This window comes from Pseudocercospora fijiensis (genome assembly GCF_000340215.1).
Source record: "Pseudocercospora fijiensis CIRAD86 unplaced genomic scaffold MYCFIscaffold_4, whole genome shotgun sequence".
Taxonomy (NCBI): domain Eukaryota; kingdom Fungi; phylum Ascomycota; class Dothideomycetes; order Mycosphaerellales; family Mycosphaerellaceae; genus Pseudocercospora; species Pseudocercospora fijiensis.
Window position 1 is genome coordinate 620,184 of NW_006921535.1, and position 64,672 is coordinate 684,855.

At 49.7% G+C, this 64,672-nt stretch overlaps 26 protein-coding genes across 26 annotated transcripts; 13 read left to right on the plus strand and 13 right to left on the minus strand.

The window, feature by feature from the left end:
• Nucleotides 1-1,496: 1,496 nt before the first annotated feature.
• On the plus strand, nt 1,497-2,598 carry MYCFIDRAFT_182581 (uncharacterized protein). The gene is made up of 4 exons (XM_007927908.1): nt 1,497-1,968; nt 2,037-2,107; nt 2,181-2,186; nt 2,260-2,598. Exons 1-4 carry the CDS (start codon nt 1,928-1,930, stop codon nt 2,463-2,465), a joined length of 324 nt encoding a protein of 107 aa, XP_007926099.1. The 5' UTR covers nt 1,497-1,927; the 3' UTR covers nt 2,466-2,598.
• A 772-nt stretch (nt 2,599-3,370) lies between these two features.
• Nucleotides 3,371-5,137, minus strand: MYCFIDRAFT_80258 (uncharacterized protein; the record flags this gene model as incomplete). The annotated part of the gene is made up of 1 exon (XM_007927770.1): nt 3,371-5,137. The coding sequence occupies one exon, from the start codon at nt 5,135-5,137 to the stop codon at nt 3,371-3,373; it is 1,767 nt and encodes a 588-aa protein (XP_007925961.1).
• Nucleotides 5,138-10,024: 4,887 nt separating this feature from the next.
• MYCFIDRAFT_58137 (uncharacterized protein) lies at nt 10,025-11,300 on the plus strand. The gene is made up of 4 exons (XM_007927689.1): nt 10,025-10,111; nt 10,402-10,663; nt 10,740-10,990; nt 11,090-11,300. Exons 1-4 carry the CDS (start codon nt 10,057-10,059, stop codon nt 11,107-11,109), a joined length of 588 nt encoding a protein of 195 aa, XP_007925880.1. The 5' UTR covers nt 10,025-10,056; the 3' UTR covers nt 11,110-11,300.
• Nucleotides 11,301-12,677: 1,377 nt separating this feature from the next.
• On the minus strand, nt 12,678-13,313 carry MYCFIDRAFT_137301 (uncharacterized protein; the record flags this gene model as incomplete). The annotated part of the gene is made up of 2 exons (XM_007927909.1): nt 12,678-13,126; nt 13,181-13,313. The coding sequence occupies 2 exons, from the start codon at nt 13,311-13,313 to the stop codon at nt 12,678-12,680; spliced, it is 582 nt and encodes a 193-aa protein (XP_007926100.1).
• A 622-nt stretch (nt 13,314-13,935) lies between these two features.
• On the minus strand, nt 13,936-16,922 carry MYCFIDRAFT_51313 (uncharacterized protein). The gene is made up of 6 exons (XM_007927653.1): nt 16,831-16,922; nt 16,008-16,234; nt 15,599-15,931; nt 15,440-15,544; nt 14,503-15,388; nt 13,936-14,443 (listed from the first exon to the last, which is right to left on the minus strand). Exons 3-6 carry the CDS (start codon nt 15,847-15,849, stop codon nt 14,441-14,443), a joined length of 1,245 nt encoding a protein of 414 aa, XP_007925844.1. The 5' UTR covers nt 15,850-15,931; nt 16,008-16,234; nt 16,831-16,922; the 3' UTR covers nt 13,936-14,440.
• An 857-nt stretch (nt 16,923-17,779) lies between these two features.
• MYCFIDRAFT_51315 (uncharacterized protein) lies at nt 17,780-19,943 on the minus strand. The gene is made up of 6 exons (XM_007927654.1): nt 19,920-19,943; nt 19,318-19,402; nt 18,959-19,265; nt 18,651-18,892; nt 18,525-18,595; nt 17,780-18,470 (listed from the first exon to the last, which is right to left on the minus strand). The coding sequence occupies exons 2-6, from the start codon at nt 19,376-19,378 to the stop codon at nt 18,354-18,356; spliced, it is 798 nt and encodes a 265-aa protein (XP_007925845.1). The 5' UTR covers nt 19,379-19,402; nt 19,920-19,943; the 3' UTR covers nt 17,780-18,353.
• Nucleotides 19,944-20,590: 647 nt separating this feature from the next.
• Nucleotides 20,591-23,082, plus strand: MYCFIDRAFT_174196 (uncharacterized protein; the record flags this gene model as incomplete). Its single annotated transcript, XM_007927910.1, has 9 exons — nt 20,591-20,602; nt 20,630-20,687; nt 20,717-20,829; nt 20,865-20,925; nt 20,949-21,062; nt 21,096-21,398; nt 21,425-22,806; nt 22,830-23,013; nt 23,039-23,082. 9 exons carry the CDS (start codon nt 20,591-20,593, stop codon nt 23,080-23,082), a joined length of 2,271 nt encoding a protein of 756 aa, XP_007926101.1.
• A 34-nt stretch (nt 23,083-23,116) lies between these two features.
• On the plus strand, nt 23,117-23,381 carry MYCFIDRAFT_174197 (uncharacterized protein; the record flags this gene model as incomplete). Its single annotated transcript, XM_007927911.1, has 4 exons — nt 23,117-23,174; nt 23,202-23,292; nt 23,325-23,330; nt 23,363-23,381. 4 exons carry the CDS (start codon nt 23,117-23,119, stop codon nt 23,379-23,381), a joined length of 174 nt encoding a protein of 57 aa, XP_007926102.1.
• A 14-nt stretch (nt 23,382-23,395) lies between these two features.
• Nucleotides 23,396-27,465, minus strand: MYCFIDRAFT_215032 (glycosyltransferase family 1 protein). Its single transcript, XM_007927912.1, has one exon. The coding sequence runs from the start codon at nt 27,437-27,439 to the stop codon at nt 23,570-23,572; it is 3,870 nt and encodes a 1,289-aa protein (XP_007926103.1). The 5' UTR covers nt 27,440-27,465; the 3' UTR covers nt 23,396-23,569.
• Nucleotides 27,466-27,638: 173 nt separating this feature from the next.
• On the minus strand, nt 27,639-28,165 carry MYCFIDRAFT_174199 (uncharacterized protein; the record flags this gene model as incomplete). Its single annotated transcript, XM_007927913.1, has 5 exons — nt 27,639-27,763; nt 27,792-27,845; nt 27,886-27,892; nt 27,928-28,079; nt 28,111-28,165. 5 exons carry the CDS (start codon nt 28,163-28,165, stop codon nt 27,639-27,641), a joined length of 393 nt encoding a protein of 130 aa, XP_007926104.1.
• Nucleotides 28,166-28,201: 36 nt separating this feature from the next.
• Nucleotides 28,202-29,907, minus strand: MYCFIDRAFT_174200 (uncharacterized protein; the record flags this gene model as incomplete). The annotated part of the gene is made up of 3 exons (XM_007927914.1): nt 28,202-29,430; nt 29,480-29,823; nt 29,846-29,907. The coding sequence occupies 3 exons, from the start codon at nt 29,905-29,907 to the stop codon at nt 28,202-28,204; spliced, it is 1,635 nt and encodes a 544-aa protein (XP_007926105.1).
• A 351-nt stretch (nt 29,908-30,258) lies between these two features.
• MYCFIDRAFT_87614 (uncharacterized protein) lies at nt 30,259-30,924 on the minus strand. The gene is made up of 2 exons (XM_007927915.1): nt 30,681-30,924; nt 30,259-30,609 (listed from the first exon to the last, which is right to left on the minus strand). The coding sequence occupies exons 1-2, from the start codon at nt 30,839-30,841 to the stop codon at nt 30,429-30,431; spliced, it is 342 nt and encodes a 113-aa protein (XP_007926106.1). The 5' UTR covers nt 30,842-30,924; the 3' UTR covers nt 30,259-30,428.
• A 714-nt stretch (nt 30,925-31,638) lies between these two features.
• On the minus strand, nt 31,639-33,947 carry MYCFIDRAFT_114956 (uncharacterized protein; the record flags this gene model as incomplete). Its single annotated transcript, XM_007927916.1, has 5 exons — nt 31,639-32,883; nt 32,933-33,133; nt 33,189-33,231; nt 33,293-33,320; nt 33,614-33,947. Coding segments are annotated over 5 exons (1,851 nt in total), but the record flags the coding sequence as incomplete, so codon positions are not given.
• Nucleotides 33,948-35,277: 1,330 nt separating this feature from the next.
• MYCFIDRAFT_87615 (uncharacterized protein) lies at nt 35,278-36,391 on the plus strand (the record flags this gene model as incomplete). Its single annotated transcript, XM_007927917.1, has 2 exons — nt 35,278-36,081; nt 36,133-36,391. 2 exons carry the CDS (start codon nt 35,278-35,280, stop codon nt 36,220-36,222), a joined length of 894 nt encoding a protein of 297 aa, XP_007926108.1. The 3' UTR covers nt 36,223-36,391.
• A 227-nt stretch (nt 36,392-36,618) lies between these two features.
• Nucleotides 36,619-37,413, plus strand: MYCFIDRAFT_35804 (uncharacterized protein; the record flags this gene model as incomplete). Its single annotated transcript, XM_007927526.1, has 1 exon — nt 36,619-37,413. The coding sequence occupies one exon, from the start codon at nt 36,619-36,621 to the stop codon at nt 37,411-37,413; it is 795 nt and encodes a 264-aa protein (XP_007925717.1).
• Nucleotides 37,414-37,691: 278 nt separating this feature from the next.
• MYCFIDRAFT_215035 (uncharacterized protein) lies at nt 37,692-39,309 on the plus strand (the record flags this gene model as incomplete). The annotated part of the gene is made up of 2 exons (XM_007927918.1): nt 37,692-38,050; nt 38,121-39,309. Exons 1-2 carry the CDS (start codon nt 37,761-37,763, stop codon nt 39,307-39,309), a joined length of 1,479 nt encoding a protein of 492 aa, XP_007926109.1. The 5' UTR covers nt 37,692-37,760.
• On the minus strand, nt 39,288-40,974 carry MYCFIDRAFT_211112 (uncharacterized protein). Its single transcript, XM_007927919.1, has one exon. It carries the CDS (start codon nt 40,951-40,953, stop codon nt 39,700-39,702), a length of 1,254 nt encoding a protein of 417 aa, XP_007926110.1. The 5' UTR covers nt 40,954-40,974; the 3' UTR covers nt 39,288-39,699.
• Nucleotides 40,975-41,493: 519 nt separating this feature from the next.
• Nucleotides 41,494-42,302, plus strand: MYCFIDRAFT_80273 (uncharacterized protein; the record flags this gene model as incomplete). The annotated part of the gene is made up of 2 exons (XM_007927771.1): nt 41,494-41,777; nt 41,831-42,302. 2 exons carry the CDS (start codon nt 41,494-41,496, stop codon nt 42,300-42,302), a joined length of 756 nt encoding a protein of 251 aa, XP_007925962.1.
• A 1,170-nt stretch (nt 42,303-43,472) lies between these two features.
• MYCFIDRAFT_187979 (uncharacterized protein) lies at nt 43,473-45,148 on the plus strand (the record flags this gene model as incomplete). The annotated part of the gene is made up of 2 exons (XM_007927920.1): nt 43,473-43,494; nt 44,160-45,148. The coding sequence occupies 2 exons, from the start codon at nt 43,473-43,475 to the stop codon at nt 45,146-45,148; spliced, it is 1,011 nt and encodes a 336-aa protein (XP_007926111.1).
• Nucleotides 45,149-45,310: 162 nt separating this feature from the next.
• Nucleotides 45,311-45,934, minus strand: MYCFIDRAFT_80274 (uncharacterized protein; the record flags this gene model as incomplete). The annotated part of the gene is made up of 1 exon (XM_007927772.1): nt 45,311-45,934. One exon carries the CDS (start codon nt 45,932-45,934, stop codon nt 45,311-45,313), a length of 624 nt encoding a protein of 207 aa, XP_007925963.1.
• Nucleotides 45,935-46,324: 390 nt separating this feature from the next.
• On the minus strand, nt 46,325-47,338 carry MYCFIDRAFT_196152 (uncharacterized protein; the record flags this gene model as incomplete). The annotated part of the gene is made up of 1 exon (XM_007927921.1): nt 46,325-47,338. The coding sequence occupies one exon, from the start codon at nt 47,336-47,338 to the stop codon at nt 46,325-46,327; it is 1,014 nt and encodes a 337-aa protein (XP_007926112.1).
• A 1,697-nt stretch (nt 47,339-49,035) lies between these two features.
• On the plus strand, nt 49,036-49,680 carry MYCFIDRAFT_136903 (uncharacterized protein; the record flags this gene model as incomplete). Its single annotated transcript, XM_007927922.1, has 2 exons — nt 49,036-49,265; nt 49,341-49,680. Coding segments are annotated over 2 exons (570 nt in total), but the record flags the coding sequence as incomplete, so codon positions are not given.
• Nucleotides 49,681-52,428: 2,748 nt separating this feature from the next.
• Nucleotides 52,429-53,328, plus strand: MYCFIDRAFT_137406 (uncharacterized protein; the record flags this gene model as incomplete). The annotated part of the gene is made up of 1 exon (XM_007927923.1): nt 52,429-53,328. The coding sequence occupies one exon, from the start codon at nt 52,429-52,431 to the stop codon at nt 53,326-53,328; it is 900 nt and encodes a 299-aa protein (XP_007926114.1).
• A 1,097-nt stretch (nt 53,329-54,425) lies between these two features.
• Nucleotides 54,426-55,076, plus strand: MYCFIDRAFT_196155 (uncharacterized protein; the record flags this gene model as incomplete). Its single annotated transcript, XM_007927924.1, has 1 exon — nt 54,426-55,076. One exon carries the CDS (start codon nt 54,426-54,428, stop codon nt 55,074-55,076), a length of 651 nt encoding a protein of 216 aa, XP_007926115.1.
• Nucleotides 55,077-55,638: 562 nt separating this feature from the next.
• Nucleotides 55,639-56,349, plus strand: MYCFIDRAFT_80279 (uncharacterized protein; the record flags this gene model as incomplete). Its single annotated transcript, XM_007927773.1, has 1 exon — nt 55,639-56,349. The coding sequence occupies one exon, from the start codon at nt 55,639-55,641 to the stop codon at nt 56,347-56,349; it is 711 nt and encodes a 236-aa protein (XP_007925964.1).
• A 187-nt stretch (nt 56,350-56,536) lies between these two features.
• On the minus strand, nt 56,537-56,792 carry MYCFIDRAFT_174212 (uncharacterized protein; the record flags this gene model as incomplete). The annotated part of the gene is made up of 2 exons (XM_007927925.1): nt 56,537-56,752; nt 56,778-56,792. The coding sequence occupies 2 exons, from the start codon at nt 56,790-56,792 to the stop codon at nt 56,537-56,539; spliced, it is 231 nt and encodes a 76-aa protein (XP_007926116.1).
• Nucleotides 56,793-64,672: the final 7,880 nt, after the last annotated feature.

The window sequence follows — 64,672 nt, forward strand, 5'->3', positions numbered from 1 at the left end:
TCTAAACCGAATAGGGATATAGCAACCTTTATATTTAAGAATTAGAGCAGGGTTATTAACTATATATATGCTAGTACTAGAGTCTATAACCTAGTTAGTAGTACAGGTCGCTATAGTAAGCGCTATAGACGCTGCGTTACTAATAGTAATCGTATTAAAGGCGTAGTTGCTACCTAAACTAGCTAAATCCGGACGTAGATTGTTATAGAATAAGGGTAGTGTATCCTTAGCAAATAGGCCCTATATACTCGGCTAAGGTTGCTAAGCAGTTAGTCTACGCTACTGCTATTGCTATATCCCCTTCTTCTTAGCCTTCTGCTACTTACGGCGCAGTCGGTCTTCCTCCTTTAGATAAGGGTACTTGTTATAGTAGCAGTTAGAAGGATGCGACCCCTAATAATAGGCGCACTTCTTACGGTTAGACTAATAACTATTCTAGTTGCTTCTACCGCGGCCTCGACCGTTGCTATTATTATTATTTCCGCGGCTACTACGACCGCTATAGTTCGAGTTACCTCGACTATTGCTATTGCTACTACTACCTTACTATTAGTACTAGCGTTAAAGACCGAAGAAACTATTATACTAGGCCTAGTTTAATTAAGCTATATTCTTATTAAGTAACGCGCTAATAATATTATTAAGAGTGCTATTATTAATAGTATACTCTAAGGCTCGTATTTGCTCTCGGCGTATCTATACGAAAGCCTCGTAGAACGGTGCAATTTGCATAATAAACATATAGACAGCCTAATATTAGCTAATAGCTAATTTAGTGTCCTTTAAGGCACCGAGTTTCTTCTTATATTCGTTATAGAACTTCTTAACGTCCTTGCTATCGTAGCGAAGAGTAATATAGTCCTAGAAGAGTATAAATTCAGTAGACCTACCTTTACTAGTGTATTTCTTCTTAAGGAAGTCCTACACTTCCTAGGATATAGATAGACTAAGTAGTAATTATTAAATATTACTAATATAATTAGCGAAGATCTAGGTACGCGCCGTTTGATCTTTAGAGTCCTATTTATCTTAACGGTCCTTAAATTCTTTAGAAGTCTTACTAGAGGCCTTAGTAAGAGGTCGCGGGCAGGTACCTTATATATAGCGCTAGACCGATATACTCTTAAGGGCGCCTTTAGCGGCATATAACTATAATAGGTAGTTCTCCTTATTCTTTAGCTTAGGAATGTTGCTTATATAAGCGCTAGATGTTGTAGGGGGAGCTATTGCGGACAGCGACGGCGATAATATAGAAAGAGACTATAGACTTATCTTAAGAGGCCGCCGATAGGCGCGCCTATATTCTAGTATAGCGGATAGCTAATACTGTTTTGTATTCTAGTATAGCGGACAGCTAATACTAATGTTAGGTAACCGACTCGAGTCGGGCTAGTACCTACTAGAACACTTAAGGGCGGCGGTAATAATAGTAGCGATAATATTAGTATTAGCGCAATTTTTAGTAACGAGCGCTAGCTACGCAGCTGTCGGAGTAACTATTAGAATACGCGTTGTATGCGTTAGAAAACGCAGGGGGCTTATAACCACTTGATATAAACTGTGTTGTATTCAGAAGAGGGCTAATCTACAGAAAGCCCAAAGATGAAGTGTGCACAGTTGCAGCCTCAGGCATTATGCACGTGATAGCCAGCCACACACACTCTCCAAGTCCTCCACCCACAGTCTCAGGGCGGCACTCGCCCCAGCGTCAACGCCGTCAAAAAGACGCAAGCGCCCAAGCCGGAGCCACCGCCGCTTTGAAGCCCAAACACTGAAAGGAGCCTCACCAAACACCCGCTCGGTACGCGGCCTGAACGGTTCGTTGTTTCCTCAAGGTGGGCCGCAAGTGCCTGTGTTTTCGCAAGGTGGTTGTGTAAGCAACCCCTTCATACTGTCTTTCCATTCGCTCGGAGTTTGTTTGTTATGGATGTGGGCAGGATCATTTGGGTCCCACGCGCAACAACCAGTCTACGGAAGAAGAATTAGCAAAACAATCGTTAGCGAGCAACCCTCGAGTCGCTACGCTCATGACTTACGCAGGCACCACCCTCAGTCGCTGCACAACATTTATGCGCACAACCCGACGATTTGTCGATTTTAGACCACCCTGTGAGAATCGAACAAGGTGGATTAGTATAATAGTATGTGTGTATGAAGTAGCCACTGCTTGGATTATCCCTTACCACCATCTGCGAAGAAGGTTGATTAGTATATGTATATATGAAGTAGCTTGCCTCGCTGGCTCGGATTGTCTCTTACTCCCTTTCGGATCCTTATTAGGCCCTGCTGCCTTTGGCCCAGGTGCCGGTGACTTTGGCGCAGGTGCCGGTGACGTTGGTGGCCCAGGTGCCGATGACTTTGGCCCAGGTGCCGGTGACGTTGGCCCAGGTGTCTTTGCAGGTGCCTTTGGGGCACCTGCCATTGCCAACTCTTCACGTGGGATCAATCCCTCGAGACGAAAATAGTAAGGCTTGATGCCTGCAACCCGTGAAGACACTGGTATACTAGCGAAAGCCATAAGGAGGGAGAGAACCGTCGTAAGCCGCATCTTGTATTTTCCAAGCGAATGTGGTGGTAGTGAATGTGGTGGTAGTGAATGTGGTGGTGGTTGATAGAAACTCAGAAGGACAGACAAGCAGCGCATAGTAAAGTCTATGTATACTGCTTTCTAATAATAATGTAAGAAAGTGATTTCTACCCCTATCACAAAAGTGCATGGTGCCGCGAACTCTAATAACGTCTGCCTTCCATTCAACAAGGCGGCAGTTGTATACTGACCACGAGGGTGGTGAAACCATCACTGGTGAAACGCCACGGCAGCTAGGTCTGCAGCGGCGGCTTGTCCACTTCCATGGTTGTTTACAGGCCATATACGGACCGCTTAGTCACCGCTACGAGATCTAATTTCGAGCCAATTTGAAGCCTTGTAATCGCATGGTATAGGCCTGCAAATGAGGAGTCACATTGAAGCCAAACTAGACCTTATCTGGCGGCCATTTCCACCTCTTGTTGATCGACCTGTTCCACCTCTTCCTCGCGGTCACGTGTCGCGCTTGTTTTGACCTTACTGTCGCCAGTATGGGTGATTATTCCAGGCATTTGGCGCCTGAAGATGTTAACGCGTTGCTCAGTGAGCTGGAGTGTGAACAGTCGGTACGTGGTCGTCGTGGTCGTCGTGGTCGTCGTGGTCGCTCGTTCTCGTAGATAATCGCTGAGGTGTTATGTTTGAGACGGCGAGAAGATCGTTCTTTGGACTGCATTTGTTACCGCTATCCAACAACTCCTGCGCTGTCCCAACCATACCAATGCAACATGATCTGTTTATCAAAGCATACATCATTATCTTGCATACACCTCCTGCTCAGCGTGGTCAAAAGTCAACAATGAGAAGCGTTTCCAGCTCCTCAGGACTGAGCGTACTCTTTCTCTTGCGTGGCCTTCCCTTGATCTTCGTCCTCTTAGCCATTGGCGATATTCTGCCCAATGTATCATCACCAGGCATTTTGCCCAGTGTATCATCTTCTGGTTCGTCCAGGACACCGTCCAAGCCAAATGGCCGATCTTCCCTTCGAACCGATGTGGGATTCGCACGTGCAGCTTGAGCTTCTGCAGCCTCTTCTTGCGCGGCGCTTAATTTCTCAGCGATCGTCATCTGAGGAATCTCCAGAACTTCGCTCTCATCGTCTTCAAGCGCTGTGGTACCAAAGAACGGATCAGATCTTGTGTCAGCGACCGACTTGGGCGGAGAGTTCGGCGTTGGTCTGTGAGGTATTGACTCAGACGGTCGAAGGTCGAAGAATTCTGGCGGTTCGAGTGCATTCCGTTTCCTCTTTGATGTCTCCAAGAGTTCTCCTTTCCAGGACTTTGATTGTTGGGCCACAGGCGATATATCAGCTCGTCTTGATTCGTCTGATTCAGGACGAGAAGACGCGTCTGATGTCCTAGCCCCTGCGTGACAATTGGTCTTTGGCAATTCGATCTCGCTTGTTTCGGAAGAGACAAGACTCTCATCCTGCTGTTCCTTGGCCGCCATTGCACCGCGACCTCCTTTTGAGCTGCCGCCTGGCGTGACCAAGCCCATCCCTCTACGCAGATCATCTATGTTGATAGTCTCACCGGTGTTCAGTCGTGTTACCCACACATGCATCATATTCAACACTTCTCTCCAGCGGCTTTCCATATGTTCCCATCCTTCTCGAAGACGAATGATTTCCTCCTCTCTCATTTCGACCTCTTCCATTGGAACAAAGTTAGGGTTCGTCAAGATAGTCTTCAGCGTAGACAACGTTGATTCCATGTCAGCCGCAAGCATCTCGTACGCAACGGGAGCAGCTTGCATGAGGTCACCGCTCCCAGCACTCTTGTATTTCGCATTCAGCTCTTGTGTCTCGCTGCCCATGCTTCCCACCGCACTGTCTGGGTGTGACAGCTTCACGTTAGCAGGAAGCCCAAGAATCTCACGCATCGTGCTTAAAGCACCTCGAACCAGGCTGATCAAGTTATCGTTCTCATCGCTCAGATCTTGGCTGAGCTGGGTTAGAAATTCGGTCGTTTCTTGCTTCAAGCTATACGCTGGATCTTCGATATCGTGCATTGAAGGCTCCACGACGGGTCTCCTGACAGTCATGCTGGGCGCGGTCATTCCCACGCGCGTGCCTCTCTGTTGGCCCTGCAAATGTGTCTTCAATCTAGCCAATTCGAGATCTCGCTTCTTAATGTCGTTGGTGCACTGTGTCTTGATCTGCGCCAGTGTGGCCTTCAGCTTCGTCGTCTGATCTTGAAGTGTTTTCATGGCCTTCTCCACCTTCTTAACCTCCGCCAGTGCGACGCGTTCTGCCTGCTGGGCTTGTGTTGCTGCTCGCGCCGACTCCTCGCTCTTAGTCTGTAGTCGTTCAATCTCGTGCGTTTTCCTGACGTCCTCAGACTGTAGCTGCCGCATCGTGGTCGCAACATGTTCTCTCTGTTCCTTATCCCGGTCTTCTCTGAGTATCAGGTCGTGGACGAGGTTGATGATTTGCGCGCGGCTCTCTTTCGAGGGCTTGACGAAGTCGACCGGCTCGCCATTGCGTAAGAGTCCTCTTGCTAGTAGTAAGTTATTGAGGTACGTCGACGCAGTGCGCAGACTTTCGTGATCCATTGCAGTGCTTGCACGTGAAGATATTCGCAAAGGTTTGTGGTTTGTTTGGACAAGTAAACAGTACCCTGGTTTCGATCTAAAAATATAGTTTACCTCCAAAAGCCGAATGCCGATTCGACGATTCCATTCGCCCCTCACCACACTCCGACCACACTAGGCACCTTACGCAGTAGGTTTCCAGCCGTTTGCCACATGTAAGAAGCCGCGAATAGCGCTGTTTTAGCGGCGGGAAGTGAATAACCAAAATAACGGCTTATAAGAGCTTGCGCAGGTAATTTAGTAGCGTTTCTTAGTAGGCTGCTTAGTAATCAACCTCGGTACTAAGAGGTAGCTAGGGTCGTAGACCTTACTATAATTAGTATTGTAGATTAGATGTTAATTGCTATGCTATACTATAGAAGAATACGACTCTAACGGCTTCTTAACTAATAAGGATATTATCGCGGTCTATAGTAGAATACTAGTAACAACTATAGCTATTTTAGCCTCCGAGGCCGATAATCTACTAGATCTAGCTATTCGCCGAGAGGGCGAGAGCGAGCGCGAATACTAGTATAGACAGGCTCGCAATAATAGACTATATAAAGAGCTACGCGAGTATCTAAGAGACAAGTAGTAGTTACTAGAAACGTATCCTAACGCTAACTTCGAGGGTAACTTCCGCTTTAGTAAGTAATAAGTAATCGAATTAGCCGAGTTGCTAGATATTAAGTCGATCGAGTTGCCTAAGCGTATACGGTGCGATCTAGTAATAGTACTATATATCGTTTACGGAAGGCTTAGTAATCCGGGTTATTAACGTAACCTAAGCTAGATATTTAGTCGTAGTAATAGCTAGATTAGTCGTATATTTAATGCCGCGTATACTTAAATAGCAAGGCGTTAGAAAGAGCGATTAGTATAGGACTTTAACCGGTTAAGTAAAGCCTACCTATAGCGAATAGCTATTACGGTTGCTAGATTAATCGATATAGAGTATATCTTTAGATATATCGATAGTACCCTACGGAAGTGCTATAGGCCGACCTACAACTAGCGGCCGTTCTATAATAGATATAAGCACTTCTATAGACTCAAATACTAAGGCATTGTCCTTCCGGATAGCATTATATTGCTATATAGTCTAGTACCTAGCTCCTACGGCGATATAACGCTAATGCTAGAGAGTAGGTTTAATAAGGTTTAGAAGTCGTATTTCGAGCTACCTAGACAGCTATATCGACCCTTCGAAGAGCGGGTGTTCTTATATAGTAATTAAGTATATAATGTCGCCGATAGGGTTATAAGAAGCTAGAAGACCGTAAATAGCGAGTTTCGCAATACCGACGAGGCTACGGCTATAAAGGAGATAAGTACTATCCGCTAGTTAGTCGAATAGGGCTTCGTAGAGGTTATTAACAACTTCGAGTTAATAAAGTACTTCTATAGGCTCCGAGTCGAGTTAATACTAGTCGGAGCGATATATATCGTTACTATATTGCTTACTAATTGCCTTACTTGTTATCGTAGCGAGAATAAGATTAGTCGACTATATAAGGTAAAGCCTCCGAGTGCGCGCGAATATCTCGCTAATCTACTATCCCTACCTATAATACCTATAGCTCTAACTAGCGACAACGACCTTCTACGCTATAGTAGGCACTTCGGAGCGGGCTTTTAAGCAGGCGACGAGGTATTCGATAGCGGCGCTTCGTTTAGATATAGTCGGACGGTTATACCGGACTATAAGACGGACGAGATTAAGGTTGTTAATATAATAAGAGAAGATTAAATTAGGAGATAGAGGTAGAAGATATAGGAAAGTAATAGATACGGGTATACCCGCACTAGCGCGTAGTATATTATATAAGATGCTTTGCGACTTTAAATATAACAATAACATTACTAATTTTATATATTCTTACGTACGCTATATTCTTTAGTATACGGCGCGTCTTATTGTCTAAAAACGAGCGAAAACGAGTAATACGTTGTTATATAGCGAGTCGTAGAAGGTCGAAGCCCGCTTACTAAGCGATGAAATCTCGGCTTTCCGTATTACTTCGAGCTATATACTATAATACCTACCCTATTTTACGAGTCCCTTAGAGCCGTCGATACGGGTTCGCCGTTTAAGCTCCGACCCTATAATTTTATTAGATATAGAGAGTCTTAGCGCTCTCGTACCGAACGAAGCTACGATTTCGAATAGGCACTCGTAAAAGAAGATATCGACTAAGTAATTACAACATTCTCGACAATAAGAATACGACAATTGCAATACCCTAAGCTTAACCCTTATCCTAACCCTAACCCTAACCCTAACCCTAACCCTAAGAGATTAAATTATCTACGAGAATACATCCTTATCGATAGCATTAAGGTCTACGAAGCCGTCGCTATCGTTGTCGTAGTCTAGCGAGTCTGTTTAACTATCTACGATATCGTTAGAAGGAAGCTCTATTTATAATAAAGGTAATAGTCTTAATAGCAACGAAGCGGTTATCGTTACTTATAGAGCCTAGATACTAGACTAGATAGCATTAATTTAACGTACTATCTTTAGCTTAACGTCTCTTACTACGGCGCTTATTACGGCGGATAAGTCGCTTATATCTCTCGTACGGCTAGTAGGACTTAGTATACTCGGCGCCTCGCTAGCGGCGCTAATAATAGAGACACTTAAAGACTCTAATAGCGAGCTAATTCTGCGTCTTAAGCTACGGCTCTTAGCTAGTGTTCTTAGCGTATTAAATATAGGCGATAGTACCTCTTTTAGTATAGCTCCTTATGCCTATAATCTACGCTAGAGCCGTTTAGACTCGAAGTCTAAACGACGACGCTTAGTAAGTTAAGTAGTATTACTATCGACTATAGATAGCGTCGATAAGTCGATAACTTCTACTCGTTAAATAGGCGTTGTTAGAATAGCTAGATTTGATACTACTAGAGCCGCTACTAGAGCCGTTGCTACTAGAGCCGGAGCCTAACTACTATTGCTACGCTAAGAGAGTGTCGATAGCATAGTGTTACGTATATTCTCGGTAGGACTATTAAATGCCTTTAATTCCTTCGTATTTAATATCTTCTCGCGCTATACTTTATCTAGTCGAAACAGTATCTCCGTAGCCTTATCGAGAAGCTAGTCTTAAAGGGTCTCTGCTACGACAACTCCGGAAGCTCCGTTAAGAGGCCTTCTCGCAACTACTCGGCGCTTAACTATTATACGATAAGCCCTAACTAGATCGCTAATAAGAGGTTTATTAGTTAGCTAAGTAGTAGTAACAATAGACTTAAAGCTAGCATTCTAGTTACGTACTTTGCTAGTTACTCGCTTATAAGCTATAGTAGCGCTAACCTTAGTAAGAGTAAGCTTACTAGCCGCCGAGATATAGCTATTACTATTAAGTCGAGTATTGCTATATTCCTTAGTAATAGTAGCGGCAATAATGTCGTCTTAAGAAGGACCTATATTAACTAAAGTTTAACTATCGGTCTAACTGTCGGTCTAACTATTAATTCGAGTACTATTTAGCGTAGAAACAGGCTCCTCAATTAGCGTAGATATTAGCGTAGAAACAGGCTACTAGACAGGCTGCTAGACAGGCTGCTAGACAGGCTGCTAGATAGGCTGCTAGACAGGCTACTAGATAGGCTACTAGACAGGCTGCTAGACAGGCTCTTTAACTAGCGTAGAAACGATTAGTATATTCACTTCGTAGACCTAATTAGCTACTAAGCGATAGGTTATTAGACTGTCGAGTAATACAGTTGGACTATATAGCGTAGGTTAACTATAATAGTCGCGGACTATAGCTAGTAGCGTATAGAAGGAAGGACCTAAGCGAGGGTATAGATCGCTCTACGAGAAGCTATAATTTAGGTCGAGAAGTGCGGTAATAGGTAGTAGGGTAGGTCTTAGGGTAACAGGAACGGCTATAATACTAAGAAGCTTTAATTAGGAGGTATTTGCTAACAAGTCTAAGCTTCCGAGTACTTTGTGTATTCTCGGAAGCCCTAATATATACCTCTTTCGAGATACGGACTTAGTTATAATTATAATAGCTCCCTACCGAGGTCTCTATAGCTGTTCCTATAACGGCTCTTAGAGTGATTGTATACAGGCCCCTAGACCTATATAACCTCTAGTAGCCGCATAGCGACCTTTACCTACCTCTTACTAGACTCTCCGTCTTTATATATATATATAAGGGGCATATAGTAGCCGGCAGGAGATGGCTACTATGCTAAAAGACTGAATTTGATAGAAGGCGGAGACAGGGTTTAAGCCATTTAGCTAAGGATTTAGCACACTCCTTTACTTAACTATTAACGGCCTAGCGCAGGGTCTAATTAGCGTATTTTCGATTATATAAGCGTACACGGTTGACTGTACGAGCTCGTATAGTTACCCGTGCTTTTATTCACTTAATCCTTTACGCACGGATAACTGCACCGAGTTTATTCACATACTAGTGCACTAGTGCGAGCCACTTCCGCGTACACGGAGCGCAACTGCCAATTCAAACCTACTGCGCAAGGTGCCTACTACTCTGCAGGAACAGCACAGCACAGCACAGCACTCGTTCTGCTTCGCACCAACTGGACGCACAGGCTGGAACTCCTGCTGACATGAATTGCGCCGAGTCGCTCCTGCACCGAACATCTCCAACCACTGCTCACTACCACCGGCCCCACCGCGCGCCCGTCTGATGCTGTGCCCTACCGCTACGGACTTTTGGGCGGGGAGAATCGTAAGGATTGGCGGTGACACCAGCCCCCAATGCGCCAATGCAGGCCCTGAAGTTATTCTTGATGACAGCTAGAGCGAAATGTCAAGAAGCCCACTATTATCTTGCACTTGATCCCGTCTGGGTCCTACTCCCTCTCCCCTCTTCTCACTCCTCCATCCTCCCACATCACCACAGACTACCGCCAACATGCCTGGATTCGCAGACACTCAGCTTGAGCCCGTCAAGCTCATCACGCTTGAGGGTGAGTCCATTTCGTTGCTGCCGTCAGATCACCCACTTTTCCATCATGATGAAGAAAACAATAAGGGATTTAAGCGAGTCTTTCCCATAGAGGAAAGAAATGAGCGGAACCACGAAAATTCATTCTGAAATCCTGAGCGTTGTGACCATCACAGTAGGGAAAGAAGAAAAGAAGAGGAAAAACATCCACTCCCTCAAATCGTCACAACCCTCCAGCTCCACCTACAAAACAATTCCCCCACCCACGCCCACCATAGAAAACATCAGTGACCTAACACCCCCCTCCCCCAGAAATGCAAGGCTGCATGGCCGCCGTCTACGAATGGGCCGACAGCTACGACAGCAAAGACTGGGTACGCCTGAGCAAATGCATCGCCCCAACCCTCCGCATCGACTACCGTTCCTTCCTCAACAAACTCTGGGAAGAAATGCCAGCGGAAGAATTCATAAAAATGGCTTCGGACCCCGCAGTTCTGGGCGACCCAACTCTCAAAACCCAACACTTCATCGGAGGCACGAAGTGGGAGAAAGTGAGCGAGGATGAAATAATCGGGTAAGCAAATATATTATATATTATACCTCCCTCACATACTTTATTTCTTCCTTCTAACCGCTATTTTGGCTTCCAGATACCACCAACTCCGCGTCCCCCACCAAAAATACACCGACGAAACCCTAAGTAAAGTCGCCGTAAAGGGCCACGCCCACTCCTTCAACTTACACTGGTACAAAAAAGTCAACGGAGTGTGGAAATTCGCCGGTTTGAATCCAGACATTCGATGGTTCGAGTACGATTTCGATCAAGTTTTTGCCGCAGGTCGTGACGCGCACGGCGAAACGGACAAGGAAAAGGAAAAAGAAACTGCGGCTCAAGCGTCTGGTGCGTCATCATCATCATCAAGAAACATACAATTAGATTTTTCAAAAATCCATGATCCCTTGGTGGAGCAAGCTAACGCGGCCATGGCTATTGCTACAGGCATTCCTCCAAAGAAATAAGAAGAAGAATTACAAATCAACCCAGCTTTTCGCATCAAGATCAAGCTTAGACTAGGTTCACGTTTACGAGATGAGGATTTGGTCAAGAGATTGAGTGACAGCTTTTGGAATGATGGAACGAACGAGACGCACGTCGTTGATATCTGTCCATTAGTTTCATGAGCTGTATCAACACAGGATATGAGCTACTCATACGTCAGTCCTCCCTGCTACCAAGTCTCCTTCCAATGCCCTCAGACTACTGCAGGTTTCCTCAACAATGCGCTTGGGCAGGAGTGATGTCGGCACTGCGCCAAATTGAACATATGACCCGTCGAATACGGAAGCGGTGCACAGAGAGCATACTAATCATCGGATCCTGCGAGGACCGTTTTCCGCTTGCGCAACTTCAGGGTAACCATCTATTAGCATATGTCTTAGTAGAGGTGCTTGATCCAAACCGGTCAATACATACCTTGCGAGTGGGTTGAATTGCCTCCTTTTTCGGGGAACCGGTCTCGTTGACATTCAGCTGCTTCACAGCCGATCGTGTGCGCTTCTTGTTCGAACCGATTGCCGGGCTTGACGAAGGTAGAGTGGAAGTCTTGTCGATGCTAGCGCCTGAAGACGGACTGCCGGCGGAGGCATCAGACTGCTGGTTCAGGAGATGAGAGAGAAAATCACGATCTACTGACTGTGTCAGCAATGCCAGCGTTGGAGGACTGGAGCGCTTACGCGTCAGATCTGCAGAGCCTTCTTTCCTACCGCGCATAACAGCAGCTGGGGCTACACCTGCAGAATGGTGAATGAGATGGCCTTGAGCGTCCTCGGACGTACAGGTCGGAAAGTTCTCGCAATTGGCGTGCATGGAGACGTCTGAGGTGTTCGAGCGAGCTAGAGCACGTCTATCGCTGTGATCTAGGTCCTCCTCATTGACTTGTGCTCCAGAGTCGGCCATCATGGGGCTGCCGAGAGCCCGGCCGTGGGCGGTCTCAGCGGTCCTGGCGCGTAGAGCGTGCTGAGGAATTGGTGGTGGAGGCATTGAGAAGGCATCTGCGAGCTGTCCTGCGCCTGCTGCTTCTCTCTGCTCACGAATGGCTCCAAGGAGGTCATCGAGTTGGCCACTGGGCATGCGGAGATTGCCCTCACTACTACGGTGAAGTCGCTCACCATCAATGCCCGGGAAGGAAGGCGGATTGCCCACAGTGCCAATTGATTGAAATGTCATCAAGGGCAAAGCAGCTTGGGAGATCGTTGTGTATGCAGAAGTGGATCTGCTGCTTCCATCTGGTAGGTGGTGATAGGGAGCAAGCCTGTCAGCGTAAGTTGGTGTAGGTGGCGGTGGTCCAGGCATATGCCCGCATAAAGCAGGAGAGGAGGATAATGCGGCAGCGCTGGGAGCGCTGAATGTGCTATTGATGCTTGCATTTCGATGATGAAAATCATGATTGAGCATGCTTCCGCAGCTCGATTGGCGAGACGACGAAGGAAGGGCTATCGGGTGTGCCATCATGGTCGGGTTTGGCCATGCGATGTCGCAGCGCTGCAATACATCTGCCAAGATATGTCAGTGGACAGGCCACGATTGTCTAATGCTGCAGCAACATACCAAGCGGAGCCGGCTGGAAGTTGAAAATGGCATGAGTTGCCAACTTGTGAAAAGACTTCCCATCATTCCTGAGCCATCCCTCCGAGACCACCACCTTGATACGTCCAGTCTCATCCAGCGCGTTCCATGCTGTCTGCGACATGGTTGAGCGATGGAATGGAGGAAACTGGAGGAGTGCTGCGCCATGCATGGTGTGCGTATTGCTGTGCGCAATCACCTTCGGCCACTGAATATTGGGGTCGAAGACTTCGACGCTCTGCAAAATTCCATCGACCATGACCTGCGCGTGCCAGACTTGAGTCTGAAGGCGATCATCGCTGCGAGCGTTCGAGTCGAAGAAGAACTTGCGTTTGCCCCAGGAGTGGATGGAGACTTGAAAAGGGTCGCCGGGTTGCAAGCTCGCAATAAAGGAGGTCATCACGGGTATGACTGCAGCACAATCAGTCTCGCTCAACAGGCGCGCCGAAGCGGGTTGTCACTTACTGGTCGGGCCACAAGGATGAGGGTTCGGGTCATGCACAGCACAGCACGACACTTTGAACTCTTGCGTTGGAATATGTCCGGTACCATCATGACCGCCCGGAAAGATCAGAATGTCGAGTTCTTCGTAGCGCATGTTGGAGGTGAGGTGATGTATCGATGATAGCGCAGCAAAGGCTTGCGAAGCGGTGCATTCAAGCAATGAGATAATGTGCCGTCTCCGCCATACGTCGCTGGTGGTGGAGGTTGAGTCGCAAGAGGGACGGTGAGGTTGAGTCGTGTCGCGGCTTCAATTTCGTACTGGAGGAAGGCGCGCTCTTGCCTTCACTCGAGCTTCGTGGCGTCATTCCCGTTTCGACCAGAAATTTGAGCTGCTGCTGCTCTTGCGGCGTTCAACCTCTTTCCGAGGGCAGTCTCGCATCACCGAGAAGCATCCCAAGATTATCAACTCGGTATGCCGACTTATGGCGGGACAATGAGTTTTTGAGTGGCAGTCGTGGGAACAAGTTTTGCGCTTCGAGACAGTTCTTGATACGATGATGCTCCTTCATTCTCGGCCGCATTCTCCATTCGGTCGCTCTGCGCTTGTCGAACACGGCGCTGCAAGATTCCAGAGGTCTTAGGAATTGGTGTTCTCCCATCAACTGCAAACGGCATCAGCAAAGCTTTCAATCTGTCGATTTGTGCTATGGATCAAGCGGTGATCAGAAGGCACCAGTCAGGGCTGAGGTCTACGTCTACGAAAGCTGGGACGGAAACGGAAGGACTAAGTCAAGATAGCATTTTGGTTTCATAGCTGTCTGTGATCTCTCCAAAATGAGAAAGCACGTTTCTGGCCCATCACTCGCGAGAGCAGATTGAACCAGCTAGCTAAAACAGCCGCCCATCTTCCACGCGCCGCGCTGCAGGCCATCTGTTATACAGAAATGTAGAAGCAAGCTCCGTCCGGCCGCAGCTTATGCACCAGAAGGGGAGGAAATCGTAATCGTGCCGTCGAATCGGGTGATGTGATGTAGCGCGTTGTCGTGTATTGTTGAAGTAATGAGAAGTGCAAAAGAAACTTTTACTGCAGTCTGACCGCCCCGCTGTCCGTAGGATGCATTCATGCCAAGAGAGAGACCATTCCGTTCTGTGAGCGTCGTTCTCGTGGTCGTCGTAAGAAACGCGATTTGAGCATGCAGTAGTAAAAGGCAAGTCATGTGAACCTTCGACCAACTCCCGCTAAAGTGCTATCTCACTCAAGGCAAAGGGACGAAAATGCGCTTACTAGAAAAGAATCAGCTTCACATGGCTTGCCAGGAGGAATGAAGAGAAAAGTGGTTTACCTTCATAGGTGCAAAGTTGCCATATGGGTGCTGCGGAGGCATGCCCATTGACGGGTAAACTGGTGGCGGAGGTGCTGGGCGGTATGGAGTACCTGCTGGGCCTGAGTTGTTCTGCGAACGACCCCAGCTCAATCGCACGCGAGAGTTGCCGATCGGGTAACCCTGCATCTGGTTGATGGCCATTTCCGCAGCGTGTCTCTGGACGAATTGAACGAATCCGCAGCCCTTGCCTGGAGGAATCTTGACGTAGGTAATCTCGCCAAAGCCCTGGAAGAACGACCGCAACTCATCCTCAGTGACGTAGCCAGAAAGACCACCAACGAAGACAGTCGTATTGTTCGGGTCGGTGAACTGGTTCATTGGCTGAGGAGCACCGTAGTAGCCCATCGGAGGAGCGCCCATTGAGTACATTCCCTGGCCGCCAGGCACTTGTTGCATGCCACCCATACCGGGACCACCGGCGCCGCCACTCTTGTTCTTTGGAGTCGCAGTAGAGATGCGCATTGGTCGGTTGCCGCAGTACACGCCTTGCATTTCATGAAGAGCCTTCTGCTGGTCGGTTTCATCGGCGAAGCGCACGAATCCATAGCCTCGCGACATGCCTGAGATCGGGTCGCTCATAATCTTGGCGGATTTGCATGACGGGTACTTGTTCTGGAAGAGAGACATGAGGACATACTCGTTGACCTCCGGGCCAAGGTCGCCAACGAAGATGGAGTATTCGGGACCACGATCGTCACGGCTGCGATCTGCGAGGCCGCCTCCAGAAGCCCAGTTCAGCTTGAATTGACGGTTAGAGTTTGGGATCATCTGCCCATTAAGCGCGAGAGCCCGTGCAGCAGAGTCTGGGTTCTCGAAATCGACGAAACAATAACCGGCGTTAGATCTGTATTGAGTCAGCTTGCGTTCATCGTGACAAGAACGAGAGAGCGCATACCCTGAGAACTTGTCGCGAATCATTTTGACGTTGACCTGATAGCCCATGCCAAACCATACGCTTCGAATGAAGTTCTCATCGATCCATGGCTCAAGTTCGCCCATCCTGTCAAGCTTTAGTCTCACTGCCGACGTGCGATCCGCCATCTGCTGCGCTTACCACAAAGTCGTCTTCTGGTCGCCACCTTGGTTCGGCCCTGGCGCCCCAGGTTGCGGACCGCCCTGCGGCGCACCTGGGAACTGACCGGGTTGCTGTTGAGTCGGATCCATCTGCTGACCCATTGGAGTCGGCTGCTGAGCTGCACCAGGCGCTGCGCCGAATCCGCCTTGTTCTTGATGACCGAAACCACCTTGCTCTTGGCCACCTTGCTGAGGGGGCTGTGCGCCGCCTTCCATGTTCGGGAAACTCATGGTGTTGGTGATGTGCGTGGTTGAAGTCGAATCGCAAAATGCCGTTGTCGCGTGTGTGCTTACGTAAACGAGGTCTGCTTGCCTGTGACGATGATTAGCGCATTGACGATTGCGTGTGAGTGAGTGATCAACAATGTGAAGGCTGAGGGCCGACTCACTTGCTAAGACAATAAGTATGCTCGCCCGGCCGTAAGTGTCGTTACTGGAGAAGATGAGGGCGCCGAGGACCGTGGCTCGTGCAACGGAAGGTGAAAGTCGCGAAGACTGTGGAGGTGTTTCCCACTAATGATTGATTGATGAGATGTACTAATATGTCGCACTGGAAGCTCAGAACGCCGGTTCGCTTAAAGTGAAAGAGCGTCCCTGGTGTTTGCCGAAGGTGAATCTGCAGAATGCGTGTGAGCCGCGGCGATGGAGACGAATAACAGACGCGAGGCGCTGCCGCAGGTGGGACTGAAGCAGCAAGGGCTGGGCAGACGCGGGAGGGCGGAAGTGAGGATTGGGGACTTGAGAAGCGGCGAAGCGCGAGGGAGCTGAGGTCGCCCAGCCGAGCGCTCCAGAGTATGGCAGAGACCGCCGACCAGGTAACCAGCAAATGTGATGCAGAAGTCAGGTTGCGCCGATATGCGATCGGGGTTAGACAGCGTCCAATGTGGACGGGAGCGTCAGGTGACCGCACGCTTTCGACGAGATGGACTGGGGCCGATGGTGGTTTCGATATGATGATGGTGCGCCGTCGATGCGAGTGATGTGCAGATCTGACTGGGCGCGCATGGGGCTGGGGTGGCAGCAGCAGCGTCCTCTGTCCAGCCTGCGACACGGAAGCCTGCGAGCGACTGCTTGCACCCGGATCGCCTCCGAATCCCCGGAGCGCCCACTTGCTGGCTGTGGTCTTTTGGTCTAGGACAGATGGATGGATGGCGGATGAATTGGGCTGGGCTGGGCGAGCGCCGAAGACACAGAATGGAGGGAGCAACTCACAGCAGAAAGGCGAACGCGAACGCGAACGTGAACGCGGCAGAAGGTCACTCAAAGCACGAAACTGCTGCCCGCGAAACGACGCCCAAGGAGATGATAGCGATTCTGAGATGTGGTGTGGGAAGGAAACAAGGCGAGATGGTGAGATCACTGAGAAGTACCACCGCCCAGCGCCGGCGGGGTTCTCGTTTGTTCTGCCGCTCTTCGAAAACTATAAGATCCACTACTTCGCGCACTCAAGAGTCAAAAGGCTCTAAGTTATGCTCATCGTCCGGGTGTTCCGCCGTTTCTGCCATGTTGGCGGCATGCCTGTTTCGGGCGGCAGAGGCAAAGGGGCTGGCTCAGCTGCTTGCTGACTTGCTGACCTTTGCACACTGCGCAGCCGACGGCTCGACTCGCCAGACAGCAGCTGAGCAGCAGCCTGCGCGCGACTCGTGGCCTTTCTCTGCTGCGCGGAGGATTACGTTCACAGCGCCCGAGCGATTCCTACAATAAGAATGCTTCAAGTCGTGACCCTGGCCAACACACGCACAGGTGCTCTTCACTTGCGTGGAGTCGTGGACCTGCATTCGCGGCCGACTTTCCTTGGTACGGCACCGAACAACCATCCCTTCCGCTCCTGGTAAAAGCCCACATTATTGCTGTGGCCGAGCGCCACTGGTCGCGTACCTTACTCGCTCGAGCCGTCTCCGAGGAGTTCGTGCGGAGTCAGAAGCCGCCTGTGAGAGTCGTTTGACATCTGCCACACTCAGCAATAATATTGCATCGGATCTGTGACAGCCTGAAGCCGCCGTTCCTTATAGAAATAGCTATATTATAACCAGTATAGTACCAAGCTGCTGGGAAGCTCTCGATATCAATGCGCTGTTTCTCGAGAGCACCGGGCAGCCGTCACGTTCTGCAAACAAATAATGCACATATTGGCCGCAATGAACGAGAAGCGAGATGAGTTGTGTTCTTGATATGTAATTGCCAGTGTACCTGCCGAATCGAGCAGCAATGGCAGGCCACAGCTTGCCTTCCTGCACCAGGACCGCTCTGTCGCCAACGTGGAGCGTGATCGCAAACTCGGACCTCAGTCCGCTGCCGAATGTTTCGACAGCATCGTGCGGTCTCTGCAGTTCATCGTTCCACGGTAGCATGCCGTCTATCGTGTGCCGTGCCGGATATGCTCGCTGTCGACCTGTCGTGAGCGTCGCGAAAGGAGTACATCCACAGCAGTGGTAGAAACAGTGCGAGCAAGGCTGTCCGAGCCAAGCACAGGAGGCCATCATCGTGCAAGGTTTTGCCCTCCGAGTGCAGTGAGCAGCTTGAATATCAACTTTCAGGTTTTTTGTTATTTCGGGGAGGTCTGTCTTGTAGTAGACTTGTAGGCATGTAGGACTAGCATCATGCAGGATATTCCGTCTCGCTGCCTCCAACCTCTACGTCCAAGAGAAAAGAGAATGCACCACTAGCTCCAGCAACACACTGGCTCCACCCGCTCTCAATGAACGACCGTCGATGTATGAAAACGCATAGAACGACTACTGAGCAGGCTTGGCATCTTCACCAGCTGGTGCATCAGTGTGCTCCTTCGACTCGCCCTCGGCGGCGGCTGGGGCATCTGAGGCAGGCTCAGCCTCGGACGAAGTCCAGAGAGTCTGCGAATCATTATTAGTGTCGCCAACATATATGAACGAGCGTATGCCACATACCAGGTTGTCACGGAGCAGCTGCATGATGAGCGTGGAGTCCTTGTAGCTTTCCTCGGAGAGCGTGTCGAGTTCTGTGTGCGCGTTAGTATGGTCGTAGACTAGATCTGGACATCGCCGTTGACTTACCGGCAATGGCCTCGTCGAACGAGGTCTTGGCCATTTGGCATGCCTTGTCGGGAGAGTTGAGGATCTCGTAGTAGAACACAGAGAAGTTGAGGGCAAGTCCAAGACGGATTGGGTGGGTAGGGGCGAGATCAGTGCCAGCGACCTCGGTAGCGGCCTGGTACGCTTCGAGAGACTTGTCGGCGGACTCCTTGCGCTTGTCGCCCATAGCAAACTCGGCCAGGTAGCGGTGGTAGTCACCCTTCCTGCAGCAGGAACGTGATTAGCATGCTGCAAGTGTGTATGGAGGAGGAGGCACGTGGCAGACGTACATCTTGTGATAGAAGACCTTCGACTCGCCACTCTGGGCCGAGGGGATGAGGTGCTTGTCCAGGACTTCGAGAATGTCCTCGCAAATCTTGGCGAGTTCGGCCTCGATCTTGCGGCGGTAGTCCTTGATAAGAGTGACTTGCTGCTCGTTGCCCTTGCTCTCCTCCTTTTGCTCGATGCTAGTCACGATGCGCCAGGATGCACGGCGGGCACCGATGACGTTCTTGTAGGCGACGGAGAGGAGATTTCGCTCCTCGACAGAAAGCTCTTGGTCGGCGGAGGCAACGGCCTTCATGTTCTCGACCATTTCTGCGGCGGCTGTCAGTACTGCCGAGCGCGATAGGGGACCATTTCAGCTTACCCTCATAGCGCTCGGCCTGCTCAGCAAGCTTCGCGAGGTAGACGGAGTCTTCGTAACCCATTTTGGTATGTTGTTTCGTCTGCGACTTTAGTTTATGCGTCAGTTGGTGGTCGTCGGCGTGCTGATGTTGCACTGGAGTTGAAGAATGCATGAGTGCGACACGTGTGATGTCCAAGGGTGTGCAGGAGATGTGAATGCGAGTGTTTGGGTTGTTGTTCTTGTTGTTGACAACAGGTGAAGAGAAGAAGGTCGCAGAGCGCCAGAGCTGCGCGCAATCGCTGGGAGCAGCGCAGACTCGCAATGCCCTGAGATGATCAAGCGGTCGTGGATGCCACTGCCACTGTCGTGCTGTGCTTGACCGCTGCCTTGGTAGCAAGAGCGCTCAATGATCGAATGTTATGCAGCAGCCACTGCTCTGGCGACCCTGCCCAGCTCTTTCGCGATGGCATCTCTTCGATCTCGCTGTCGCCGGCGCGCTCGCTGGCACACACCGCATCGCATCGTGGACGACCGAATGCTGCCCAACACGCGGGAGCTGTTTGTGAGGCATCCTTGGCGCATGCGCCGGGGAGAGGGAGGGGATGAAAGACGGAGCTACTGACCTGGAGTGTGGTCTCTGCTGGACAAGGAGGTAGTTGCAGGCGAGGCTGTTGGTGGAGTGAGAGAGAGAGAGTGATGTGTTCAATGGCCGATACGTGGGGCTCAAAATGGCAGCAATGTCGATATGAAGATGCGCTACCGGCCTACCGCTACCGCTGACACTACGTAGCATGCCAAGCCCAGCTCAGGGCCCAGACGTTCTGTCCACTACGACCTTCCCACTGCGTGCACAGGCTGACCAGCTCTCACGCCAAAGCAGAACAGCATTGGCCATGGCCATATCGACCATTTCTCTCTCAGCCCAACCCAGCGCAGCGCAGCAGCTTCTTCAGCTTCTTCACTTCTTGTCGACGTTCCAGATGTTTCACTGCCCCCCAGCGCGTCATCTCGACCTGACCAATCACACCTGCTTAGTTCGCACATACACCGCCATCGCCATCCAGACGTCTCACAGCGGCACGACTGACAATAATAATGAGAGATACCGAGGTGCAAGTCCAACAGCAGCGTGGAAAAATGGTACACTGGTACAAGTTCCGCTTCCGTTTCGATGGCAAGTCCTCGCACCACGTCAAGTTCAATCTGCTAAATGGCTCGACCAGATCCCTTCCACGTGTTACCGACCCTACTCACGAACATGAATTCTTCCACTGAATGCCCTGTTATCTGAGGAATGGACACGTCTGTGGCTTGACGCTCGGAAAAAACGAAGAGCCAGCATGACTCCACGGGATCACGTGACCAGCTTCCCAAGCATATCATGGTCCATGGTCCATAGCAATTGCTTCCAACATTCGAGCTACGAGCTCAAATTTCCCCCAATACCGTCTCAAGAGATGTGTAAGACCAATTACAGCGGCGGGTTCCTTTCAGGGCAAAAGGCATACCAGGTTGTCAGTGCCTTACAGCATTGTAAGCATCTATACCCCCAGACTCCAGCGATGTAGTACTCGGTCACCTCTTACTGGATAACAAGAACACTTGGTCGTGGTAGACAGCTTCATCCAGGTGCTCTATTCATTTTTCGGTAGGTAATGGAGTCTATTACCCAATTTCGCCTCGCAGATGTAGAGTGCAAAATCTTTTGGGGATTTTCACCCTCTTCCTTTCTCTCCCATACACACACTTCAATCCAAACCAACATCGTCTCAAGACAACGGCATAACTTGCAATCAAAGACTACCACTGCCATACACACACTTCAATCCAAACCAAAATCGTCTCAAGACAACAGCATAACTTGCAATCAAAGACTACCACTGCCATCAACAGCAGCAAAAAGTCAACCATTTCAGACAAGCAAGAACTTCCAAAACTCACAAAGCTCCGCCAGCAAGTCAACGGCGTGCTGGCCACCAGCTGCGGAGATCGGCAAAAAGAAAGCCTTAGCACGGTATTGAAGCTTCATACCCAAATCTTGTCAAGGCTCAGGGCGCTGCTGATATCTCCATTCATCAGCAATCAGAAGCCAGAAGTAAATTGTCGATCAAAATGAACACATCTGCAGCAAGTTTCACGCGAACACGCGTGCCTGGCTCAATGACCAAGTGGCTACCGCGAGGTGACCTCGACGGTCCCCTTGTGCCATTCTGCAATCGACACATTTACAAGCCCATCGGTCGTGCTATTAAGATGCTCGACGCGAAGAGGCATGAGCTATCAGCGCTCCGAGAGTGCCAAATTCAAATCGGCACATTCCCGCACTTCGATGCCCAAATCTGCTATCTCCATGCAGAGCTCTCCGACCACGAGAGTCTTGATCAGAACCCCAGATACAGGCCAGATCCTCTCGCCTTTCCACATCTTCTTGGCAGAGTCGAGACACTCTTTCACAAGGTAGAGCACGAGAAAGCAACAATGAAATCTTTCTTGGCGGACCTAGTCACAGACTCGGTTCAACAAACTGTTGCGATCACCCCAAACGCAACTCCAAAGAAGCGGTCTTGTGAGGATTCTGAAGAGGACGAGCGTCAAGCTTTGGAACACAGCAACAAACACCCGAAACTTTCAGGCGAGATCATACAGACCGACCCCAAGAAACGTCCTCGAGAATCTGACTCGGACGATGATACCGCTGGGGAGACTGGACGCAGCATCAAACGTGCAAAGCATCACGTGAATGCAGACCTTGGCAGTATCGATGATACCGCTGAGGAGGCTAGACGCAGCATCAAAAGCCCAAAGCAGCCCGTACATACGAACTTTGGCGCTGGCCTCCCAGACCCCGGTTCTTGCAGCCCGCGAACATCACCCGAACCGGCTGCAACGGAGTTGTCCAATCAAGAACCGAACACTGGCCAGGCTCAACAGCCAGCAGTACGCACCTTGAAGCTCCTACCGCCATCTAAACCGGTCGCAACAGAGCCCTCCAACGAGCAGCTGATTGAAGACGAACGTCCCAATCTTGACCTCTTCTACGCCACCCTGTCAAGAGGCCTGGGTCTTCACTGGGACAATTACGATGTCCAAGAGTTTGAGCGCATGGTCCTCCGCCTCGAAACACAGTTTGAGCAAGTCTTCGAGGACGAAGAGGAGTCAGAATGGGGGGATGAAGCTGAACAAGAAATCTTAGCATGGCTGGAACAAGTCACAAACACCTCTGCAATCGACTCTGACTCTGGATACGAATCCTCAGACGACGAAGAAGAGGATGACGAGGAGGATGAGGAGGAGGTGCAAGCCCAGGCCCTGCGTGATGCATATGCCGCAACACCAGCTCTTGCCGCCGTCCATGCCGCCTTCCAAGTCGAACACCACCGCGACTGCGCGCTGTCCAAGCAGATAGCTGAAGCGGAAGAGGGCCTCCCCTTCTGGATAATCCAGCGCGACAGGACAAAGAACAAACTCCTGCGAGGCAGATCAATGCAGAAATTCTACGCTGCTCGACAAGTCCTCGAGGACATGCTAGACAGTCAGAAGATGTGGGCTCTGGATGGCGGAATCTGCTCGCAGACATGCGCTTGGCGCTAAGCAGACAAACCCACCGACCCAACTACAATGGGGATGAGGGACAGCGCTCCACATGCCACCTGCTTGTTTGCGAAAGGCATGAAAGACACCCGATCTCACGTGTCATCGAACATGCTCTGTTCGAAAGTGAGAAGCAATTTCAATCATGAAGCATTTTTTTGGAAGGAAATGGCGCATGATGGAAATGAAGCATGAAGCATGATGGGCGAGGGGACAGGAAGGAAGGAAGATGGATGGAACACGAAAGGGAAATAAGCAGCGGACGGCCAAAATCTCATACTACCTACGTACATGAAGAAGTTTGAGTTGGTGAGGCGCGACGGTACAGGGCGAAGGACGGGGCCCTGTACGAAACTGCTTTTGGGATGGATGGATGGAAGAAATGAACGACCTGATGATTGTTTCGTTCTGTTAGGATCGGATCGGGGACACTTGAGCACAAGGTACAGATAGTGAGTTAATAGAAGAGCTTCAGAATGTGGCTATCGTCGTGACTGGCATCGATATGCAGTGAATTCGAATATGTATACATGTATATACTCGGATCGATCAATAATCATTTATCTTTTGCATCAGGGGTATCTCCATACACCAAAGCAGAAAACATAGCCCATTCAAGTTCCTGTCCATTTCATTTCATTTCATTTCATTTCACATCATCACATCTCTTCCCACCACTCCCTCATCTCCCAGAAGCAGACCCCGAAGCAAATCCCTCTTGCAAACTCAACTTCAAAGCCCTCTGTAACTCCTCATCATCATCCTCATCCTCGCCCTTGCCACTCATATTCCTCTTACTCTCTTCCTCCAGCAAACTCTGCTTCTTAACATACTCCATAACAATCCGTTCCTCATCACGTTCTTGCTGCGATTTCTCCCTGGCACCACCAGACTTTGCAGAAGAAGACTGCTGTCGTTCAAACTCTGCTTGCGTAGTCCCAGCGAGATGCCCCGTATCGGTGGGAAGATATTCCGGAGGTTTCTCGTTCGGCGGAGGGGGCAGCGTTGCTTCGGATAAAGCCGGACTGTGAATGCCCGCTTCGCTATCACTGTCGTGCCAGCCACGTTGTTCTTTCAGACTTTGTGCTAGAGCTTTCTCCAAGTCTTGTTCGTACTGCTCTCTCTCCGTTTGATGCCGCGCCGCCTCGGCACTACTTGCGTCCATGGCTTGCTGTAGCTGCTCTTGCTCATGTTGGTCTACCCGCGTAGTGCGCACTCTTTGGATCTCAGCCATGTTGTCCCTTATGCCCTGCTCAACTCTTGCATCCTCAGCAGCATCACCATGTGAGGTTTGAAGCACAGAAAGTCTGATTGCTTCATCGATAGCCCGCTGTTCAGCTTCCGCCGGATCCATGGCGTTTGAAGGTGTGCCTATGGCCAGCATGGCATTCTCAGGATCGACTGCGGGCCGGCTGGACGTGGCAGTGCCTGCTCTGTTTCTCTTGCCCATTTGCTCCTTGAGAATGTCTCGTACCATCTCATCTGGATTTCTCTTCTTCTTGAGGTTAGTTTGAAGTACCTGCCATCGCATGATTACATCACGGCACTCTTCCGGCGATGCCTTCTGATACTCGTCGAATCCTTGTGCAGTTCGAGAGGCAATGATGTAGTTCTGCACGCTCGATCCGGAACGCTTCTGCAGCTCCTTGTACACGCCTTTCATCGTATAACCGGGAATACCGAAGAAGGCAGCACCAGGCTTGAGAGCGATACCGCCAATGCCTTTGCCAATACCCTTGACGAATCCTGCTGGTCCCTCCTTAGCAGCACCTTTCATAGGTTGCGTTACTAGTCCTGTGATTCCATCGTACATGCCAAAGCCAAACTCCTTCGCAGCAGCTCTGAGTCCAGACTTGAAATCCGTAACATTCTCTGATTTCCGGACTGTGTCATCGCCATACAGCTTTGGGGCGTTGTGGAAGCCTCGGGTAAGCCCCATCGTGAAGTCCAGCGGCGATTTGATGCCAGCCCCGACGATTTTATGTACGCCCTTGGCAGTGCCTTGTGCATTTTGGAAGTTGCTCTTCCAGTCGGTACCACCAGAAGCTGTTTGAGCTGCAGTTGGACTGCGGCTGTTTGAGCGAGACCGTGGCCTGCCGCCAAGCTGTCCACTCAGAGCATCAGCTAATGAAGAATTCATCCGCTTGCCGTTTGCATCGCGCTGAATGCCAGGCGAGAGCGGTCCAGCGTTGAGTCGCTGAAGCGAGTCCTCAAAGTTGAAGCTGCTTGTGCTCCGAGAGGCTTGTTCGCCCGTTGCTGAATTGTCGGCATTGCTCCTTGGTGTCATCGCGGGTGGGGGCGACGAAGAGCCAGTCGTTGTAGGGGCCGCATCCTCCGTCTGCCTTGCAGAAGTGCCAGTGCCGCCTGAAGTGACACTAGCACCAGAGCTCTCGGCATTCTGCTGGCCTTCTGGCTTTTTGCCTTGTTTCTTGGTCTGCGCGTCAGGGTGAATTTTAAGAGCTTTCAGAGTTGCAATAGGGAAATCTGCAACGCCCAGCATCATAGTGCTCATTGTTCCGACTAGCGCACTCGCACCGCCAGTGATCGGGTCCCAAGGCCCTTCATCAGCCTCATACTCCCGTGGCCGATAAAGCTTGAGATCATTGAAGTCCAGCAAGCCTTCTTGTGCAAGAGTGCAAGCTGCCATTGCACTGAGTCGTGCTTGGGTACGCTTTATACGCCACACTGCGGGCCTTGAAGGCGCCAGACTGCATCGAAGCTTGTCGACATCTAGAAATTGGTGAAAGCTTTGTGCGCCAACATCGCTGCCCTTCTCAGTGGCAATTGAGGCTGCCAACTCTTTTGCTCGCTCCTGAGTCTGTGGCTCGAGACATTTCTTGATGGCTTCCGCGAGACTGTCAGCAGTAAGCTGCTTGTGGTGGATCGGCTCTGGACCTGCTCCCGCCCTTGCAACCATTGCACCCCAGAACGGCTGATCGCCAAAGAATGGTACCACTAATGTAGGTCTGCCAGCTGTAATTCCTGCAGCGGTGGTGCCAGCTCCGCCATGATGCACCACGCACGAGACTTGTTTGAAAAGCCAGTCGTGCGGACAATCGCCCAACATGAAGACGTTGTCCGGCTTCCCAAGCTCATCTGCTCCCATACCTCCCCAGCCCTTAGAGACAAGAGCTCTTTGGCCAGTCAGTTTCACAGCATCAAAGATGAGCTGCGTCATAGCGTTCGGGTCATCAAGAACGATGGAACCGAATCCAATGTATACTGGAGGCGGCCCAGCATCCAGGAAGGCTTTGAGCTCAGGATCTGGCGTGTGGTTCTTGGCGAGGTCAAGGAAGTAGAACCCAGAAATGCTGATATTCGCGCCCCAATCCTTGGGCTTTGGGATGAGCGCCGGTGACCAGCAGTAAGTATGAGGGATCTGAAGTCTCTGCAACATACCAGGTGCCCACATCAAGCTGACCTGATCAAGACCAAGGCTGCGCTGTCGAAATCGATTGATGACATCGCCCAATCCTTGCCAGGTGAGCATATCGACAAGAGCATACGAAATGTAATTCGTCAAATGATCGTCGGCATTCGACGACTGAATGTTCGCCAACGGATGGGGAAAAGCCTGTGTTGGAGAGTAGGGCATCGTGAACATGATGTGTAAGGGAATGCCTAGCTTCTCTGCACAGTGAACATGCGCAAAACTCGGAGGATTTGCAATGATGCAGTCTGCAACGAAGGGCTTATTGAGATAGTCTGTCTCGTTTGGATTGTGTGATGTCCAGTCTTCGATCGTATCATCCGTAGCCTCAGGTCCCATGCCGTCACCGGTCTCAAAGCATGACCTCCAGCAGCCACGCAAGTACTCTGCAACCTCTTTTCGCCTCATTCCAACGTCTCCAGCACGTAGCGTGTCAAAACCGGGCATTAGACCAGGATTCTTGACCATGAACGACATAAGCGCTGAAGGATCACCGCCTATACTGAAGAATTCCAGATCGTTCTCGGTAACGAAATCCTTGAAGTTCGGATGCGTTGCAACTCTGACTCGATGACCATATGTGTCCTTCAGCACTTTGCCCAATGCTACGAAAGGCTGTACGTCACCTCTTGATCCCACGATCTGTATCACGACATTCATAGGCGGAGGCGGGGCCTCATCTCCAGCACCTCCCAGTGATGGTGGAATGTATGGTGGCGGAGGTGCATCTTGCTGGTCTGCGGCTTGTTGGAGCTGCTTCAGGCTCGGGACGAGGAGTTGGGAGAGTCGTCTACTGCGCTGATCGATGCGAATGTTCACACGCCCATCGTCGGCGACACTGGCTTTGGTGCCAAACCCTTCCTGCTCTTGGTTGACTGTGCCATATTGGTCACCGTATGCTGGCGGAGGGATATCGTAGTCGGCTTGAGTGATTGCATAGTCGGGCACATTGACAGCAACGTCGTGTCCCATATGCCTTCTCTCCGCAGCTGTGTAGCTTGACATATCGTTCTCGCCAGCCACTGCTGCACTAGCCTGGTCCAGCATGACCTGCGGAACCCGATTATCTGTTTCTCCTCTTCCTCCTGACCTCTCCTGCTCTCGATCGTTTGCTGGAGCCATCGTGCGGAAGTTTTCTGGCTCTTCACTTTATCGTGGTATCGTTGCCAATGCTGCAGCCTTCGGGGGGGCCATGCAAGCGCGCTATTTCAGGTTTGCAGAAGAGAACGGTACGCGATCCGAGGATTCTCGTCAACACGTCCTTATACAATCAAGGTAGGTAGCTCAGTGTAGTTATAGCTGCTACCCTAAGCTGTGTTGATCAGCAGTAGGCATTCAGGTTTGGCGCCAGCTCAGAGCCACTGGTGACGTCGGCAAACTGCGCCCCACGTGGCAGTAGCATGTGAAACTGCTTTCTAGCGTGGGAGATGAACACTTCCATCAGAACTAATCAAGAATTTTGCTGCTTGTTCACAGCTGAACGCAGGCACACACACACAGTCAACACCACCGCGCATTCGCTGGAATTCTATACAAGTCACAAGGAAGACAAGACATCGAATAAGCACTTTGCAGCTACAGTAAGCTGAGTGCCGACTAGTCTCGGCCACAATATACTGTGACCTGCCATGCCTTTCGTATGATGATGCCCCAGGCTCTGACTTGGTCTTCTGCCTGAGTTTACGTGCATGATGCAAATGCTGAAATCCCTCCTCTGTAGCGTCTGCACTGAGAAGACTTCCTCCGCGAGCACGAGCTGCCCCTCGAATGCAACGAGTCAATGTCCGGACCACTATCGCTTTCGCCATCTCTCATAGACCCCTTTGTGACTGCCCATATTGTGGACATGACCATGACCTCCGTTCTGCATCGCTGCACCTATTCTCAGCTTTGCTCGGCGTTGTCTTCGGCGAATTTCTGCCAAGCTCCAGTTCCGGTGCGCTGCACTGGCTCGTTGACGGAGGTCGCATGCACATTCTCGGGGAGGATAGGCGGCCAGGCGGCGTCGAGGGCGCAGTTGCGGGTCGCAGGACCAGCTTGACCAATACCTCCTGGAAACCGCATACGGTGAAGCTGGCCAGTAAGTGGAACACCGCTACCGCTGTCATCTGAAGGCTCGCGTCGAACACTGCCACCTTGGCTATCCCCGAGGGATCGCTCAATCGCCCGCTGCTCTTCCGTCAATGCCCATTGCTCTGCTCCGCTCAGATTCGCCCACGCGAACGGTTCGTCGGCATGCTCGTTCTTATCCATAAGGCCAATTCGGCCAAATTCTAGACCAAGGGAGGACTCATGCCGAAGCATTGCAGTCTTTTGTCGCTTCGAGCCGATCCGACTTCCAACCTCGCTACCCCTCGAACGATCTCGCTTAGGCCACGAGTCGAACGTATGGTCGAACAATTCGTCCGCGGCGATGTCAGCAACATCGTTGCCCGGCTTGCCTCCGTATTTCTTGTATCTACTGAAATTCTCTGCCGCGATTCGAGGTCCCTGCATCTGAGCCTCCAAGATATCGTGAGCCGGTAAGCTATACCCATTGTCCTTGCAAGTCATGCTCCGGATGAGATCGTTCTTGAATTGGATAGTCGGCGCATGGCCTGCAACGCCTTTCGGAAGCTCAACATCGACGTTGTGAACCTTGGAGAGTCGCGAGAAAGGGCGCAACACCAGCTCGATGTCAGAAAGGCCTTGAAGGCAGGTAGATCGTGGCTTCTTCTGATCCGGGTGCCACCAGTAGTACTCGTTTGCCATAATCTGAGCTCGACCGGTGGTGGAGGTTTGCGCCCCGGGATGTGGTCCTTCGAAAGAAATGCGGATCGAGACAATGCGATCTTTTTCATCTTCGTTGTTCCGTTCTAGCAATTGACACAGGGCCTGGTGGATGAAGTAGGTGTTGCTGATCGTGATCTTGTCTCGTACGTCTTCTTCGGATTGAAAGATCTTGATGTCAATCTTCTTCAGTTGACCGAATTCGAAGTCGCCGCGCTCCGTAAATCTCTCGAAACGAGCGTCGCCGGTGTCAAGCTGGTAGTGAAGCGGCTGCCGTCCGACATCAAGAAATTCGATGCCTGCGGTGTTGACACCCTGGTGGACATGAATCTCAAAGCGGCGTTCTGTCAACAATTAGAAACTGCCTGAGAGCTTTAAATCTGCTGCATGTACCTTTGTAAATCATATAAGTCACAAGTCTCTTGATTTCCTTGTTGAGGACCATAAAATCGCTAGTTCTGTTACGCTTTGGTGTCCTTGTAGGATCTTTGCGCAGGTCCTCGCCACATGTCGGCTTAATGATGCTGTTCTTGGACAGCAGCTCGATGCCCAGTACAGCTGCAAGGAGCTCCTTGGGAAGCTGGATGAAGACGCAGCGGCCGTTGGCTGGAGGGATAGAAGGATCGGTAGCCGCATTTGCGGTCCTCGGGATCAAGGCGCTCGCACGCTGCGAGGCTGGTAACTTGATATAGGCAAAGATGCAGTCCTGCAATTCGTCAGGGAGGCCCGAAATTCGACTGTCTGGATGTCAGCGGAGACGTGATAGTGTAAGGCAGCATTACATACCTGGCGAGATCGGCGAGATCGACGTTGTTCGCCATGGTGAAAGCTGGTATGTTAGATGGAAGTCAGATCGAATGAGAAGTTGCGACCACGCCAGCTATGTGCGATGTGGTGCGCGCGCCGCGAGCTGTGTGTCTCAGATTGGCTCAAAGACCAGACAACGAAGCGCTTTGAGAACGCAGCGCTGATATGCGGAGTCGCGTGCGACTTTATTGAGCTGCTGGCGCCGATGATGTCGTGTCGAAGGTTTTCGAGGTTGCTGGTTGCTTCGTGGTGGTGGTGCTGCTGCTCAAGTCAGGCGAATAAGGCAACTGCGAGAGAGCCTTTCTGAAGCTACCAGTAAGATCCCACCCTACAGCCAAACATCACCGGTCGACACAGCTCACTTTATTGACACTTCATTTTCATTTCAATTGCTTTTCATTCATCATGCCTCGTATCTGATGGCGCCGGCCCATGTAAGGCTGTGCCTCGCGCCCAGCTCCTGACCACTTGGCTTCTGGGTATCCTGGGCCGGCTATGTCGCTATGTAGTGAGCCAGCTCACATTTTGTTCGCGCCTAGTGCGCAACAGTTCCGCCCTGCGAGATGTTCTTCACGCCGTCACGACCAGAGCTCGTGGACTCAACGATGGACCCCTTCCCGAGTATCTGCTTCACGACATCGTCGTCCTTGCTCGAGCCGAACTCGCTCTCAAGCTGAGCTTTAGAAGCACCGTCCAGAATGCCAGTGTTGCCCTGCCTACGCCAATTGGTCAGTCAAGCTCCATTGAATCAAAGCCGCCCACACCCGCCAATTGCGTGAGCACTCACTTGTGGGTCACAAAAATCTTGAATCCGCTCACTACCTGTGCAAGTGGAATGCTACTGTCTTGCTTCCAATCTTGCACGGCCTTTGCGCTGTCGACGAAGATGATGAAGTCGTCAACGCTGCCCTTGTAGTGGACTTTGGTGGTAGCGTCGTTTCCGCGCATTGTGGTGGTGAGTGGTTCTGAGTTTGGTTTGGTAGTTGCTGTGAAGATTTCGAGCGTGTGTCGATGGACTTGTTGTAGAAAAGGAGCGAGGATTGTGTTGAAAAGAGAAGAGCTCTCGTAGCTTCCAAGCAAGGTGGAGCTCAGCTCGTCCAAGGTCGCGTGCCTGTCGCGATGAAGTCACACGTGCACGGGCGTATTACATCATTTTCAACAGGGGCAGGCAGGGGCAGGCAGGGGCATTGGGCAACAGGAATAGCCACCAGCATGAAATTATTAGTGATCACATTACAGCGCATTTCTGTGCGGGAAAGTCAAGGAGAGAAACATGGATTCGTACAGAACAGCACCTTCGTCTCTCAAAGGGCTAGCCAACTCGAAATCCGTACCCAAAATCACTCCTCGCGAGCGTTTGAAGACAACCATGCAACACGAATCTGGCTTCCAATGACCAAACATGCTTGTCCTTAGTGAAACATCCTAAATAATCTGCTCTTGCTCTTCTTCGGCGTCATCGCTGGCAACACTTCTCTTGGCAGAGGATTGGTCTTGGGTTGCAACGCCGTCGGGTAGTTGACACTTTCCTGAACCACGCTATACACAGGAGCCTCAGGCTGTGATGTCCTGTCCTCGGCTGGCGGCTGCAGCGGTGGCGGCGTTGGAGAGCACATCGGCGGCGAGTGGTCGTCTGCAACATTTCTGACGCTCTGAGCTCGGCGGAGTGAAGAAGGCTTGTTCTCGTTGCCCAGGAGGGGACTGAAAGGCCGCTCCATAGTGAGTGTGAAGGTGCGAAAGGCTGACTTCTTGTTCGACTTTGCAGGGTCTTGGATCTCGAAGTCCGCAGGCAGGAATTGGTCTGGTGCAGTGTGGAAGCTCACAGGAAGTGGTCGAGTATGCCTGGAGGTCGCCGTGGTAAAGCTGTCGTGTTGACTGCTTCGTGATGCTCGGGAGGGAGCCATGTCTTCTTTACGTCCCGAGTTCACACTGGTATAGCTTGGAGTTCGCTTTGACGACGAGAAGTTACTGGTAATGCTGGCCATGCTGAATTTCCGTATTACATGGTTCGCTGAAGCTCGAATCGGATCCGAGCGACGCATCATCCCAGGATAGGGTAGAGCATCTTTCGACCAGACATCCGACAGGATAGTTTCAAGTCTGAGTCGATCTCCTCGTCGAGGTGCCAATGTCTGTATGTGGACCGGACTCTGAACAGACTGAGATCGAGGTATATGTAGAGATGTCTGCGAACCATTCTCTTGCACCTCTTTCACCGCCTGCGTGTTCTTGATTATGACCTGATTCATGTCTGAGCATGGCCCAACAGTCGCTGCCCGCGACATTTTTCGGACGAAACTGCTCGGTTTCCCCAGTGCTTTGCCGACACTTCTCATCTCTCCTGCGAGAGGACAGCTCAGCGGTAGGGCATTCGTTCCATTTTCAATCTCGGCCTGCGATTGTCTATCAATGCCAGCGCAAATGTGGTCACGCCAGGCAGCTGCCTCTACGGCTGAGCAGGCCGACATAATGAGTTCATACATTTTGCCAGAAGACTCAAAGACCACTTTCCATGAGTGAGGAGCGGTGTGGCACTGCAAGCCTTTTTGATTATCAGTCTCTTCCAACGTGGCGTGCGCTAGCATAATGCAGGCCAACATATGGTAAGTCGGATGGTCATCATCCGCTGAAGCAAGGACGAGATGCGTGTCGAACAAAATGCAGATTACGTAGCGACCTTTGATCCGCTCCCGACTACGGTACGCGATGTAGAGGCAGCCGCAAAGTGAAACCGGTCCGAGCAATTTCAGAAACATTGACCTTGGTATTTGGCTCGAGAAGGCGAGACGTTCTCCGATCAACCACGTGGTCGCCTTCGCTCGGACTCTGGTTGGAGGTGTCTTTTTAGCAGCGTTGACTTGCTGACATACTTCTCCCAGACGGACGCGTAGGTCTTCGATCGTGGCGTGGGCATTCGGATCGTCGCAAACCGGCGTCAGGTTTGCAAGATCCGCAAAGAGCAGTTCGTATCGAGGGATCCGCTGAATTGGCTGGAGAAGCTATCAGTCTGGGAAAGATGAGGCAGCGCTCTGAACAAACCTTGATCAATAGGTCCTTGACAGTCATAGCCTTCCTCTGGTTTGCTTCTCGACTACGTAGTGGGTTGATATGCGCCGAGATGGCCTCGATGGCTTTGTCGTACTCGAACCAGTTGGAAACGTTGCGCTGGCTGTCTTCCACATCTCTTTGAACTATTTCGTAGTTTGCGCCATATTCTTCATATACGGCGAAGCGGTGCAGCTATAGCGAGCACGTTTAGCATTTTCTCAAATCAAACAAGCAAAGAGGTGGGTACATGGTTCGCGAAGATCTCTGCAACGGCACCGATGGTCTGCGGGCTGCAGCGTAAGACAGTTTCCTCGTGATCATCGGATCTACTGATATTGAGAGACCGTCGACCTTGACGAATAGTGGCGAGGACTGCGCGCTTAGGCGTGAAGTGTGATGGAATGCCATCGACACTCTGCCAGCGATAGTGGTTTTTTGATGTGTGCTGTGGAACACTCGACTCCATCGCCATGGTTCTATCGTATTCCGCGAATGGTACTTCATGGTGCAGTCGGCCAAGCATGTCGTCGTGCAGCTGCAGTATATCGGCTATGACTCTTTGTGTGATGGCACGAGTGAAGCTGGTTGTCGTATGCTGCAGAGGCAAGACGGTACAGTATGCCTACCAAGCACTGCATCAGCACAGTTCTCATGGCGTGACATCGTCAACACAAACGTTAGACAATGCCTTCACGTCTGCCACATAGCTCTCTTCTGTCCGGATGAGCTCTTCCAGCTTTTCTCGCCTTTTCCTCGCTCTCTGTCTTGCAGCCTCGTCCATGACAGAGCGTACACTATCGACAGACGGCCGAGGGTCGGAGCCTGAGAGAAGACTGCTCCTTTGATGACCGCGTCGCCACTGCCGAGAGATGGTCGCGATACTGGCGCTGGCTACAGTTGCTGTTGCCGAGCGCACAGAAGTGATAAATCTCAGCGAAGAGTTCTGAGAGTCTGACTTGCGATGCGCAGAATGCCGCTTCGGCTTCGATGGAGACGAAGACTGCTTGTCGAAATCATCCAAAATCCATCTCTCCTTGCGAGGGGATGTCCAAGGAACCGGCCATTGCCTTCGCTTTCTCAGCTTGGAAACCCATTTGCTGAAAGCAGGCGTCTTGGTAGCATGATTGGCCGCCTGCGACACCTTTTGGGCTTCAGTTCCATTAGAAAATGCCTCCTCGTGTTGCAGAGCGGTGTCTCCATCAATCAGTGCTTCATCTTCATCCAAATTGCTACCAGATGAAGGCGAAGGTAGCAAGCCTCTGGAGGGTTCGTTGTCCAGCCTGGCCACCGAGTCGGACGATATGGGCTCTGGGCTCGCACGCAGTACTGGATCCGAGCACTGTTGAGCATTGCAGGCTGATGCTAGACTGGTGCGGCGAGAGTTGGCAACAGACGTGCTCCGACGATCGAATGGATTGCGTATCGCCCGGTGACCGACATTGATAGTCGACGCGGATGTGACGGTGTTAGAGGAGTCCTCGGAGCTGATGTTACGTCGTCTCAGTGCCAGCGGTAGAAAGTTAGATCCAGCCGACGAGAACGAGCTGGACGAGAAGCTGCGTAGGCGGCTGTGTTGGACTGTGCCACTCGATCTGATGCTCGCGGTGGAACAGGACGATCTGACTCGAGGCTCGCTGTCAAGCAGACCAGCCAAGGGACTGTTAGAAGGCAGATGCAAGACGAATGCCATCGCTGTGGCTATGCTGTGAGAATGCAGGGCGATCGATGAGAAAGGGAACTCGCATACTCACATCGGCCGCGGAATGGCTACAGATGGCAGAGTAAGAGTGCGCCAGATGGGTAGCAAGTGCAGTGTGTGCAAGACAGAAGGCACGTGTGTCTAGAACTGCTGGAGAAGGCGCTGCTGCATCATGGCCATGGACGTGGTGTCGCTAAGCTGGCTTACATGTACTTTGCGTGTGGGTTTCGTGAAGCGTCACCATTTAGCGATGCGATTCGAGTGCCTTGACTTGGTGGAGAGGCCTTCGAAATAGTTGCAATGGCTCGTAGACTCTGTACAGCAGCCCGATGAGGCGGTACTCGGATGTTCTGGTGAGGCCACTTGATGTTACATGATTCCGGCGCAGGCGAGATGTCGATGATTTGGTCGATGCCCTCTCTTTCTGCATGATATTAGCGGCTTCACCATGAAAATGTCGAACGTGATGGGCTGGATCAGAGCAACTCGAAGTTGTTGTTTAGAGAAGAGAGTTGTGATAATGTATGCTCAGCAGGAGAAGCTCAGACCAGGATCAAGGATCAACCGAGGCTCTCTCCCAAACGCGTCGTCCACCACGCGTCTTGCAGAATCACAGATACAAATATGCGCCGCCACGATGTCATCGCCACTATCAATCAAGCGGCGCAAGCTCAACGATGCTAACGCCAAGCTCAAGAAGCCCTTTGTCTCGCCTATGCGCTCGACCAAGCCAGAGCAGGCTGGTAGTGGCCGCGTGAGAGATGGTTTGGGCAAGACAAATGTCGGCGCTCAACAATACATTCCAAGCACTCTTGCTCATACCGTGAAGCCTGCATACTCCATGGCGGTACCAAAGCTAGCGAATCCAGCATCGACGCAAGGCGGAGCTACACCATTGCGCAAGCAGCCGTCATCTACATGGTCGGCTGGCAAGAAGAAGGAAAGTGCGGAAGAGCAGGCAGCATGGAAAGCTGTCCACGCCGTCGAAATACAAATCCGCGATATCCAGAAAGAGCTGGACATACTCAAGCAAGCCGAGCAGCTCGCCAACTCCTCTACTGACGCCGAACTCGAAGCCTTGGCTGAGAAGTGGCGACATTGCTCTCAGGCTGTAGCAGAAGAGCTCTTCGGCACGGTTAAGGAACGTGTGCAGAGGATGGGAGGCGTTGCAGCTTGGCGCGAAATGGAGAAGCGCAAGTACGAGCGAGTACACGGACTCGGTGAATTCGCGCAAGAGGAGGAGGCCGAGGACGATGCTGATTGTGAATTTGACTCTCAAGGGGAAGAGTTGCCAGAGGAAGAGCAGGAGTATCGCAAAAAGATGAAGAGGCAGGCTAAGCAGGAGGCAATGGATGCGGCAGAGGAGCCTGATCAACCCGAAGCCGATATCAGTGGCGGTAAGGTGCAAATATGGCAGGAGGAGAGCAGTGCTGAAGACGACGTGAGTTTCACACACCTTGAATTGCTTGTCGATTATGCTAATCACGTCCAGTCTTTTACAATGGACATGATGCTGCGGTCCTTGAACATCGATCTGAAGGTGATCGGTTACGACAAGGCCGCCCAGAAATGGATTGCCTAAATCTGCGTCGTCAGGCTCTGACGCTGCTTGACGAAATGCTTCAATCGCTACTTTTCTAGATGTGCCGAGATACTCAATATGCGAGCATGAACGAAGAGAACGGCGCAATGATGGATGGATGCTTTGAGAGTGCTTAAGAATTATTAATGAAATTTCGAATGAATTCCTCATCAAAGTGAGCAGATCCCACGTGCAGTGACGCTTCAATCTGCACTCACACCGACCTGAACTTCAACGCCACAAGTCACCTCGCAGCTTCCACTTCCTCTGTGCAGTATGAACTGCTCGCAATGTCGTAACTTGTGTCATACCCCCTCAGATAAGTAGAGGTCACACAGTGTTCTTCACCATCTCATCTGATCCATCATCATGGCATACCAAGCTCCCGGAGGATTCATGCTCTCACCACCAGCCTCATCAACAGTATCCTCGAATGCCCACCCGACACTCCCTCATCCACGTGAAGCTCCCTTGAAGCCCGGGGGAAGCAAAGAGAGTGCCTTCATCCGCTACGTCGACCAGCAGATCCTCCACATCCAGCGCCGGTTCGCGAAACGCACATCGCCTGAGTCCGCGCATCTGTCAAATGTAGACCGCGAGAAAGCAGATTCATGGGGTGATGTGAAGGGGTACGGCTCAATGAAAGAGGCATGCAAAGACATGGAACAATTGATTGATGTGATCTGGGTGAGCGGGACACCGAGCTTGCAGGTACCATATCTGATCAGCTTGGCACTTCTGCTTGGGAATGTCGTGCAGGCTATGCCTCCTACGCCGAAACCTCTCTTTCGGTTGATCGAGAAGCTGGATCATGCTTTTGCAAGCTTGCTTCAAGGGAGAGACGTGGACTCTGGAGAGCGTCTTCCAGGCTTTGTAGGGTCGAGGGGCGTGAGTGGCACAGAGAAGGTGAGGATTAGGAGCTTAGTGGAAAGGACGAGGATCAATGTGGTTGAGGCGTTCAAGAAAGGAGAATTTGAGCATGAGGAAGCAGAGTCGGAGCCAGAAGATGATGACAAGATGGACGTGGATACTGATGTGGAGGGTGGCTTGGTGCTGGAGGGAGATGGTGATGCTGAGGACGATGATACTCTTGATATGAGCATTGCTAGGGTCTACGACAGAACGATCCAGGAGCTTGGAGACAGTTTGGAAGAGCCGTCTCTGGGAATCATTACAGAAGGTCGGAGATGAGAGCGTGATGGCAGCATATGAAGTTACGGTTGCGTGAGGGATGTGAAGAACTGATCGATGAAACGGCCAAGTTCCGTTCAAGCAGCACTTCGCGCGTTGTGAAGAACTCCGTCGTTCCAACTAGTGAAGCGCAGGCCAAGATCGAGCTTGAACCACAGCCTCGCCATCTCCCTGGGAGGGGTTGAAGCGCTCTTTCCCTGTTGCATGCGCAAACGGTTGATCCGCACCGGGAAGCTGCAAACGCGCGGTCTGCCACAGCAACGTTCACATGCAGGAAGCCGTACAAAGTCTTAGACATTCGACTCGAGGCGGACACATTGGCTGCGCGTTCCTGCAGCACACCAACGATGCCCACCTTCAAGTCTGCAGGCGTGTCTGCCACCCTCTTCTCGTGCGAATTGAGCGACTCCATCGCAGATCCAATTTTGCCCAGTGCAAAAGAGGCAGCGCGCGTCGCGTCGGCTCTCCGAACTGGTAGAACATTGGATGAGAAACCGATTGGCGTCGATGGAGGCTCGAGAGGCGTGCTGCGCTACATCGGCGAGCATGAGGACATGCCATTGATGATGGTCGAGGCTGGCGACCATTTGAGGCGAGATTGGCCTCCGGTATCAGTGCCAGACTTGGATAGCTCGTTGTAAGTCGGCCATTCCACGGCAACAGCAGTCATTTCTTGTAGGCCGAGCCACTCACTGACACTCCCCCAGATCAAGCATCGACTCTGCATTGACATCTCTTGGCCCAACTCCCACGCCCAGCCCAGCGAATGCACAGCGCTATCTAGCTCATTCCCACGCGCATCCAGCTCCCTCCATTGAGCCAGTTTCCCCCCTGTCCGCCTTTTATCGAACATTTCCAAGCAAGCAGGCGCTTCGCCTGGCTGTCAAGACCCTGCCGGCCGCTCACGTTTATACTGGAAGTGAGAAGCCAAAGTCCATCGAAATCGACCTCAAAATCGAGGTCTTCGTCAATGGCGACCTTGCAAACTCCGAATTCATCAACACAAAACGAGTGTCAATGTCGAACGAACGATATTTCCACGGTACTAGGATCGACACTCAGGTCGAGAAGCCATGGGTGTATGATGCATCCGCGCACCTACCCACAGCTACAGCATCGATGTCACCTAAGCATCCAGGACCACGGCCAACTTCTGAAGACGGCGGGGAGGTCAACGCTCGCTGGAAGTCGATCTCCTCTTCGCTCGCCACTGAGGCCTCCGCTCGAAGTGATACTCCCACGGGATCATACCTGGACGCACTTGCTGCCGTTCCCATTCCTCACCGGCTAGAAGGAGCCGAGCAGCTGGGAGTGATTGATGTCCTGGTCACTACAGGAAGAGGCTACAAGTATGCACCTAATAGAGGCTACATCAATCGGCCGACTAGAATGGACAATAGGAAGTCCAAGACTCGGAAAGCTCCTAGTGGAAATGAGGGAGATACCGCGCAACAGCCGCCAAGAAAGAAGAGCAAGCTGGACCATGCTCCAAATCAACTATCCCACCCACAAGATTCCACTATATCGAGCGACTCAGTAGCAGAGCTTGCTCAGGAAAGAGCGGACATGGTCGTTGATCAAGGCGCAGATCCAGGCGGTCATCTGATGGGGTCCATCGCTCGCCTTTCACCTCACAAGCCGCCTGTGATCAGAGAAGGCTCGTCCTCTAGCACAGTCGAGCAAGCAGCGCCGAACCATCCACGAGATTCTGTCGAGCCCGGGAGCGATGTCAGAGAGCAGAGCAATGGCGATACTTTCATAGTGCCGGACGCCTGTCGTGGAAGCACGGTGACCTACGATGCCAACCCTGCGTGTCAGCGACACGTATCGAAGGTCCGACCTGGTTTCTTTGAGGAGAACCAAGTCGTCGTGGGCATGAGATACGTCGTGTTATGATTGGGTGACTGCGTTCAGATGTTTGGGTGGTGCTCCTGACAGTCTTGCGGACGTGATATGATGGCAAAATCTTTTGCACACCGTGGCCGCACGGCAGGTCATTGTGGTTTCGCAAGGCGAAAGGGCAAGGTGATGAGTACAGAGCTTTGATAGCAGCAAGGTGACTGGAGCGCTAAACGGAACCGCCGGTCACAAACCTATGCTCAGCAGTGTCATTCAAAGCCTTTCCTCAAAGCCCTTCGTCAAAGATCAGACCCTTTCTACAATACATGGAGTGGTGAAGCCATCTATGCCAAGTGCTGAACACAATTCCTTACCCCACCCGCCCTTCCCGAAGACCAGTGTGCTCGGATCTACAGGACGTGCTAAGCCAAAAGCTCAATCACCATTTCAGTGCGCAACCCCATTAGCTTCAACCTCAGTCGGAATCTCCCCTGTCCCAAAAACCTCGAGCCTAATCCTGCTATTGTCAACACCAAGTCCCTTCAACTCCCGCGCCACATCAGCCATAAACCCCTCCGGCCCACAAACAAAATACATCGTCCTCTCATCCTCAAGCCACAAATCCCTCTTCCGCGTACGAACAAGTTCCGGCACTGTCAATCGCCCAACATGCGTATAATCCCAACCAACCACATCCCCCTCCTCAAGACTCTTCAAAAAGAAAGTCACTTGAACATTCTCATTCTCCACCGCGAAATTCCGAATCTGGGAAGCGAAACCTCGCACCGAAGAATTCCTCGCGCCGTGAATGAAAGAAATCGGTTGTTTCGAACCGCGTTCCACCACAGAATTTAGAATACTGACCATAGGTGTGATTCCTACACCAGCGGATAACAAAACGAGTGGGGCCTCGGTGTCGTTTTGAGGGTCGTAGAAGAAGTCGCCTGCTGGATGGGAGAGTTTGATGATATCTCCGATGTTCGTGTCCGAGTGCAGGAGATTCGAAATGCAGCCTGGAGTGAGGCCTGCTTCGCGTTTTACGGAGATTCGGTATTGATTGGTTCGAGGGGCGGAGGAGAGGGTGTATTGTCTGCTTTGCGTGTAGCCGAGTGTAGGGACGTGGCTGAGGAGGGAGATGTATTGGCCCGGGAGGTATTCGGGAAGGGTTTCGCCGTCGACGGGTTTAAGGTAGAGGGAAGTGATTTCTTCGCTTTCTCTGACTTTGTCTGAGATGGTGAAGTCGCGCCAATCTGTCCAGCCTTGGGAAGCCTGGTAGAGTTGGTTCTCGCGTCCGATGAGGATGTTCGCAAGCTGCCAGTATGCGGCTTCCCAGGCGTCTTTGATCTCAGGGGTGAAAGTTTCGCCAAGAATGCTGCCCATTGCTCGAATGAGGCCTTCGCCAACTAGTTTGTAGTGCTCGGGTCTGATATACAGCGAAGCGTGTTTGTGGCAGATCTTCTCCACTGCAGGACTCAAAGCTCCGAGGTCGTCGATATGAGAGGCATATGCGTATAGGGATGCTGCTAAAGCCTTCGCTTGATGATTGTTGGCTTGGTTCGTCTGGTTGAAGACATTATGTAGAAAGGGATATTCCTCGTGGAGCGTCTTGTAGAAAAGAGATGTAACAGTATCGCCATGTTCCTTTAAGATAGGCACGAAAGCCTTAATGATTTTGACTTGTTCTGGAGTAAGAGGACGCATACTGAATTGATGCTGATCTTTTGTGCACTTGATACGCCATCATTGGCACTTACTGCTGGAATTTTATATATGAAATGAGTCTGTTCAAAATGCCTGTATGCCGCGGAGAAAGGCTGTGAAGCACATCGGACGTCAGACTCGTAAGCCGTTAGTACTCTTCGTGTTCGTCAGCAAAAGCAGCAGGACTTTCTGCCCTTGTAGATGTAAGGACTTCACGCCGAGAATAATTAAGCAGTTTGCGTGTCGTAAGGCGTCGGGCGAAAGCGGACGAAATGCTATGCAAGCCGGCAGGACTTGTTGCTGTTGCGCAATACATGGCGACACAGCATGCTGGCTAACGAGACTATGTCTTAGTATGGCTATTGCTGTCGAAGTGCGTTCGCGTGACCTGTAATCGAGGTGAAGTGATGTTGGCTTCTCCGAGAGTTTGCAACGGTCCTGCTGGGAGAGGTCTGTGCTGAAGACCCTGGTTGCATACCTCACTTTCGCGAAAACATTTGTACGTAAAGACATGAATCGATAACATCGACGCCTTCCATAATGCCTCTGGACAGCTCGACGTACGCCTTGGCGCATCTGCGCGTGGATGGGCGACGATGGAACGAGCTCAGGCGTATTCATGGCCAGATGTCCACTCAAGCCGCTGCAGATGGCAGCAGCTATTTCGAGATGGGCAATACCAAGATCATATGCACCGTTCTTGGACCCAGACAGCAGACAAGAGGTGGCGGAAGAGACCAGAGTAGGAGCGCGAGCATCGAAGTGGAAATTGGCATTGCTGGATTCAGTGGCATGGACCGCAAGAAGAGAAGTCGAACAGACAAGTGAGTCGGAGGCGCGCTGTGTAGGAGCAGGGCAAGAAGCTGATGTCAGGTAGGCGCACACAGGAGATGCAGTACACAATATCATCTGCTTTCGCGAGCACGATTCTTACTTCTCTCTATCCACAATCCACCATAAGCATTATGCTGCATGTGCTGTCACAAGATGGAGCGCTGCTTGCCGCTTGTTTGAATGCAGCTACGCTTGCCCTCATCGATGCTGGGATTCCCATGAAAGACTATGTTGCTGCATGTACAACAGGCTCGACGGCTTCATACGCTTCGAATGACGAAGAAGCAGACCCGCTTCTTGATCTGAATGGGATGGAGGAGCTCGAATTACCCTTCCTGACTATTGGAACTAGCGGAGGCGAGGACAAGATCAACGTCCTTATCATGGAGACAAGAGTGCAAGTGGCTCGTATGGAAGCTATGGTCACCGTCGGTCTTGACGGCTGCAAGCAAGTGCGGCAGTTGCTTGATCAGGTGGTCAGGAATCATGGCAAGAAGCTGCTGAAGGGCAAGTGAGACAATCCGACTTAAAACGAGCCTTGCAAAATCGTCGAATTTGACGCGGGTGACATCAAGGATATCCCTTGAGCATTCGCATCGAAGTCGATCATCGCATGCGCAGTCGCGTAGACAGGACCACCAAGTCCGCCGCCCGTATGCTCGCAAGTCCCTTGAAAATATCGTACGAGCAAACGACGCACTCAATGTACCAACGATATGGTCTAAAGCGGCCAAATTCAGAACGAACTGGAATGGAATGGGCTCAAATGGCACAATGATGAGGCAAAGTGGCCTGTCAGGGGTAGGCGCAGCCAGAGAATCTATCCCAGGCATGAAAACTTGAAGCATGCGATAACACAACATTTCTGTCCCTGCATTCAGACTATCTGCCTTCTCATACCGCTGCTCCTTCTGCAAACACCCTCTGAACTCGGCTCGTACGGCACCGCTGGCTCATGCTCTGTGCAATCCCCGTGCTTCTCAAGCGTCATCCCAACCCCAACCACGCTGGGCCGGCTGAGGAGGCAGAACAGGGAACCGAAGTGTTGCAACAATCACCTTCAAATCTTCGACAGTGAATCCGACGAAACCTGCTCTGGCTGCCACTCTTTCTGCCGCGGCCATGCACCCTCTGATTGCAACGGCGAGCTCATCCTCGCAGAGCTCTGAGTCAATCCAAGGGACGGATCGATGCTTCTTTTCTTCTGTCCTAACGGAGCAGGTCTTCCCATCGAATTTGAGCCATAACAACGTAACTTTCACCGACCATTTCCGATATTCCTTATGGTTCTTGTTCCAATGATGCTCCGCCTCACGGACATTGATAGAGATATCGCGGATCACGGCGTGCCTCATGGCGTTCAAGACATATGACTTACCCATTCTCAATCTTCCAGATATTTTCGAGCCGCCTTCGTAAGATTTGCTGCTGGGAATACCTAAGCGGCTCGCATGGCCGTCTGAAAAATTGCTGTACACGTTGAGGCTGAATTTGTTCTCGGTGAAGAAGATCGACAAAGCCTCACGACCCAACTTAGACTCTTCGAAGTTGTGACAAATGGCCGGTATTTTAGTCTAACTAGTTCTTGCCTTCCTTCGTCCCTACACGGTTGGCACTCCGAGGATCCATGATTTGCGCACAGAGGGTGAACGTGTCTAGGCTCTGCAACACAGGCATATGAGTAGATGAGGTTGCGTGATTCGCCTGGTAAGTTAAAGAAGCGGAAGCACTTCTGCTTCTTCTCGGTTTCCATCTTCCCTGAGGAAAGGTCTGTCTTAGAGAAGAAGAATAAATGCATTGTCCGCTGACAATGTAGCACTCACCTGAAGCAAAAATGTGGAACTATAGCAAAGCGACAACGATACTTAGTCCACCCAGTCGATCACGAGAGCAATTGTATCAGAATCAGTACAGCCAAATCGAAATTATATTATAGAAGAAGCAGAATCGAGTGTAAGAGATAAAATCCTGATTGTCCTCAGTGCGACATGGAGTCTCACTCCGGGTCCAAGTTCAGAGCCATCACAAGATGATGTGCCCATTGGAAGGGTGCGCTTGGAGGTTGTCCCCAACAATAAGATCAATTTCCAGGTCTCCTGGCAAGCCAGTGCATCAGCTCATGATACTACACTAACCTGAAGGAGCCGAGGTGAAGTAGATCCACCAGTTTCCACCCCGCTCAGGCAGTTAGCCGACATCATGACCAGGGAAGCACGACACCCGCCTCTATGATTAAAAGAAAGAGTCGCCCATTTTTCCATCACGTTCCTGACTTGCATAGTCATAATCCAACACCATGTCCCAAGGCAAGCAAAGAAGCCTCCTAGAAACAGCGCAAGAACGCCTCTCAGCCGTCTCAGACGCAATCGCAGGCCAACCACACTTCACCTTCCCACCCTTCGACAAACTCCCCTCCATCCAAGGCCAACCGCAAGGCTGCTGCTGGGGCCTCTTCGACAAAACCGGGCAAAAAGACGAACTCGGCACCCTCAACCTCCTAACCCCCGAAGTAATCCAACACGCCTCCAAAGAAATAAAAACAGGCCAACACATCCAACTCGACTGGAACCTCTCCGACAACGTCGAATTCCCCGGGTTCGGAAGAAAGAAACTCGAACAGAAAGTCATCGACGCTCGCGTCACGACCAAAGGGAAAATCTCCGGTTTCGATGATGAGATTCATATGAACACGCAATCCGGCTCGCAATGGGACTCTTTCAAACACTTCGCTCATCAGAAGACTGGGATATATTACAACGGGCTTTCGCACGACGAGGCTTTGCGTTCGGATCGGAATGGGATTCATAAGTGGTGTGAGAATGGGGGGATTGTGGGGCGAGGGGTTTTGGTGGATTGGTTGAGATGGTATGAAGCGAAACATGGAGATCCGCCTTCTGCGGTGAGTAGACATGAGATTCCGGTTTCGGAGTTGGAGGAGGCGTTGAGGTGGCAGGGGACGATGACGAGAGTGGGTGATGTTTTGCTTGTAAGGAGTGGGTATACGAAGTGGCATGATTATGCTGGACCGGCGGAGAGGAAGAAGGGGACGCAGGAGAATGCTTTGGCGATTGGGGTTGAGAATAACGAGACGAGTGTTAGGTGGTTGTATGATCGTCATTTTGCTGCTGTGGCCGGCGATACTATTGCTTTTGAGGCTTGGCCGCCGCCGTTTGAGAGTGGATGGACATTGCATGAATGGCTTTTGGTGCAGTGGGGCACGCCTATTGGGGAATTGTGGAATCTGGAGGAGTTGAGCAGAATGTGTGAGAAGGAGGGTCGGTGGACGTTTTTCTTGACTTCAGCACCTCTAGATATTAGAGGCGGCGTTGGTAGCCCGCCGGGAGCCATTGCCATATTCTAGTTGTGATTCTCAAGCAAAGCCTTACCTTACCTCAAATCTCCCAGTTCACCTCAAGCTCAGTTCTCCCACAGGTTCCAACGGCTCTGCTGCTCATTTCCGTACAAGCTCTTGAAGTGGTGAAGCGTCACCTCGGACACGGGGCACTATATGCACAGTGATTCCTCAAACTGGAACACCGCCACCCTCCACATCCGTAGTCTGGGAACGGTTCTCCTGCTCGTAGAGTGGCAGCACCTTGTCAACATCTGCTGGGCAGCTTGGGTCCTTCTTGATGTGGTCGACGGCGAATGGGTAGTACTGCTGGAAGTACTCCGGGATGAGCAATTGCTCGAAGGGCGTCTGAGACAGGTCGCTTTGCGACTTGGCAGCTTGGTTGAACGCGATGAGGATGGTAAGGTGCAGAGGGTGCAAAGGCTGCTTATCGACTCGAGCCATGAGCACACTGCCGACACGCGCGTTCCACGCTGTAGGAGTATGCAGAGAAGGCATTTCAGCCATCAGCATGGACGCAACAGGGTTCTCGAAGAAGCGATCCTCGGCCTTGTTGCTGTATTGGCGGCCTGGCTTGATCAGGGCGTCCTTCTTCACTGGTCTGGGGACCAGCAGCGATGGGCGCAGCTTCATCACCAGGATGGGACAGCCGACGAGCTGGGAGAGCGGGCTGATCTCGCCTTGCTTGAAGATGTCGTGAGTCGGCAGAATAGAGTAAATCTGGTACTCCTTGATAGCATCAGGAGCCTCGCCCTGACAGGCGATGCGAACAGCGGACACGCGCTCAGTCGCCATGGCTTGTGACAGGTTGATGTTGAGCGAATTGTGTGAGTCGAAGAGTCGCAGAAGGTCGGAGAGCTTTTAAAGAAAGTCGCGTCAACAAAGCCTGTGCGGAAGGTGCAGAGCTCAGACCAGTGACGCTTTCACGCGAGGCGAGGCAACGGCGTTGCAGCAGCATCCCTTCATCACCGGCAGTGACCTTTTTTCCGACGCGCTGAGGCCGTGATGCTTCCAGTTGAAAGCGACAGCAAAGGCATATTTGAGGCAGATGACAGCCTCCCTCGCCATCACTTCCACAGCTCAACAACCCATTCGGCAGCTGTCACGCATAACCCGCCCGAAATGAAGCCAACGCGAGCACCAGATGGCTTGTACAGGCAGAGCCTCGTTGCATCGAGCAGAGAGCTACTCCAGTTCCTCCGCAAGAGCGCTACCAACTTCCCTATTTCTTGCTTTCTCTGCTTTCTTCTTTCTGGCATCATCTCGGAGCCACTCTGCAGTCTTCGGATTGCCGCCACAGAAGGAGATCAGCACATTCTCGAGAATCTCCCATTGCGTTCTATACCGGGGCTGACACCATTCCAGACTCTGCAAGGAGAACCTACGCAGCAGAGGTACCAGCTCCTCTCCCTCTTCGTCCATCCCCCGGAGTTCTTCCAGCGCTTCAGCGACCAGGTAGCAGCTGTCTTTCTGAGGCACAACTTGGAAGGCAGGATTCTCTACCATTTTGCAATCCAGCTTATCTGTCTTGGCGTTCCACTTGGCCTGATAGCGCCCAATTTCTGACCACTCTTGCGAATCGCGAGATCTAGCACCCATATGACACTCCCAGGCCGGTCCATAAGGAAGATTTGGATCAAGAACATGCTCCTCTCGATTGAAGAAGCTCATGTCAAATGCCACTGCGGAGTATGTCTCGTTGTCCGGGGTCTGAACCTTGCCACGCCACGTATCTCCGCCATAATGTCGCTCGATGTGCCAGAATGCCTGCAATATTTCCTTACGAATGTCGAGGGCACTTTGTGGTTCGAGGACACTGTAGAGATAGCACAATTGGAGCTCATGATGGACTCTTTGGCAGACGTTTTCGAAGTCTTCCGTAATGCATCGCCAACCACATACGATGACTGGGATAAACACCGAGTGTACTGTTCTCTCGGCGGCATATGCAGGTGTCTCATATAGTACAACTGCAGTGGACCTTCTGTTCGTGATGTCCCTCTTTTTCATCTCCGAATGATTCCCATTGGGAGGAACAGGCAAGTTGATCTCCTGGCCATGTCCTGAGCCACTGAAATCGGGCAAGAAAGAGTGTGAGAATATCAGAGATCTGGCAACTTTGTCGAAGTCATAGAGGAATCCATGTGTCTGAAGGTCAGTCGGCGTTTTCGTCTCGCGGTCCATGTCTTCGAACGCCATGATAATCCTTCGCAGTCAAGCCAGAACGTTGCGGACAAGGCCGATGAGCGAGCTTCTGAGCAGTTGGTATCGCACTCCTCTCTGGTATCGACGTTGTCTGATAACCTAACCCAGATAGCTGAACCGATCAAGTAGGCACTCCGGCAATGTACATGTTGCTCTTGGATCCGAATATCGGCATGGCCATGGTGCTATACGCCAAGACCGGAGCAGTAACTTTGTAGCCATTGTATCTATCCATGGTTCGGCTTGCCGAGTGACACACAAAGCCGAAATCAAGCAACCCAGAATTCGTCTGAGATAGCTCCTTGACCGATAAGCCCGGAACTGGAGGCGGGCGGATCATTGGTCCAACTTTGGATAGCCAGGTGTTCTGTACGCACGTTCTAATCGTGCCTTCTCGATTATCGTTTTGCAGTTTTTGGCTTGTAGCTTTGACTGTCGCCCGAAAAGGTCTTTTGCTTTTCACTTCTCACATCAACTGCAGAGGAGTTATTGCGGTACTGACACGTGTAGGAACTTATGTGCTCTTGTCACCTACCATCTTGTGGCGGCGCCGAATGCGGTTGAGGAGCACACGTCCCATGATAACGACCTCGAAATACTCTGGCGATTCTGGCTCACGGATGCGAAATCTTTTGATTTAACACGCAAAACCTATCGCCACCTCGCTGTTGTGACCCGAAGCTACAGGGGATAACAGTGATGCTAGGGCAATAATGACTGCAGTCGTCCTGAACTTCTGTCGAAGGAACTTTCCTTAATCAAGGTGTCGCCAATCAGTAAGTGGCTTTTCGCGTCCGGAACTCATTGCTTCCTCGAGGGCCGGAGGTTCACCCTCACCAGTTTGATTCAATATAGCTCCAGCAAATATCAAAGCATTGAGGCTGAGAGACGTCCGTAACCCGCAGCTGGCTTCAAAGTATCTTGGCTCTTGGAGCCCTCGAAATGCTCGTGCGGACCATATTCATCGTGATTTTGCAGTTATGCTTGGAGTCTAAACGTGCCCGCGAACATCAGCAGACTCTTCTCATCCACTCTGCGGATGTTGACATCTGCGTCTGCAAGAACCACAGCAGGAGCCACTAAAGCCCAGATGCATTCGCTCCTTCACAGACAACACTGTTCCGTCATCGACCGGGACACAGTGCAGTCATCAGGCGGGCCAAGAGTGTTCAGATAGGGCGGACTGGTCGCCGACGCGTTTGAGGAGCGACTGGTTGGAGCTGAGCCGGATGGCCACAGATGCGGTTCATGTCGTCGTGCACATCGGCTGCACGATGTGTAAAAGTCTCTGCCTAAGGTTCGAATCTAGCGCTTGGATGCTATGTCCCTTTCTGTTGGAGTGTCGTGTATGTAGTGGTGAAGGTGGTGGTCGGCATCCCAGTCCAGCGGAGCCGAGTCCGTTTCTTTGCAGGGTCAGAGCTCGTTCAGAGGAAGAGTTGATTCATTGGTTCATCATCTTAACCTTCGCTCTGAGCACATTGAAGAATCGAGTAAAGTCACAATGGCTACGATACTCACGGCATCACGTCCAGCTCTGGGTTTCCAAGCCTTGCGCCTAGCTGCCCGCACATCGCCAGCTACGCTGCGGAAAGCTCTCTCAACCCTCCCAGAAAATGAGCACATCGTAAGCATATCAACGTGATCCATCGATATTTGTTGACATTGGTTTACTGCAGTACGTGCACGATGTGCCAAACTCTCCTTCGAAGCAATACTTACTATCATTCCTTCCAAACGAGCCGCCAATCGCATCGTTGGCCATTGGCACGACCAGCGAAATTCCACCCACCGCACACCCCGAAAAGCTGCATGGAAATCGTGAACTCTTAGACATCCTACACCATGTGATCGCAGAGAACGCTATGAAAGACCCTGAGGTTCAAGCACAAGCAGCCATGTACGCGTCTCAAGCAGGTTCCTCGTTAGGTTCTGGCGGCATGTTCTTTCCAGGAAACCATCCATCGCAGCAACGACAACGTACCAGACGGCAGAGCAGTACAAAACAATACGCAGGCGGGGGCGGAACTGGTGGGGATGGTGCGGGTGGGGCAAGCGCACAGGGAGGAATGGGAGGAGCAGGCCGCGGAGGATATATTCACGTCAGTGACCAACGCAACCCGCCTGATTTCGGCAGGGTAGCTTGGCCTGAGGATATATTTGGCAGTCTGGAGATTGACGGTTCAGGCAACTTCGTGGATGGTACAGGGCGATATCAGCGGAGCGGTACCTATCGTATTGCTACGCGCGAAGGTGTTCTTGGACTGAGCAGCTACCTCCGCGAGAAATTGATCGAGAAGCTCAAGGAGCTGGATGCCCAAGCAAGGAAGAACTCGTAGCATCAGGAGACGGAAGTCACTCACGATACCTCAGGGTGAGATCATCACTTCAGAAATCACACGGTGGACCTGCGGTTCAGCGATGTTACACACATGCCTACCTTGATATTCGCTCATTACTGCAAGACACTTTCGGCGGCATCAATTTGAGTTGGCATTGGTGGAGAGACAAGCTTCGAACACCTCCACCTGTTGGGCAGGAAGACAGTGGAGGATTTTACCAAAGAGTTCCAGGACCAAGGTTCGAGCGTCAAAGAACGGCTCCACCAGCAAGTTTGTACAGGCAAACAAGTCTGACGGTATTGAATGACTCCACACCTTCGAGCTTACCCACGCACAGCGTACAACGCTGGTAGAAATGGATTGAACGTAGTTTTCAACAGTGAAGATATCATCATTGTCGTGCTAGAAATCCAACCGGCGCATTCTGACTAGTCATGCCTCTCGGCTCTCTGGCATAAATATCGACCAGCAGGAACTTGGAACAATACTTCCACAGCGCAGCAGGCTACAACAGCTTCGAGATCTGAACCGATGCCCGAGCAGCGTAGGATCCGATGGAGCGTCTCGCAATTCTCTCGGCCAGTAGATGCCTCGATCGATAATTCATGGCGTGCGGACCGCTCGTATCCTCCGCCGGATCGATACGAAGGCCACGATCTTGTGGCTGATCATTTTGCGATAACGCCAGAATTGATGGATGTCGGTATTGTATATGGCCAGAGAATACCCTCGTATGGAAGCCGAAGTCATGGCACCTGGTATTGGATATCTCACGCCATCGAACGGCGCATGAGACAGATCGTAGGCCATCATGGTCTTCTACGGCAAGGCAGTGCAGGCCTCCGTATAGCTGGAAGCGCAGACGACATGCGCGATTTCTATCGCGAACGTATAATGCTTCTTGTTCTGGAGCTCTCGCCTAGAGATCTATATCGATGGTGAGTCGGCAAGACCAGTTCCCAATTTGATTCTTGTTCTCACGAAATGAACAGGTGTGATGTACATCCTGAATTGCTTCAGATTCTCAAGGACTACGAGCTAGACGGCGAAACTGGCGTATGCATCAGGTACTATCGCAGACCCAGTCGCGGAGCTGCGGATACAGAGAACATCGCCAGCCACATACGGCTTGGAAGAGCCTTGCCGCCTTTGTCTGCGACGGCGTCAACGCAGCCAGCGCCCACAATTTCAAGGTCGGTCCCACAGAGGATACCGAGGCCGCCGTGGCTAGATCGTCGACCGATATTTCCGATGAGACCTACCATTTCACGATTCTTTCCTGCAAATAGCGCGAACAGAAATGAGTTCAGCCTCAGCTCCCTTTTAAACGCCGCAGATGCTGAGAACGAAGGGTCCCTTACAGCTTCGTCAGCAACATCTCGGAGGAGAAGTCCATCGCCAAGGTCTAATGTAGCCACAGGCTCGATCACCTGGTCGGGTCCTAGCACGTCTGATGGCGACGAATCAGTGCCGCCACCTATCACATATGGACTGGAGCCCTCGAGTTCATTGCTTCCTCCTTGGCAAGCACCATCGGAAGCAGACTTAAGCGAATTTGCCCAGTCTACTTCAGGTGGACTGAGCGATGGAGACGACGTTTCCTTTGGGGTAGGGAGCGTTTATGACCTCGTTGAGATTGACGATATTATTGAATTGCGAAAAGAAGGATATTCTACCGCTGTTCCGCAGCATCCGGGGCCTATCACTCAAGGTGAGGCTGTATATTATCCTATGCCAGAGCGAGCTCAACATCGACATGAGACGTACGAAAGCTTCATTTCCAGCTTGCACAATACTAAGAGAAATTGGCAACTACATCGCGCCGACATCTGGCATGCGAAGAATCGAAGGAGGCTGCAGGAGCTCATAGACACAGAAAGCAGACCAGAGTGGCAAGCTCAGCGGCGAGCAGACGCTGCGAGGACGCAAGAGCGTGTCAGAGCCTTTCGCCAGAGATATCCAGATGCGAGGGACTGGCAAGTTGACTCGCCGATGCTCAGACGTTGGTGGCCTCTTGAAGACGCTCTTGAGCGTATTCGGCGGCAGGAAGCGAACCAGCAAGGAAAATACTGCATCCGCTGTCTTTCCGTTCGTTGTGCTTGTGTTGAGGCGTCAGATTCATCGAATCGTTGCAGGCATCAGAGTGAACTGCCACGACATGAACAGGAGTCGAGCTATGCTGAGGCCATGGACGCTTGGCATCTCTGAGGCATAGAATAGAGGAACTATGCTCGGCAACCATTTTGTCAAGATGTCGCGATGGAAGTTGTCAATGTCGCGCTTTGATTCCGCTTTCGTGATTCCGAGCGGCACCGCCGGGTCTCTTGTAACTTCGTAAAATGTGAGGTTGTTCGGGCCAGAAGCGGAGAAAACGCTGCTGTACCGAGTTCCATCTGCGCGTCCCAAGATTTGTGGCTGGCTGGCTGGCGGAGAAAGTCAAACTTTCTTGGCCCGCATGAGCCACCTCACTTCTCTGCCTTGCCTTGCCTGCAAAATACTGAAACCCGTCAATTGATCGCAGAATGAGTGTGCAAAGTAGTCGCCGTGATGCTGCGAAATAGAAAGGCGCTGCTTCGAAGATCCGCTCTCTTGTCGTAAGTTGTTCTGATTGGATATTCTAGGCGCTGTTCACTGACTACCAATTGCAGACCCATTCTTCTTCTTATTTTCGGCGCTTTCTTATACCTCTATCTCGCGTCGCCCGCAAGGCCCGGAGATCTTGAAACCAAAATCTACAGCACAGCTATGGGAAGTCAAGAAGCGGCCGCGAAATTCCACTTCGAATTTGTTCCAGGATTCTTCAAGCAGTCAGAACCGGACACGAATCCAGATGAATTTGATAACGCAAAGGAGAATTTCGGCATCATAGAACGCGAATTTGAGACGGACGATACGGTGACGAAAGATTGGCCCGTGTGGAGGCGCTTTCATCGTTACATTAATCACCTAAATAATCAGAACCGACCTCTGGATATCTTTTACAAAGTCCTCTATTTCGGCAGGCATGGCGAGGGCTATCACAATGTAGCTGAAGCTTTCTACGGAACGAAAGCATGGGATGACTACTGGAGCAAGCTGGATGGAAATGGAACTATGTACTGGGTCGATGCACATCTTACGGATATCGGCAAGCAACAAGCCCTCGATGCACATGTCTTCATCGAGGCTCAACTTAACACTACAACTCACGCCATGCCGCCTCCGGAAAGCTACTATGTCAGTCCTCTGTACAGATGTCTTCAGACTGCCGATCTTACTTGGGGCAATCTCACATTACCGGAAGATAAGCCTTTCACGCCAGTCGTCAAAGAACTCCTACGAGAAGTCCTCGGCGAACATACCTGTGACAAGCGAAGCACGAAAGCAACGATCACTTCTGCATTCCCTGATTTCGTGATCGAGGATGGCTTCAGTGAAGAAGACTTGCTCTGGAAAGCCGACCATCGCGAGACGCATCAGGAGCATGATGAAAGGACGAGAGAACTCATGACTGATATCTTCTCGAGGAATCCCAATACCTTTGTCAGCTTGACGAGTCATTCTGGAGCGATAGCGAGCCATCTGAGAGTTTTCGGGCATAGAGAGTTCAAGTTGCCGACTGGTGGGATGATTCCGGTTTTGGTGAAGGCCACGAGATCCAGTTAGATGAGACGGATGATACCCCAGGTAGAGCATGAATTGGATTGAGCTTGGTGACGTATGAATTCGGAGTGATATCACAAATTCTGACCTAGACTTAGAGGGCCTGAGTAGCTGAGCAGCTTTCTGCCGGCGAAGTGGTCTCCATACTAGGTACGGAGAACCTCGTTCACGGATGCTGAGAGACGGACTCAGAGGGACCACGCACCAGGTGTTGAACACAGACGCTCCAGGGCTGAGCAGGATTTCGGGTTTTAAATGACAGCTGCGGAAGACGGGTCATGACTGCGTTTTGGTAAGGACACAACTGGCAAAGTCTTTTACGGAGCGCGAGTACTCAAGTCGTGAAGGCTTCTTACAAGCATGGAACTCCCAGCTGGAATCCGCACTAGCCGCTATTGAAGCAGTTCTATGTTTGTACCTTCGACACGAAAGGAAAGAAGAAACCAGGACAATTGTCTGAATATATCGTTGCCACAAGTCGTGTTTAATCACGACTTTTGCCAATCACTTTCCTCACAACACCAAACTCGTTCTTTATTCTGCTCTCCTTTTCTGTCCTTCCATCGCTATCGCCAGTTTCCTACGTGATGGCTTCTATCAGTTCAAAGAATGGCCTCAAAACTGGCTCAAAGGTCACGACATCAAATTATCAATCCTCCTGATCGGGTTGCGCGCAAATATTCTACCAAGGGAAATTGTGATGCAAACAATGCCATACATACTGTGGCTCTTTTTCCAAACGAAACTTTCCTTTATGGAAAGGCTCTTCGTTTCACAATCTAGTGCAGAAAGACATGCATGACTTTGGAAACATGGCAAACATGTTCCTCACATTACAAGTTCAGTCAAAAGATTTGCCTTGTACTTCATATACATGTCGCTGACTTCATTTCTATAACCGAGCGCGTCTTCACATGCAAACACTTATGAGCTTGGACCCCTACCCGATATCTTCACAGTAATCGGAACTTATGGATCGAAGTCTGCAACATCACCAACAATAGCATAGTATACATTACGCCTCGAGGCATAGAATCAACACCGTTCGAGATCAGACATTCAGCCTCATCAAAGCGAATCGTCCACTCAACAAGCACACAATGGAGACTTTTGCGAGATTCGCCGCGATTTGCGCATTTCTGCTCGCGATCCTTCTCCAAGTCGCAAACTGCGATGCAGAGTGGCCGGCGTGCAATGACACCATTACCCAAAGCTGCATCAAGATTGTCACCGTCCAACCTGACGCAAGTGTGACCACAGTCACCACTTTTTCAACTTACACGCCGCCGCTGCCTACTCTCAAGCCGTTCAGCACAGTTGTAACAGAAACCCGTCCAACGCTCACAACAATCTGGACTCTTACCGCACCTCCCGGAAATTACCACCCAATTATTGTCACTGTGCTTCAAATATACACCTACGCCGACGAAACGACAACCTGGACAAGCGCATATGTCGAGAGTGACTTCTCTGAGTGGGATGCGACTAGAACGAAGCCGATGTCGATTGTGGACAACCATTCGACAAGCATGCCTACTTCACAGTCCGCTCAATCGTCGACTTCAAGCCTGAACGCTCTGGATGTCCTTCAGCAAGCTCTTGCTACAAGGGTCGGAGTGGGACGTGTCTGGTTGAGAGCGCTACTTCTGGGCTATCATTCAGGAATTTTTGCTTTCTGCCTTATGCGATTCTCTTCCAAGATCAGTAAAAGCATGCAAAGCAAGGCGCGGTTGCACATCCCGTTTAACTAAAGCAATGCCCACTGTTCGTTGCGATGAGTGGTGTTTGCTGGAAGCTGGCGTTCATCTTTGGGATTTTGATACAAGTACGGGAAAGGTTTCGAGGTCTTCTTTTCTGGAGACAGGTATGTGGCTACATCACCTACTCAAGATGACTTCTCTCCCTCTCTACCATCTGCTCCTAATATCTCCCTTTTGATTCTCTATACCCCTTCAACGTTTCTATATCGTCAACTGTCACAGGCGTCGAGGATTTCTAGGCTGTCACATGCACGCTTCTGCACGGGATGCGGGTTCACTTAGTGCCATTCACATGCAAGTGACCATTCACATGCAAGTGAACATTCACATGCAGTACATGCAGGATCCGATTCACCAACGGTCTTGTGACTGAGCCTGCGAGCGCGATATAAAAGGACTCCTTCTGCTTCCATATCTTCTTCTTTCTTACAACATCAACAACAACGACATCAAGCATCCGAACAAGCTTCCTTCACTACACTCCCACTACAACACAGAGCCACCTACAACAAGCAAACAACTACATCCAGTCACGCATTCCACATCAGACAACATGGTCCGATTCATGCCTACCATCCTCGCCGCCGGTCTGGCAATCGGCGCTGCCTTCGCTTTGCCTGCCGACATTCGCGCTACGACTTCCGGTGTCGATACCTCCGGCACTACAACAACTTCGACAGATGTCTCAGTCCCAACTATGAGCGTCCTCGACGTTCCGTCATACACTTTGCGCCTACAGCCCAACGTCACGATCAATGTTACGATGAGCCAGATCCCAACCCAGCTGCCAACCTCCGCGCCAAGTGTAATGGACACATCCTACACACTGCGCCCAGACACGGATTCGGTTACAACTACCTCCACTATCCCAGCAACCAAGACCGTCGACAAGCGTGCAGTCTGCACAGATGCCGGCATCGTCCACGAATGCGACGCAGCTCCACCAGCAGATGGTTTTGGCATGACATACACCCCATCAGTGCCATCCGACTGGGCCGCTCCTGTCTGCGGCGGTACATCTGCATACTCCGGCTCAACCGACTCCACACTCCTCGCAACCGCCGACAAGATGTGCAACAGTGCGAACTGGAACACCATGGTCGACCCTTCTGAAACGCTTCGCTGGGTGACCAAGGCCGATGATGGGCATGACATGACTTTCTCGATCGACTTCGATTGGCTCGCTGTCCCTGCTGATCAAGACACTGTCCTTTTCAACTCGATAGCTTGTCATGCCGGATTTAAGAAATTGGTTGTCGAGTGACTGGAGGACATATCGAGGGCAAGTTCTCTGGTGTACCTGTTACGTTCTTCGTGAGCGTCAGCCTGGCCTAGAGGCGATGAGAGTTGACTTTCGAGGTCGAGGATGTTTGCAGATTCTACGGGTACCAGCGTCGGAGGATTTCTCACAGGGATATGAGTGATTTTTTGAAGGTTTTACTATAAATGCATCAGGATCGGAGGATGTTTTTTTCTTTTTTGATCTTGCGATGCATGAAGCAGGCCAAGAGTGCCATGCTATACCATTGCGAAGACACGATTTGTGTGTCATTGTATACCGAGATGAGATCAATAGAGACCTCTCGCAACCACGGGTTGGAGAACGGATGCTCTAGACATATACGAACGAGACCATAGAAAACCATTTGCCGTACTTCCAGAGTAATCTGAATCGAAGTCTCATCACGACACGCTCCCAAAATACATCTTCCTCTCCCTCGTCCCACTGCCTCTTATATTTGCTTTATCTAGGTTTATTCGAGCGGAGCGACAGACTAAAAACAGGCACCTAGAGCAACCTAAGGAGCTTGCGACGAAGGTTGTAGAAGGTGTCTATTTAGTCTAGCGTAGAGATCGAGAATAAATCAGATTGCTACTAATAACATATAGTTATTATTATTGTTGTTAGCAAAGAGGTAGTAGCAATATATACTATATACTATAGAGGCTAGATTTTAAAGATACGCCCGCAAAATTAAGCGCGCGCTATAATTAGCTAACAATTCGAGTCGCAATTACGTACCCTAAACCTTAGGCTGCACTTTTATATCGCTAATAGTACTAGCACTACAATGCGCTAACAGCACCGCTATCTAATACGCTAATAGTACCGCTATCTAATACGATACTAGCGGTAAGCGATACTAGCGGTAAGCGATACTAGTACTAAGCGATACTAGTACTAAGCGATACTAGTACTAAGCGACACTACTACCTTAGGCTCGTAGTATAGGTAAGGTTAACAATAGTAGCGACTAGGTAATATTAACAATAGCGGCGCTAGTCGTCTTAGCGCTAACTTTACCTTGCTTTCGATTTCCTTCTTCGACTAATAATACACTCCGTAATACCGTTACTAACATAGCCGCGCCGGCCGTGCCGTTATAAGCGCGACGTCGTCTTCGCCGATCGCTTAGACCTCGAGGCCTTAACAGAATAAAGGAACAAGAGGGGGACCTAAATACTAGGAGAAGGGCCTTATAAGGCGCGTTAGTAGAGAGGTAGTTTCCTAAAAGAGTAGCGAATAGTTAACGCGTTATAGCGCGCTTATTAACACTTAGTGCGCGTTTACTATAGTAGTGTAGTCTTATTGTCCTTTGTTACTAACAATTGCTTACCTCTAATTAGTTAGCTAATAGCACCCCGGGGGTAGTATTGTTCCTAGGCTTAGTAGTAACATTATAAGCTCTTAGCCTTCTTTATATTCTTTACGCTAGTCCAATACTCATCTAATAACTCAGTTATATCCTTAAACGAGTCTTTAGCCTCCTATAAGTCCTATTTAGGTAAATAGCCTTGCTATCTTAATAGGTACTCCTTCTTACCCTATCTAGTCCGATGCTTTAGGATACGTTCTATAGACTATAGCTCTTCGCTATTAGCTAGTATATCCTCGGATTTAGCAGGTGCTTTATCGCCTTCGCGCTAGTAGTATAGTTTAAGGAGGGAGATATAGAAGGTGTTATAGATAGTGTAATAAGGTAGAAGCTATAACTAGTAGGCCTAGCTATTGCCCTTCGGTTCTCGGATACGAAATAGGCTAATATATCTTAGTACGAGCTTAGGCCTTGTTTTACTATTAGGCGATAGGTATTTGCGGATGCGGAGGTTCTTAGTGCTAAGCATAACTATATCGCCTTGTTTAAAGGTTATTAGTGTGTAACGCTTATCGTAGTAGGCCTTTTAGTATTCTTAAGCCTTTGTTAACTTCTTAGCTATCTTAGTATAGATTTCTCGCATCTTCTAGATACGTTCTATTGCCGCTAGTGTCTCTAGTACTTAACGCGCTTCCCTTTCCTTACGCTCGGCCTCGAGCGAGGTAAATAGATCTTATAGCAACGCGGCGTTTTAACCTATTATAGCTATATATAGTGAAACCTTAGTTAATAAGTGTATACTATTATTGTACACGAATTCTATAGGCTATAGGAGGTTAACCCAATCCTTAGGATTCTCGTTAATGTAACTACGTAGGTACTGCTATAGGGTAGCATTCTGTCTCTCTGTTTAACCGTTAGTCTATAGATAGAAGGCTATTAATAGCCGATGCTTCAGTCTTAGCTATAGGTATATTTCGCTCTAATAGTGCGATATAAATGTCGAGCCCCTATCGGAGACTATCCCCTTAGGGGTTCCCTAATAGGTACAGAAGATATTAGTCTATAGCGCCTCTACTATATTAATAGCAGTCCAATCCTTGCGAGCAGGAATGTAGCGAGCACCCTTAGTAAATCGGTCTATAATAACTAGTATAGCGTTAAAGACGTCTTTGCTTCCTCTTCGCTTAGTAGGGGGAAGACCTGTAATAAAGTCTATTATAAGCTCTATAAAAGGCTTCTTTAGAACAGGGAGTGAAGACAACTCGCCAAATAGTAAGTGCTTTAGTGCTTTAACTCGCTAGTATACTATATAGGTCTGTATATACTCCTTTATATGCCGCTTACTATTTAGCTAGTAGTATATACGCGATAGTAACTCGTACGACCTCTCTATACTATAGTAACTAGCGAGCTTACTATTATAGTGCCTCTTTAAAAGCTCTTATCTAATCGATTGTTTAGCGGGGACATAGTATCTGCCCTTAAACTTTAAGTAACCTTTGTCGTCGATCGACTAATTACTCTTACTAGATCGAGTCGTTCGCCTACTTATAAGCCTATTAATACGCTCGACAGCAAAGGCGTCCCTCTGCTAAGTACGCAATAGCTTATTTATAAACGATTAACTATCCCTATTTATAAGGTTATTTAATAGCACCCTCGCTATTAAACGAGGTACGTATTGTATATATCTAATAGCACTAGCAGCCGGAACTACTACAACCTCTTCTATAGTGCTATCGCTATATAGGCTATTACTATAGATAGCAATGTCTTTAATCGAGTTATTATAGCTCGAGCGATCTACGTCCTTTCTAACGCATACTAGAAGAACGACAACTCCGCTATAGTATTTGTTGCCGCCGCGGGGTCCGGAAGTCCGCTTATCCTACGCTTGCTTATTAATAATATAGGCTATAGCAATCTTATACTATAGGGTTAGAAACAAAGAATTAATGTATTAGGTCTCGCTATCGTAATTAGGTCGCCTCGATAGGCTATCGGTAGGGTTACTTACGCCTAGCCGGTATAATATATTAAAATCAAACCCGGCGAGGTAGACGGCCTATCTAGCCTATCGACCTATAACCCTAGTAACCCTAGTAATGCTACGGAGGTTGTTATAGTCTATATAGACCCAAATTGTATACTAAGCACTATTAAGATAGTAGCGCTAATACTTAAAGGCTTCTACGATTGCTAAGAGCTCTTGCTCGTAGGTCTTATATCGACGTTCTATATCGATTATCTTTCGTAAAAAGAAGGCAATCGGGTGCTAGTAATAGTTATTATCTGATTGCTGTAATATAATAGCCGATATAGCGAACTATAAAGCGTTAGTCTCAATTCGGATCTACTTGCTTAGTACGAAATAGTATAACAAGGGGACTTTAGTAAATCGTTTCTTTAGACCGTTAAAAGCGGCTTGTGTTTTGTTAGTCTACCTAAACTCTCTAGAAGGGTTTACCTTAGTCTTAGTAAGCTTAGTTAATAGTATTATATACCTCGAATAGCCCTTAATAAAACGGCGGTAGAAATTAGCGAAGCCGAGGAACGATTAAAGCTCCTTAATAGACGTAGGAATAGGCTATTTAGTAATTGTTTTAATCCGATCCGGATTAGCCTTAATACTATTAGTTAATACGATGAAACCGAGGAAGGCTACCTCCTTAGTAGCAAAGGTGCATTTAGAAGGCTTATAATATAGTCTATAGGCTCGTAGGCGGTCGAGGACCTTGCGGACTATAGCCTAGTGCTCCGCAATGTTAGGTAAGTGTATATAAACTAGGATGTTATCTAGGTAAACTATACAGAGGTAATCTAATAGGCCTAATAGGGCTCGATTGATATAGGACTAGAATGTTGCAGAGGCATTAGCTAGGCTAAATAGCATAACTAAGTATTCGAAATAGCTATAGCGAGTACGGAAGGCTATTTTCTATTCGTTACCCTTACGAATGCGGATACGATAGTACGCATCCTTAATGTCTAGTATAGTGTAGTAGTAAGCCCTAGAAAGGCGATCGAGGGTCTTATTAATAAGGGGGAGTAGATAGCGGTCTTTAATAGTAATAGTATTAAGCCCGCGATAGTCGATATATAGGCGTAGGCTACTATCCTTCTTTAGTACGAACAGGATAGGTACACTAGCAGGGCTATTACTATACCGAATTCGACTATTAGCTAGGTTTTCCTCTAGGTACTTACGCAATATAGCAAGCTCTCGCTTACTAAGGTTATAGAGGGGGCTAAAAGGAACCTCCTTGCCCTCTATAATGTTAATCTTATAATCCGTCTCCTTAAATATAGGCAATGTCGATGCTAGGTAATGTTTAAATACATTAATATAGGTCTCTCGAATAGGCTCTAGTATACGAGCAAGCTAATTAGGGTCTATACTATTAGGGGGCACAGGCTTATCGTTATTACCGAGTAGGTCGGCAGTCGGATTAGCTAAGGCGGAGGCTAGTATTAGGTTGCTAATAAACAGGACCCTAATATTATTAGGATACTCGCTAATATTAATGTGTTTAATATCCTCTTTCCTAGCGATTCTAAATCGCTACTTCTAGAGGCCTAGGTCTATAGCTATAGCGTAGTACTTAAGAATAGGGTTGCTAATAACAATAGTAGCTCCCCTATATAGGTTGTCTATATCCACTGCGTAGGTAGTAAAGTCTAGTAGGCGTTTATTTCCGAGGTCGTCCTTTAGAGCTATAGGAATATAGTAGGCTCTATAGGTTAAGTGCCGAGCGTTATTAAACTAAGCAAGGGTTAGCAGGTCAGTCTTCGGCAGTTGTCGAAGGTCTAATTGCTTAGCTAGGCGATAGCTAATAAGGGCACTAACTAAATTTCCTAGATCTAGTATAACCTTAGTTTAATAGGTAGTGCCCTTCGTGTCCTATATAAGGCAGGAGCGTATTATAGCTAGCACAATGTCGATAGTCTTACGCCGTACAAGGCTAACAGTTAGTACGGCGCTTACTCTTTTTTCGACTAATTGAAAGAGCCGACTAGGGTAGCATTAGCGGCTAAAAGGTGTTTCCTATACTTAGCGGAAGTACGGTTAATTCGGGCCTAGTCCTTAGGTTTGTCGCATTAGCCTAGTAGATAGCTAGTGCTATTATAATTGAAGCACACACTCTAAAATGGCAGCGAACAATTAGAGACGAAGGGAAGACAGTTAAGAAGGAAGGGAGGACGAATAGAAAGCACTATATACTAGGGCAGAGGAGGTGCTAAAGGCGGAAGATAGAAGAACCCCTAAGAGGGCATATAGGATAATAATCTTAGAACTCCTTAGAGGACTGAAAGCAATCTACAACTAGGCGAGCTACGTAATCACAAAGGTAGCTAATATAGTCGCAGTAAAGATTACGAAGAAATAATAGGAGATAAGCCTAAACTACCGCACCTAGGTAGCAGTAGCTAGTTAGGAGGCGCTAAAACCCCCGAGGACAGTAGTTAGAGTCTATATTACGGACCTATAGGAGCAAAAGGAAATCTAAGGACTTATAGGGAAAGAGATTATAGAAAGAATTATAGTTAAAGAGGTAATTAGGGCTAGGAACGAAGGTAAAGGGGTAATCAAGCTGTTTATAGCACAAGAGCAGGACAAAAAGAAGCTAGAAACACAAAAAGAATAGACAACTAAGATAGGGAAAACGGTAAAGGTCTCCTAATAGCAATTTATAATTATAGCCTATAGCATAACAAGAAGCTTTAAGGAAGAATAGGATATTAAGAGCCTACAGAGACAAAACCAAGCTATATGCCTAGGCCTAAAGATTATAAAAGTAGCATAGATTAAAAGGAAAATCGAAGAGACTAAGAAGCAGTCTTCCCTAATTATCTAGGTAGGGAGTGTAGAGCAAGCCAATATAGTGCTAGACTAGGGGTTGTTCTAGGACTTTAAAAGACTAGAAACAGAGATATATAGAAGCAACTATAGGATAATATAGTACTTCAAATGTCAACACTATAGACACTTAGTAGCTAAGTGTACAAAGACAACCAACACCTACTCCTATTATATAGGGGATTACTAGGTTAAAGAATGCAAAGCATATAAGGGAGAAGCAAGATATATATACTACACCAAAAGACACCCCTCTTAGGCGAAGGAATGCCTAGTAAGAATATAGGCAGCTAGGAAGGCAAAGGAAGCTAGAATCAATATACTAAAAAGATACATAATAAGCTAGGGCAGCTAGGTGCAGAAGCAACCTAGCTAAGTACTACAAAAGAGGTCTAGATAAGATAATAGGTTTACATTTAGGGCCTTACTAGTACAAGAGAGTTACTAGCAACTAGGGAGACTAAGATACCTTAATATTATAGGAAAGGAAGTAGGGTAGACAAAGCTTAGTTAAATATTAGTCTAAAGTAAAGGAAGACTAAAGGAAAACCTATAGGGAAATAATATAGATAAAACTTAATAAACATTGCAACATTACTAAATATTATATAGTACAATATCAATAAGAGCAAAGACAAGGTATAGAGGAGCTTCCTTCAAGCACTAAACCTAAAAGAACATTATATTATTACAATCTAAGAGCCCTAGCTCAACCTATATATAAAGAGACTAGTAATAGTCAAAGACCTAAGATACTACCTAATTATCTATAACTAGGGAGCCTTAAGGACATACATCTATATTAGCAAGGAGATAGATATAGAAACCTAGTAGGCTATACTATAGGAGGATAGGGACCTAACATTAGTTTAAGTAGAGACATCCTAAGGTATACTCCAAGTCTACTATATATACAACCTACTACTAGACTCAAGAAGCAGTACCTAACTAAAAACCCTAGAAAGACTACTAAGAGTTATCTAGGGGAACACCTACTAAATCCTACTTAGGGATTTCAACCTCTACTACCCCCTCTAGGGCTTAGACTTTACCCTAGCTTACTACTTCCTAGTAGGAAGACTAATTAACATATTAGAGAGGGAAGGAATAGAAATTGTTACCCTAAAGGGACTAATTACTTAGGAAGCAAGAGGAAGCAGTAGCACACTAGACCTATACTTTATATTATATTAGATTAGGAATAGGATTATAAGATGTAGGGTTAACTAGGAACTAGAAGAATTATTAGACTACTTCCCGGTACAGATTGAACTAAATGTCTAAGCCAATTAGGAAAGGGAACTAGAAGAGAAGCTTAACTAGAAAGGTGCCTAATAGGGCAGGATTAGGGAGGAACTAGAAAGGGACCTAAAACTAGAGGAACTCTTAACAAAGCACCTACTAAGGCTAGAGGATATTAATAAGGCAGTAGAAGAACTAACAGGAACCCTGAAATAGGTAGCTAGAAAGTATACCCTAGCAAAGAAACATTTACTATACTAGCAACTATACTAGACTAGTAAGTATATAAGGAAGGTTAAAGTAGCAAGGAAGGCTAGGAGGCAGTAGATACAAACCTACACCTAAGAAGCATAGGACAACTATAATAAAGCCTACTAGGAAAAGAAGATCCAGATTAAGAAAGATAAGATACAAGAATAGAGATCTATAATAGGAATGATTATAAAGAAACTAGAGGAGATATAGAGGATAGCTAAATAGGTAAGGAGACCTAAATAGGACAAGGATATACTACCACAATTCCCGGACATTATAGACTAATAAGGACAAATATAGACTATAATAGAAGGGAAAGTAAGAGCCCTAGGCTAACACTTCTTCTATAGAAAAGTATAAGCAGACCTATTAGATATAAAGGAGAAAGAATAAGAGACTCTACTGCTAGGCATACTAAGAGACACCTAGGTCAAACCCGAAACTATTGAAAGGATCCTAAAGAAAATTCTAGGCAACAAGGCACTAGGAGAAGATAAGATCTATAACAAACTTCTAAAAGCATATAGGAAGGAGCTAGCCCTAGCACTAGCTAATATCTTTTTATAAAGCCTAGCACTAGGACACTACCTAAGACTATTTAGGAAGTCCCTAATAGTAGTACTAAGGAAGCC

Coding starts and splice junctions, on each gene's coding strand:
- MYCFIDRAFT_182581 (XM_007927908.1), top strand. CDS start 1,928: ATGTGGGCAGGATCATTTGGGTCCCACGCGCAACAACCAGT. Junction 1,969..2,036: donor TCCCACGCGCAACAACCAGT/CTACGGAAGAAG, acceptor CTCATGACTTAC/GCAGGCACCACCCTCAGTCG.
- MYCFIDRAFT_58137 (XM_007927689.1), top strand. CDS start 10,057: ATGCCTGGATTCGCAGACACTCAGCTTGAGCCCGTCAAGCTCATCACG. Junction 10,664..10,739: donor AGCGAGGATGAAATAATCGG/GTAAGCAAATAT, acceptor TTTGGCTTCCAG/ATACCACCAACTCCGCGTCC. Junction 10,991..11,089: donor AACTGCGGCTCAAGCGTCTG/GTGCGTCATCAT, acceptor CTATTGCTACAG/GCATTCCTCCAAAGAAATAA.
- MYCFIDRAFT_51313 (XM_007927653.1), bottom strand. CDS start 15,849: ATGAGTTTCCCGAACATGGAAGGCGGCGCACAGCCCCCTCAGCAAGGT. Junction 15,545..15,598: donor GACCAGAAGACGACTTTGTG/GTAAGCGCAGCA, acceptor AAAGCTTGACAG/GATGGGCGAACTTGAGCCAT. Junction 15,389..15,439: donor ATTCGCGACAAGTTCTCAGG/GTATGCGCTCTC, acceptor GACTCAATACAG/ATCTAACGCCGGTTATTGTT.
- MYCFIDRAFT_51315 (XM_007927654.1), bottom strand. CDS start 19,378: ATGGGTTACGAAGACTCCGTCTACCTCGCGAAGCTTGCTGAGCAGGCC. Junction 19,266..19,317: donor GCAGGCCGAGCGCTATGAGG/GTAAGCTGAAAT, acceptor CAGCCGCCGCAG/AAATGGTCGAGAACATGAAG. Junction 18,471..18,524: donor AGCTGCTCCGTGACAACCTG/GTATGTGGCATA, acceptor AATGATTCGCAG/ACTCTCTGGACTTCGTCCGA.
- MYCFIDRAFT_215032 (XM_007927912.1), bottom strand. CDS start 27,439: ATGGCTCCAGCAAACGATCGAGAGCAGGAGAGGTCAGGAGGAAGAGGA.
- MYCFIDRAFT_87614 (XM_007927915.1), bottom strand. CDS start 30,841: ATGCGCGGAAACGACGCTACCACCAAAGTCCACTACAAGGGCAGCGTT. Junction 30,610..30,680: donor AAGATTTTTGTGACCCACAA/GTGAGTGCTCAC, acceptor CAATTGGCGTAG/GCAGGGCAACACTGGCATTC.
- MYCFIDRAFT_211112 (XM_007927919.1), bottom strand. CDS start 40,953: ATGCGTCCTCTTACTCCAGAACAAGTCAAAATCATTAAGGCTTTCGTG.